Source organism: Anopheles marshallii, chromosome 2, assembly GCF_943734725.1.
Source record: "Anopheles marshallii chromosome 2, idAnoMarsDA_429_01, whole genome shotgun sequence".
NCBI lineage: Eukaryota > Metazoa > Arthropoda > Insecta > Diptera > Culicidae > Anopheles > Anopheles marshallii.
The window spans coordinates 9,862,003-9,927,119 of NC_071326.1; the positions used below are offsets into that span (position 1 = coordinate 9,862,003).

General features: G+C 44.3%; 2 protein-coding genes across 2 annotated transcripts; one reads left to right on the forward strand and one right to left on the reverse strand.

The window, feature by feature from the left end:
* Positions 1-224: 224 nt before the first annotated feature.
* On the reverse strand, positions 225-42,259 carry LOC128709654 (uncharacterized). The gene is made up of 19 exons (XM_053804660.1): positions 42,147-42,259; positions 30,802-30,837; positions 23,359-23,458; positions 20,507-20,823; positions 18,591-19,269; positions 12,977-13,105; positions 12,595-12,903; positions 12,374-12,514; positions 12,145-12,297; positions 11,941-12,071; positions 11,741-11,824; positions 10,496-10,649; positions 10,016-10,416; positions 9,551-9,865; positions 9,198-9,471; positions 7,568-7,768; positions 4,344-6,126; positions 1,431-1,735; positions 225-1,371 (listed from the first exon to the last, which is right to left on the reverse strand). Exons 1-19 carry the CDS (start codon positions 42,257-42,259, stop codon positions 298-300), a joined length of 6,699 nt encoding a protein of 2,232 aa, XP_053660635.1. The 3' UTR covers positions 225-297.
* Positions 42,260-48,820: 6,561 nt separating this feature from the next.
* LOC128709254 (uncharacterized) lies at positions 48,821-49,341 on the forward strand. The gene is made up of 2 exons (XM_053804242.1): positions 48,821-49,048; positions 49,162-49,341. The coding sequence occupies exons 1-2, from the start codon at positions 48,821-48,823 to the stop codon at positions 49,339-49,341; spliced, it is 408 nt and encodes a 135-aa protein (XP_053660217.1).
* The last annotated feature ends 15,776 nt before the right edge of the window (positions 49,342-65,117 follow it).

Below are 65,117 nucleotides of genomic sequence, written 5' to 3' on the forward strand. Positions count from 1 at the left end.
TGTGTTGCAGCTCAACGATTGCTAAACAAATTGCCAATTGCGTTACGTTAATCTCACTACCGAGCCGATGGAAGCACCAGCATTGGATCGTTGGGGAAGGGTTGGTTTTTGCTTGCTAGTATTGCGCGTACGGTACAGGTTAATGGTGGCCCCCACGGCTCACGCGATCCGGGAGACGCTCGGTTTGGTCAGTATGCGGTGGTCGGCAGCTTCGTCCCCACCGTTACCGTGCCACTCGATCACGACGACCTTGGTGATGCTCGTAAACATGCACACCTCACAGTGAAGCCTTAATTCTCAGAGACGATCTTTGTCCCGGTCGAAGCTCAACGCCTTGAAGAGGCCACCCCGTGACCGGGACGCGCTTGGGCCACTCGTCGACGGTGGCCCCGCAATGGTGGGCGCTCGTCCGGCACGTCCGAATGCGGCCCGCCGCTGCAGATTGTGCTGATCGAGGCTGCCGGCACGGGGACGGCCGAACACGTCCCGCTCCGTACCGTCGCTACCGTCCGTGTCGGTGTCGCTGCGCTTGCGGTGGCTGCGGCGCCGTACCAAACCATCGCCCCCTTCCAGCTCGCTCGGGAAGTCGGTGCTGATGCTTTCGCGCTTCTTCAACTCCGCCGCCAGCATCCGCACCTCCCAGTCGTTGTGATTGAGCTCTTCCTCTTCCTCCTCCTCGTCGTCCTCCTCCTCTTGCTCTTCTTCCTCCTGCTCTTCCTCTTCGTTGCCGGCCTCTTCCTCTTCTTCCGCTTCCTGCTCCAGTTCGCCCTCGAGCTCCTCGCCCAGATCCGCCTCATCGTCACAATCCTCGTCCTCATCGTCGTCGATGTCATCGTCGTCTTCCGTTTGGCGCCTCCGTGGACGACCGCGTCTCATGAGCAGCCTCGCCTCCCCATTCTCGTCGTCTTCCTCATCCTCGTTCTCCTCACCGAAGGGTTGTTCGGTTTCGGACTGTGATTCCGACTGCGAGCTGGACGTGGCCTCAATGTTCACGATCACGCTGTCCGAGATAATGTTGCCCGTGAGTTCGGAAATGACCAGATCCCGGTACGGACTGCGGATGCGGTCCGTGGTAGCGGACATCGTAACGGCGGTGGTGGTGGATGTTGCGGTGGCAGACAGCCGCCTCGGTGGTACCGGAGGTGGTGGCCCCGAGGGACCCGTTCCGACCTGCTGACGCGTACCAAGCGGTGGCGAATCTTTGCGATCGAAACTTTCCTGATCGGTCGATTCGTCCCAGGTGGGTCGGTTGCGCAGCTGACGATGGCGCGGCGATGTGCGAGGTTTCCGACTGCGTGTCTTCGGTTGTCGCGGTGCATCCGAGTCGGAGTGTGGAGAGGAGGCGAAAATGGTGTCCAGGGAGTCACCTCGCTGCAATGGAAAGGAAATTAAGATTGGTGTTTTCGACGCCATTGCCCGATAACACTCACCATGAACGGTAGCTCATTGGAGGACCCGGTACTGCCAGATCCAGATGATCCGGACTTGTGATAAGGCATATCACCGTGTTCCGGTGGTAGCTGCACTTGCAATCCCACCAATCCCTGCTGCTCCGCCTCCAGCTCCAGGATGCGGTTCTGCAGTTTTGATATGATGTCGTCCCGCTTCTTCACCTCCAGCTCCAGGTTGAAGAACTCGTCCTGAAACTTCACCTGTATCTCCTTCATATGCGTCTGGATGACCTGCTTGATGCCCAGCAGCACCTCGCCGAAAAACTCCTGCTCCTCCAGCGAACCTGCGTTGGAACGGTTGGAATTGTTCGGTGTCGGTTCGATATTGTACCCAGTCATACGGACGTGGTCGCGGAACCGGATATATGCATCCAGCAAAGTACGGGTGCCACGTATAAAGCAGTGCAAAAGGGTACCGGGGAGAGGAGTAGTAAGGGGCACGGGGATCGGGACGTTCAAGAGGAACACAAATAGGTCCTCGCATGTAATTGAGTTAGGCGGAGAGGAGAAAACCGTGGAGTTAGCGGTCGAGCGTCGATGCGATGGACATAGTTTAGCATTCACACATTAGCGGGGGGAGTTTCCGTTCGAGTGGCCAGAAAAGAGTAAGTGGAAAGTGAAACCAAGGATGGGAGGCAAAAGAATAGAAACACTTAATTAGAGTTGGCCATTTGGTTGGTTTGTTTGAGAGCCGTCCCGACCGCAAGTAGTTGTCGGGCTGGAGTTGTTCGCCAACATTGTGCCCAGGGTGGCTGGCCTAATAGTAGCGTCCAAGGGAAAACAGTGGCAAGCAATAGCGCTAGGAGAATAGTCTACAGGCGTGCCTGTTGTGTCTGTGTACGAGCGTTTGTTGGGTGCAAGGCATTCTTTATCGTGTTTCATGCGATAAAGCGACCCCGACGGCTGTTGTCGATTGTCTCCACGTCGATGTCGACGGGCAGGGTGTATGGGCCGGAAATCGGAATAATCGAACGCGCAGCTGGCCCGGACATCCTCGTTCGCTTCAGGCTAACGAAGTTTGCCACATGTTCCTCCAGTCCGACGGTACGGTACACACACACACTCTCTCTCTCTCTCCGTGTGGCAGTTGGGCCACATTTCTGGTTCACTTACTTACAGAAGTTGGGTACGGCTACCGGGCATTTGCTCAGAATTTGCCCTGGTACGTGTTGTACATGCGATTTCGTTCGATTCCCTCCCTCGTCAGACATTGAGTTTAGCCAATCAACAACAAATCTAGCTGACCCAGTGTTGGCCCAGTTAAGGAACAAATGCCCAAGCATGATGAGGATAGTTTTATGTGAAAAGGAAATTTGTGTTTGATAGAATTTTATGCGAGAGGGAGGGACAGAACGGGTGGCACAAGAATGGAGTTATTTCCTGCGAAAAAGGACATCGATACTACAAGCATTTGCCAAGCCAGCTAAGCCACGATGCCTACGGGAGGAAGATATGATATGATCCGACGTTGCATGCAAACATAGCAGCCTTTGAGAAGTCTTGGCAGCATGAGTGAAGGGTCCTGTGATGCACTGGAAGTTGGACGCTTTTGTAGAGGCTGAGACGGATGCATTAATCTATTCTTAACCGTATGATAGGTGCTTCGGCAAACATTTGGAACGGTATGCAACCGACATTCTGTAGGGCACTTCATCAGACTTCTAATTATCCTTTGTAGCTTAAATCACACATCATCGATATTGGCTGAGTGATTTGAAGCACTATCTAGACTGAGGTGCAACAAGATTGGCTCACTTTGCAAGTGTCGATGATGATGAAAGGAAAAAGATTAGTGCGGGGAAAGTGAATTCCGAAAGTGCTTCTATTGTTTGCTTTGAATGGTAATATTATTCAGGTAGATGATAGCATTGGTCTAGTTCGATATCCACACATGGAGCCAATACGAAACTCTAATAGCTTGAGATAAACCCTGAATGGAATCGTTGATTAAAAGCAATCATGTTGAATGGCCAATGGGCCAATGCAAGATGTATCTAGTTATAAGCCCTCCAGCCTTCAGCCACTCAATGGATGATTGTTGTGAGAAGGATGTTTTCGCCATAACAAATGAAATACAACTCATGAGCAACGTAGGCTGTTTGATATCAACTAAAGAAATAAAAGGAGGATTTGAAGTAAGTAAATGACTAGACTTGCATTTCAAACGCAAATATGAAGCTAAAATGCAAATGCGAGTGAAACAAAGTATCATTTAAAATTATTAACCGCCAACGCGCAAAGAAGCATTCGATAGCATACATTCAGGGGTTTAAATTGACTCTGCATCGAAGCGTTACTAAAGGTAACGTATGTAACGCGCTCATAGTGGGAATGGACTATTTGGTGTGCTTTAAAATCAAAATGTTTTAACAAAAATATTTTTTTTATTTTATAAGGAATTTATTTAATTTAAAGAGTAATCAGTAAAATTAATTAACATAAATTAATTAACATTTAAAATTTTATGAGGGGTGTTGATAGGTTTAGAAAGCATGAATATTCTTTAAACAAAATCATCAATGCATGTTGTATGTGATGGAATTAATCATAAGTTATTTAAAAACGTACGTTGTACGTACTTCAACGTACAAATGTATTTCAAAAATATATGTGGGGGCTGCAACTGAAGTTTATGACGAAAGTAAATCTATTATTATATAACAGTACAGCATTTTTAACTGGCGTATTAGGATAAGCATATTTAAAATGGAGAGCTTTGAAATGTACACTTATAAAAGGCAGCAATAACTGAATACAGAGGAGATTGCGATAGGCAGTTTGCGTAGCCAGAGACACTTGAAAGAAGCCGCCATATATCTATATATTCATTGCGGACAATACTAGTAGTGTTGCGGGTGGCATGTGACCTGCTACATCCACTACACCACTTACCTTTGATAAGTTTGCGCTGGCTGGCCAGGGCGGAGAGAGACGACCTGTGTGTCGGATCCGCACCATCCGGATCGAGATCGATGTCCGGATCGACGTGCGGATCGTAAGGAAAGCCCCGGTGCGCATCACCATTGCTGATGACCGCCAGTGCGTTGCGCGTATCTTCATCGCCCACCGTTCGGCCCGGCCCTTCAGGTCCCGGCAGCCCTGTGGGAGATATCCGATGGTACTGACGATGTTCCTCCCGGTGGTGCTCTGCGTGATGGTGGTGCTCCTCGTGGAGCACCTGATAGTAGCGTTCGTGCTCCTGTTCGATGGAGGTGGTGGCCACCGGCAGACGGTCGTCAGCATGCGACGAGGTCAGCGGTGCCGTGGATATGGAATGCGGCACACCCGGTGCAGTGCCGGTGGCCGTTTGTGCGCTAAGAAGGGGAAAAAGACTACGTTCTTCAATAGAGTCACACTGGGCAGCACTGCTGGGAGGGCTAGAGAGTGTGTTCCTATGGAAGGTGACGCTTTTGGCGAATTTGCTGTGTCTGGCAACGTACCCTTCGACCGTCTGTGCTCGCATCAGCTTCTTGAGGTCGCGGGTCGGCCGTTGTTCCAGCGCTGCCTTGTCCTCGGACAGCTTCTTCAGTATGCTCTTCAGCTGGCGCCGCTCGAGCGTTTCGTTCGACTCGGGGCTCAGTGGCAGCAGGCCGTTCGAGTCGGATCGCTTGGGCGATTCGCTTTTCGAGCGGACCGTGTGCGCCATACCGGAACCCTCGCTCTGGCTGCGCGTCAGCTGGTCCAGCAGGTCGTGCGTACTGGCGGTGCTGGTATTCGAATCCGTACAGTCGAGACTAAGGCTGCGCGTTTTGATGGCCGACTCCAGCTCGGCCAGCTTCTGGCGCTCGTTCAGGATCTTTAGCTTTTTTACGAAGGGTAAACCGCAGTACTCGGGCGACAGGTCGTCGATCGAGAGGTAGCTCTTCGGTTCGCTTGATACCAGCTTTATTGGCTTCGGTTTCATGCGCACCCTGGCCGGAACAGTCCTCGCGGAACTCGATGCAGTAGAGGTTCGGTGCGTTCGACTTCCGCTTGCCACTTCGCTATCGCTGACGGAGGCTGCTTCTCCCGCTGCACAGGACAGGATCTTGTTCGGCAAGAACGACGTCGGAGGAGCACAGGTTGTGGGGGGAGCAGACGAAATCGGCGGAGGCGTCATCGAGACGAGCGAATTGAGGTTGAGATCAGCCGGAATGGAAGTTTTGAGGCGGTTGCGCTTAGACTGTTTCAGTATCGGTGACTCCTCGGATGCAGCATTGTTGAGGCTCGTGTAACTGCCACCGAGACTCACCACCGTCGCCAGCTTCAGCTTGGACCAGGGCTTCAGCTGATCGTCCCCTTTGAGATGGCCCAGCGAGCGTATCTTATCCTTAAGGGATTGCGCGGTGGACGGCTTGGCCGGATGGTGTTGTTGTTGTTGATGCTGCTGCTGCTGCGCCCCCGCTTTACCGTGTGCCACCACATTCTGGATCAGTTGCTGCTTCATGTCGGTGATCTCGTGTATCGTACCGGGTACCGAGGCTGGTTTCGAGTCACCGTGATGCTTCGAATCCTGATGGTGCAGACTGCGAATTCGGTCCTTGAAGGACACGCGCATCGTCGGTTTGGCATGGTGGCCTGCCACACCCGTCGTGTTCAAGATCGGGCTCGGCGGTGCCTTTACCGTGGGAGACGTCGGACTCATGCTCTGCACTATCGATGGCGAGCTAGACGTTTGGTTCGATGTCACTTGCAGCTGCGTTGCCGAGGAAAAATGGGGAAGAGAAAAGCACAAGGACGAAGACAACATTACTTGCGTGGTCACATTGACAGCGACCTGGCGAGGGCGAGCGAACCCCCGCTTCGTGGGGGCTCCAATGACAATATGGCGCGTGGTCGGTTTTGGGATGCCGGTGGTTGCTTGGCTAGGAGGTGGTTTCGGCATCCGGGGTGGTAGTAGAGTGTGGTGGTTTTGCTAGCTTGGAGGCATTCTAATTTGCATTCTCGCTATGCATTCTGTTCAGTTTTGGTGGCCCGTTTTCTGCTGATCGGGACGGGCGTGCTGGGTGCTCGGTACACAAGTTGACCGGGTGCGGGAAATCTAGAGATAATCTACACGTGTTAAACCGATCTCGAGGGACGAAATTTACATTTACAACAAGATAGTTTACAAAGGCACCACCACACCACGACCGAATTAATTTCGCCGTCTCAAAAGTGGGGGATTAATTCCGTCCGTGGATCGGTTCTAGAGTTACTGAGAATTCTGGATGGAATGTGCAATTGGGTCGACAATGCTAAACAAATTGCAAGACAGGATGGAATACCGGTACTAGTGTGCAAGATACTTTCCAAGCTAGATGCTATTAAGGAAGGAAAAACGCAATTGAACAAGACGCAAATGCCCTTCAAATGGCGCGAACGGTTCACACACTCTTCGCGGTGTATTTGTTGCGGACAATGCGTGTGAATGCTGCTCGACCGAATCTGAATCTTGTCGTCGCTGGTGCTTTGTTGCGACGCGAGGGAAAGTTGCTGGGGAAAAAGCTGCAGCAGTCGAGACGAGATTAATTCGATTCACAGTACACTAGTAGCTGGTAATCCTATTAAAACGGGAACATCCGTGATGCACATTGAGGCGCAAACCATGGCACGAAGGTTCATCCGAACGTGAATGAACACGGTGCGAGATTTGAATTGAATCACTAATTTATGTTGATGTGACTTCGGTGGAATAACAATGGAATTGTCTTCTCAGAAAGCCTGTGACACAAACGGTGTACTATATGTAGGTAAATTGTATGCCAACTGCTTCTTATTACCAACCAAGTGTGTGCAAAGTGTAGCTCTAGCTGAAAAGCTCAAACTTCACATTGTAAATCGGAATGTCCCAGGTTTTGGGAGAATGTTGTGAAAATATTCTGGAAATATTTTCTATTCCACCATTGTGTTTGGCAAGGGTCTCTTAAAATTGAAACCTGAATAACCTCAAATTCCTTGAGGAATAACTTGAAGTTCCTTGAGTTCCACAATTCAAACTCCAATCGACAGTTTTTGTTTGGGAAATTAAGAGATGAATTTCCTTCGAAACGAACAGAGAGTTCTAAACGGTCCAAAACGTTCCAGCGATTACGAAAGCCCCGTTTCACTTCCTTCCTGCTGCATCTACGCAACTCCCCTATCCGCATCCGCATTACCTTCGATTGGCTTTCCTTCGCTAGCCGATCCTCTTTCGCTTTGAGCAATTTCAGTCTTTGCATCAGCGGCAACCCAGCGCCGATCACTTCCGGTTCCGGTTCTTCCTGTATCGATTCCTGTGGTGATATGGCAGAGGTTACGTGAGTATGCGGCGGTGAAATTATTTGTGCAGTAGCCTTCGCGGCCCGTTCTTCGCGATCCTTTTGTATTTGTTCGAGTGATCGGTTTGATCGGTATTTGTCGTATTTTGTGGCGCGTCGTGGTATATAGCGTTTGATAAATGGTGTTGTGCACAGTTTGTCGCCAACGTTTGTTCGCGTGGGTGTTGCGTAAGCGTTTTGCGTTGCATGTTGAAGTGTGTGTAGATTTTTTTTTTTGTTGGTTGTTGATTATGTTCATTTGCATTAAAGCAAATTGTGATGGTGGTGGTGATGGATATTTATTACACATTTTTTTTTGGTTTTTGGTTGGTTTTGTTGGCGGGGTACACGTGCATTTTACATAAATACACACACACACACACACATTGAGAGACGAACACAGACACAAATGTACAAATGTATATAGAGATACACACGGGTACGTGGGAAATCAAAAAAGAGAGAAAAGAAGAGAAAAAAAACAACGTTCTAAGAATGCGCTAGTCAGGTTTGGCAGCACTAAAGGACATTTTTGTATTTATACAAGAGATGAGTGCGTCAAACGCATGTGGTGATGGAATGTGGCTGTTGTGAGTGTGGGTAAGTGTTGTGCCAAATGGTTGCTAATGAATGGTTGTAGCGTGGCAAAGGTGCAAGTGTTTTGGATAATAATTCGAATGGAGTAGTCTGATGGGGGAAGTGGCATGTCTGCGAACAAAGGCTCAGGGTACAATGTGTGAGGGAAAGCTTCTCCGATTGTCGGATTTTTCGGCTGTCTAACATCGGCAAACAACAGTGAACTAGGTCCTAACGAAAGCGAACAGCGCGGGGTGAAGCCTACGGTGGGTAAACGGGTGCCAACAAGGACCGACAATCCGGCCCACTACACCATGGAATTAACAGGGAGGGTTTGGGAAACGCTATCGCTTTAATCGGAGTAAAACATTTTTCCAGTAATCCTAACTAACATCGGAATGTTGAAAGGCAAGTTCAACGTACTGAGCTACGGTGGGGCGGGGAGTGGCGTGGAGTAACACGGGACACGTGGGACACTTGCCAAGCGCTAATACACAGCATGTGAGGACCCTAGCAACGGTTGGACACACAAGTCACCAACACTGCACGGAAAGATGGGGTTGACCGACAACCCCCCATTTTGTTTGGAATGTGATTGATCGACAGGGGGGGGGTCAATGATTTGTCTCTTGCATGAAAGCATGAACAAGGGTGCTAAGGTGAGCTCAACAATATATTATTTGCCGCTTGCGTATTAGTCCAGGTGTTTTGTAAAATACCGCGACTTGCATGTGACGTGAAGTGTGACTCTTATGTGAATGTTTCGTAACGATGATACCGATGATGATGATGATGATGATGATGGCGTCCACTGTGAGAATGTTTGCCCTATGCCGTGAGGATGTGTACTTCGTGTGTGGGTTGTGTGAGTACGATTTGGTGGATGGATGGTGGTGTAAAACGATCCACTGACTTGTTTTTCCTTGAGCAGCCGGAGCCGTTGCAGCAGTGGAAGCCCGGCCCCGATCGGGCTCGGCACCTTGTCAGTGTCCTTGCCCTCGTCCTCCGTCTGGATGTCGTCCGATTTGACGCGCGGCATGCGCTTCAGCATCGTTTTGGGCGTTTTGTTGCCACCGCTTCCACCGCTGCCCCCGCTGCCAGCACCGCCCGAACCGCCACCCGAGGTTGCGTTCCCGTGCAGTGGCTGCATCTCGATCGATTCATTGCTACGTCTGGTTGTTCCCGTCCTAATAAAAACGGATCATTAGATGGGTGAGTCATGGAGCCGGTGGTTTGGTGGAAGTCCCTCGACTAGCGTATACGTACCTGGACTTGCGCAGCACATTCTTCAGTCCCTTAACATCACTCCTAAGCTTATCTACGATACGTTTTGAGGCACTATTATCACTACTATCACCTTGGTTATTGTGGGTATTTGAGCTACGATCACCGGCATGTTCCTTAGCGGCGTGCTTGTTGGCGTGCTTCTTATTGACGCAGCGCACCTCCATCAGTCTTTTCCGACCCAGCGTCTGCAGGATCTCTTGTGCTTCCGGGTAGTCCTTCATCGCGGTCAGGACGTCTTCGCGGGACAGCGAGAACAGTTCCGAGTAGCCGACCGAACGCACATCGGCTGTCCGTCTGTGGTGGGATGCATGAAGGAAAGGGGGAAAAATTGTCGACCAAATGTCAAATTGTGTTCCGATGTTCCGAAACTCCAACCAACCCCGCACCCTTTCCCCTCCCCCTCCATTCTATACCCACTTTCCCCGGGCGGGGTCTCTCACTCACTTGTTCAATCCGTCCAAGTTAAGGATGCCGATCTCACCGAAAAAGTCGCCCGCCTTCATCGTGGTCAGCACCTTGCCGGTTTCGCTCAGCACCTCCAGGATGCCGTCGGCAATGATGAACATCTCCCGGGCGACCTCACCCTTCCGGCAGATCGAGTCACCCGGCGTGAAGATGTAGGCCTTCATTTTCAGCACCAAATCGTGCAGAAACTCTGGCTGGCACTCTTGAAATATTGTCACCTTTTTCAGCACGCTTAAATTGACATGTAAGGCCAGTTCGGTTTTCAGCTTGTCCGGTAGCAGACCGAGCGCGGTGTTGATGTCACCGCCGCCCTGTATCCGGCCGCGTGACCAGCTGTAATCGTACCATCGGAGTACGCGCCGCTTCATACCGCCAGGCACCTGTGTGTGCGTGTGTGTGGAGGTTATTGTGATGTGTTTTGGTCGAAGGTTCCGATACGCGAACTCCTGTTTTACCTACCTTGTGGTGTCGCATGTACGTCTTCGCACCGTCCAGAAGCCGTTCAAACTCCAACCGGTTGGCATTTCGGTTCGTGATGACGTTGCCCACCTGCCCTACGATGGTGGCAAAGATGAAGACACCGATCAGGTAGCTAACTATCGTGAATACGTATCTAAGATATTGGTCAAAGGAGAAAAACATTGTTCAGAATGTAATAACCTTCAACGCGATATCGGCTTCTTCGTGTAATGTGACAGCTCATGCATCTTATACTATCAAAGTTTTCGAATATAATTATCAATCCCTTGCCTTTTGCTCAAGTTACATTATGTTTTCCCTCCAAAGGTTTGTAGTACATCTTGCTTTGTTCGTGATAATAATGCTCGTTTAATGGGACTAATTTCCACACTGAAGGCTGTCATTTGCATTACAGGATTGCAGTAGGTCTGTTTGGAACTGAACGGATACGCTCGCATCACAAAACAATGGCATCCATCAGTAGCGATGCATCCATTCCGGATGCCTTACTAAATGTTGTGCTTGCCACTGGTTTAGCAAAACATGGCTAAACCCGCTAGGTGGATCCATCCATTCCGGATGCCTTACTAAATGTTGTGCTTGCCACTGGTTTAGCAAAACATGGCTAAACCTGCTAGGTGGATAGGATTGATATTCGAAAACTTTGATTAAGTTGTTATGATCAACGGGGTGGGAGCTGGCAAAAAAAGGCTTATCATCGGACGACGCTACCAGTTATCGATTCGATTTTCCTCTGATGACCATATTTTGTGTGCCAATCCGTCACGTTCACGCTTCGTTGGAGAGCAAGTGTTGCGAAACATCCACCGCCCAAAGGATACGCTATACTTGATGTTTCGTAACCTTGTTCGGTTTCGGTTAGCAGAAGCCAGCTCTGCCAGCGTGTCTAATCAATCAAAAGCATGCTTGTTCTAGCGCGGAACAGCCGCGAACTCCCAGAAGTCGCAAAGGTTGCACGTTACGAACATGGCACACAGGGAGAATGGTCGGTGGTGGTCCACATGCCAAAGCCCAAGCAAAACGAATCGACGGACAGCCTCCAGAAAACTTCACACCACTGGCTAGCAATGGAAGTGGGGGGAAAAACCTAAGCGTTACATTTGCGCTTGTTTTGCGACCAGTTTTAGCATTATATTCGAAAACTTTGAGATGGGTTGTCGGGGTGGACAACAACAATGCACAGGCAGAATCGAAAGTGAGTTAAAAGCGGTAACCGCTTCCTACCCTCGAGACGAGTTGAACTGCAGCAGTCTGGATTTGAGGCCGCGCCTGGGAAGTGATCTAGGGCCGTCCGCCGATTGTGACGGTCTGTGTGTTGTTTCGGGTTACAAACACATGCGTACCGGTATACACGGTAGGGAATTAAAAATCAAAACAAGAGCAACGTTATTCGGAGGACGCCACATGGCACACCGGCAACTTACTCGGCATTCGTTTCCGGCGTGGGCAGATCACCGATCGTCGTGAGGGTCAGCGTCGACCAGTACAGGCTGCCGAGATACTTGCGGGTGAGCGTCGCGTAGTCTCCCGGCCGGTACGGATAGACCCAGTCGCCCTGTGTGAAGAGAACCAGCGTCTTAAATTAGCACCGGGTGCCTTTGTTAACTTGAGCCGCTATGGTCTCCTACCTGGAAGCCCTCTGCCTCGGACAGCAGGAAGTAGAAGCACCCGAACCAGTGGGCGAGTATAAGCAGTATGTGGATCAGGTTGACTACGCGCCACAGGTTAGGCCACACGGTGCGACTCTCTACGATGTAGTAATACTTGACCGCTCGATAGACCTGGAGGGAGAAGGACAGAATACGATAAATATATAGAATACCTACACCTCTCTCTCGCGTTAAAATATACGCTTACTTTGAAAAACCTCGGAAATCGTAACATCGGCTGGCTGCCCAACCGGAACTGTAAAATGTCCAGCGGCACTAGCGCCGCCAAATCTAGGAGAAAAGCGCGCGATCGTAAATAGTGTCCGGCCAGCTTCCGCGAGTCGTACACCTGCAAAAACCGAAGTTGTTGGGTACGTTAGTGCTTCGGTCCGACAGTGGAGCGAGCCAAACAACGATATGTGGACTCACCATCAGACCTTGCTCCAGGTAGCCGGTGCGCAGCTGTACCGCCACGTCGAAGATGAATACTATATCGGTGAGGCAATCACAGGACAGCCAGAAGCGGCTCGCATTGCTCTGCAGCTCCGGGAAGCTCTGGCGCACGATCAGCGTCCAGAGGTTGTACAGTATGCTGATCGTGACCAGCATGAGCCAGTAGAAGTAGAAGTTCTCGTCCGGATTCACGACCGTGCGCGGTATCTTCGCGAACCGACGCCTTCGTCGAACCGTTTTCTCCGCATCAGTCGCACCCTCGGACCCGGTATCTTCCACCGTTTCCTGTGTGAGCGGAAAGAGCAGAGCGCTGTCAACGTTGTCAACGGTGGACGAGGTGTCTATGACCTGCATATACCTGTGCCTCCGGTATCTGGCGGGTGGAGAACCGTTTCAGGAAGGAGTCCTCCCGCTTGAGAGGTGGTTTCTTCTGCATGGCAGAGGAAATTTGTACCGTCGTGCGCAACTTCATCCATCGTTGGTTCGACTTCGTTCTGAGGGGTGGGCGAGGATTGTCGGGTTGTGTTGCATTGTTCGTAACCATTTTGTGCACGCGTGATAAAATGCCAAACAAATGGCACGTAGGGCAAAACGTGGCGGTGCGCGAAACAGAGTGAAAGAGAACGGAATGGAGTTGAAAGGTTAAAACATACTCTGCCAAATTTGGTTGCCATAGTGATGGTGGTCTGCTACTTCAAGTTATGCTTTTTTTATTTCGTTAGCACACAAACATTACGACGAAAACATAGTAATTATAGAGAGACAGAGAGAGATAGAGAGATACAGACAGAGAGAGAAAGAGAGATAAAGGATCGTAACGGGGTGGTGGCATTATGTGAGGATCAAATTTCGAGCACACAGGACGGCTTAGTTATCCAATCGTTTGGTTTTTGCTGTTGCGGTAGATTGTTTTTGGGCTGTCTGTTTACGAATACAATATGTAGATATAAAAAGCAAAACACACACACACACACACACTCGGAAACATGGAAATACGCTAAAAATGGAAACGTAGCAAGGCAAAGATTGGGAAGAACGAACATCGAAGGTGTTGCTTGTACTGTTGAAAGAGTCAAAAACACTAAAGATTGGTAAACAGAGAGATAAAGAGAGTAACCAGGAGGAGTGTGAATGACTAGCTATGCATCTAAAAACGGGTAAAGTTGGTTGAAAATTCTGCTAACCCACCGAACAACTGGAAACACATCCAACTACACACAGCCCACGGTCGTTTCGCGATCGACCGGTGCGGATTAGACGCAATTCGTTTAATCGAAGCGCACAGATTTATTGAGTTAGAACACATTGCTATGACGATGCACAAGACGGTACAGAACACATCCAGAAGGAAATAGAAAGAAGTGTAATTTTGCGGGGTATTTGGAGAAATAGAAACGAAAAAACCCCAGAAGAAAGTAGCGCTCCATCATTAAAATGGTGGACACGCCGGTTCCCCTTTGTAGTACTCATTCCCGGATGCTGCTAGTGCGGTAGTTTGTGTGTGTGTGGTTGTACGGTGTGTCTATAATTTCGAGCAGTAATACTGTTGTGCGGTGAACACAGGCCCACCGATTTGGGGCTTTCGTTTGGTGCTGCGAGCAAGGGTCAGATTCGTTGGGTGTCTCTGTTTTACAACGTGTTGGCAGGTGAAGAGAAATAGAAACATCATCAACAAACAGAGCTTCGTCGTAAAACGGAACTTTCAACATTACACAAAACAGAAACATTGACACAAACACTCACACACACACAAAGAGAGAAAGGTCGGACAGTGAATCGAAGGTTTAGAGAAAAGATTGTGGAAGTTGAGTATAGCAAGTGAGTTGATTAAAGAAGTTCTTTTCTCCGGTGTGTTATCACGAAAGAGACACATTGTTTCTGGGAAATAGGTAAGTAGAGCAGTACAGAGAGAAAGAGAGACAGACGAAACAGAGAGACGAACGAACGAACGCCAACAAAAAGAAACGCACAAAATTCCAATCGCGATCGCGAGGTGGCATCGATTTTTAATGTTTGCTTTGTTTATGCTAGAAGAAAGGACACACATTTCGATAGTAAATATGTTACTTGGATGAAATTTTGCCACCTACGTATCCAGAATTTTTAGACGTGCATTTGAAATTCCTTGGATATGGTAGAAAATTTCACTACCACTATTAGTAACAGATTAGTAACAGCAAAATTAGTTCATGATAAAAATTCTATCCTATACAGCGCTTCTACCCTATAAAACAAAAAAAAAGTTAATTGGGAAGTCTATCATTAAGTGTCCATTTCGGAGATGAAAAGATGTTTCTACGAACTAATGTATTTTTCTTAACACTCGGTTTTGTTCACTTCAAGCGTTGACCTTTGGGACCGTATCGCGTTGAAGAGTGTCGATGAATTTCACTCTTCACAAATGAATAATTACTGGCCCGTCTGCTCAGTGCAGCCTTCGACTAGCGCCAGAGGATTCTGATTAATGGTCAATTAGTTTGGCTCGGTTCTACAAAAAAAGGGAATGACGCTTTCCGTAAACGTAAACAATCTCCAAACCCAGTACACCATGGGAAAAGTCAGTGCACCATGGTAATGGAATGTAATCCACCACCACCACTAGCAAAGAATCTTGTGATGAAATGAGCGGCTTTTGGTTGATAAACTGTGATGATTAGGCCTATTTGGTCGGTGAAAAATATTTGATCCTCAAAATTAGCTCACCCTTGAAGCCGTTATCCTGTGCGTGTTGTTTGCGCTTTGATTGTGACATCGTTTATTCTTAATTAAACGACCTCCCCGTCCCAGGGCTCTGCCGGTGTTAAGTTGACTTTACCAATCACTGCTAACCAGGCTGACAGCATAATTGTAGCAAACTCAATTACAACGCAAAGACAACCGGAAAGTCTTAGAGTTGTGAAGTAGTTTGTATTGTTGATTACTTAAAGGCGTTCTTGTTAGCTTTTTAGGCCAACAGATCCGCTCAATCTGCTACATTTAAGGCAAAAATGTAAGCACGGCGACGTTTGTATGCATCCGTGAACGATTACCCTCTAGGGAATTATCAAAAGTTTCCACATTCCTAAAACTAAAGCTCATCAGCAGGCAAAAGCTGCTTGAAAATAGTATCATAAACGGAGCTGATGAAGAAATTTGGCCATTCTTAGCAGGATGATTTATTAACGACCTGGAGATTGTGGTTTGCCTGCACCCCCAAAACCATCCAACCGGTGGGCCCGGTGGGCTTTTGTTGGTAAAATTTATGTTAAAAAGTAACCGAAACCATCGGGAGGAAAATTAATCTTAAAGTTTGCTTAACGCACCATGTCCTGTGGCATCAAAGAAATTTGTCGTTCGTCGTGGGTTTCATTGGTTGTTAACCGCTTGTGCCTAACCGCACTGGACAAAAACACAGATGGTGGGTTTGTAACATAAACAATCTGCTTTGGTTGCTGGCACATTTCGCTGGCTTTAGACCAGCGAAATCCGTTTCTGCTGAGCTTAAAGCTTGCGTTTTAATGTCTATACTATCTTCGATCAAATTTCCCACGGAGTGTAAACTGTCACGAACGGCTAATGTGCGCTGGAAGTCAAGCTGGTTTTCAAACGTCCTCCGGGCAGATTTTAAACACCAAATCGCACCACACACACACACACACACCGAACGGTGGCAATATTGAAATTTAATTGCTTCCCATTTGCTTCGTCGCGTGGTGCCATTTTGCATGCCGCCATGGTTTTGCAGAAAGGCCACCAACCTTCCACCGTTTGGTTGGTTTTCCCGAAGACAAATTGGAAAACTTTTCCAATCAGCTGCCTGCAATGATCAGACGCCATTGTATGCGGATCGAGCGCGGAGATTTTCGCAGATTTTTTTCATCTCCTGTGACCACTTGGTTGCGCGCCAACACTAAATGGGTGACATCTATTATCACCATGTTACTTTCATGTACGGTTTTTGGGATACTTCCTTCAAACTGCCCGCTCACCCGTTTTGCATTAGATCGTGGAAACATCTTTTCATTATTGAAGGACGAGATAAATTTTTCATGACGCACATGACGGCAACGATCGCAGTAGCAATGGTGAGACGGATGGGGGGGAGTATCGGAAAACAGTAGGCGTTTTTTTTGCCAAATTTCGAGCGACAAAGTGTACGACCGAGTCGTGGTGGTATGTTTTAATTAACGTGAGCCGCACTCACCTCGTCGCCTTGTTTCTTCTTTGCTGTGACGCAACTGTGCAAGTGCAACCGATAGCCTGCCTGTATGATACCAGCCTGCTCGTAACGACCTTTGACCCGGAGCTAGGGAAAAGAAAAACCTCAGCGAGACAGACCACAGTCCTCCCAAACGGGCCATTTGACCGCGTGGTAGGGGATAGTGGATAGAATCTTTTGTCTAATGTCCGCCCGAGGCTCTAATGTTCGTGTGTGTGTGTTTGTGTAAATGTGTGTCTCTAGTGTACAATTTCGGTTCATTCTCATACCCGACTACCACCGTTAACAGGATCATAAGTTTGAGTTACCACTGGCTAAGCTTATTAGCGCTTACTGACTGCGGTAGAATGCGTCCCGGGAGCGAGACGTCTCCCACTTGCGTAATCCCTTAGCGACCACAACGGTCGTGGAGCGTTGAGTCACTGTGGCAGGATTGTGTTACATGTGCCCGGGCAAGTGTGCCAGTGTTTGGGTATGTTTGTTTTCCTTGCGGCCGCCCGCCTACTGCGTCAGTAGGTCATACTGTGTTCTTTTAAAAATCGAATACCGGAGAGACCGTTTGGCACGGCTTTGCATTCGGACCCGTTTTACATATCCGGCATTCCCTCAGTAATTATCTTGCACACAACTAAAAAGGACATACATGCACGGTGATGCGGTACTTTGGGTTCTTTTTAAAATCCTTTACCACCACCGTGGGCTGTTCTAGCGAGACGGTGTGCCCCAAAATTAGGTTTTGTAGCAAATCAATTGTCACACGCTTGCTTACGAGCTCACATACAGAAAAAAAACACATACAAACACACACAATCACACACAGACGGGGACACACAGACACACACATGACCCAGGTGCTAGTGCAACGGTGTCGTGCGTGGAATAAACTACTTCGGGCATGAAAAGGTCGGTTGGTACGAGCTGGGCGACTAGTAGACTATCGGTGGCGCTACTGCGAGCTACGCTTCTAGTTCGGCTAGAGGTTCCAATGCTGACGGAGTAGTTGCTAAACTTCCGTCAATCTCACCATCACTTGCGATACGCTACGGCACGTTACTAGAGTGACTTCGTAGGGACTTATAGGATAGTGGCCAACAGTACCGATTTGATAAGTAAAATTATGATGTAGAAAGAAGGGCTTTAAAACGAACAATGGTTTGAAAAATTGATTCAAGAAATATAATTAATACTTAGTTTAGATAACATTTAGTATTGGAGAACTGAAAAATATTGTTGGTTACACATTTTATTACTTTCCTTTCCAACATGAAAGGAATGGACGAAAAGTCGTTAATTTAATTCTTGAATTGGTATATTATTGAGGTGAAAAAAAAGATACTAATAAGGACGAGAGTAGAGAGAGTACAAAAAAAAAAAATATTGCAATTAGTTTCGTAAATTTTTTTACGGTAAAATTTAGAAAATAATAATAATAATAACAACAGTTTTCCCAAAAAGTGACAGAAAAAAAAACATTTTAATTTAAAATTTCTCAAAAGAGAAAACTATTTAAAGATCATTAACAATTATATCGCAGAAAAATGGCACATGGAACATTTTGTGAATTATTGAATAACGATAGTTAACTTCAAGATTTGACACGGTACATATTGATAATGAAAGCTATAACAGTACGGACGTCGGTAAGTAAGTAATGGAAATGGCTTAGAAAACTTGTTAAAGATATATACGGGCATAACCAAAGAGTCGGAGTGAGTGAAACCAAGAAAGAAAGAAAAAAAACAACGTTTACTATGAAAGAAGGTTAAGCATTGGCACCGTTCCTCTTAATTTTCCGCAGCGAACAGTAGTACGCCATGACGGCGCGTAGATTCTTCCAGCTCTGTGCGCCCCGTGTCGTGCCATTGGAGATGGATTTGCTGAGCTGCTGTTGTTGCTGCTGGTGCTGCGAGGACGGCTGCTCATCCTGCTGGTGCGATTGGTACGATGGTTGGCGACTCCCGAGCGCACCAATCACCGGCTCGAACTGATCGAACGATGAAGACGCCACGGACGGATGGCTGACACGGTGGCGCGTGAGCAACCCGCTGCAGGAACTCTGCCCACCAACGCTTTCGAACGAGACCATGCGATTCAGGCCGGTCGGCATGCTGTCGTCGTCCCGCAGCGAGTACCGTCGGCGATGGCCGGCACGCGGGGCACTGCCGGTGCGGCTGCCGGTGCGGCTGCCGGTGCGGGACAGCGGGTGTCGCTGCTGATGGTACTGATACCATCGGGACATCGCATCGTGATCATGGTCGTTGAAGCTGTGGCTACGGTCAATTGATTGATAGTGGCCCGGCACGGTCGTGCGCCGGACGAGCCCAGCTCGACTGCTGGTGGTGCATTGCTGGGTGGACTGGTAACCACCCGGATGGCATCCGTCCGCACTGTTCGTACGTGACACCAGCGAGGTGCGCACCTTCGGTGGTGTGCGGGACGAACCACGACTGAAACTAGTGCGTTTTGTATTGTTTCGATATCGGCACAATTCAGAGTTTGAGAAGAGATGTATAAAAAAAACACGGGGGCGAAAAGAAGGTGGACTATTTACAAAAGAGTACTTCGGCAATGACCAGAGAAAACAGAGGAAAACATTTGTACAACGCAAAGGTAGAGGTAGAACACAGAGTGTGTGAAAGAGAGAGTGAGAGAGATGGACAGTTAAGAACACGAGAACCTGGTAGGAAGTAGGCGATGGAGTGAAAGGACTACAAATATTCCGTAACAATAGCCGGCCCTGGTGATGTTGTCGTCATCGAAGCCGTAGTTCCTGGTGCCATGGGCAACAGAATGGACGCAACGCGACCCGAAGAGCTCCGAAGAGTGCCAGGGAATTAATCTCCTCTCCTGACAGCGACGTGGACGTGTTTTGTAGCTCCGTGGAAGAAAATAGATTCGAACGCTGATTCATCATCAGCCCAAGCACCAATTAATTAGAACCGGATCCGCACAGCAGCTACAGTACGCGTAATGGATGGGCTGTTTTGTTTGCCGACGGAACTGTACATCTCACTGCCCTGCCCGCAGTAGTATTGTCAAATTTCGATTCGGTTCGTCGCCGTGACGTTAATGGAGCGCTCGCCGGATCTCGTGAGGAGTTTGGTGAGCTTAACAAGATGTTCGTGTTACACACGCGAGGATTTTGGAGTTCGGAACGTAAGGAAGTGTCCTCTGTACGGTGTGTTGTAATGTGTGAAAAGGGGTTTGGTCTGCAAGGTGCCACCGTGGTGGGGCGAGTCTTTGCCAATGACGACTAAATTAGCAACCATAATTTGTTTAACCGAGCCCAGCCAACTGAGAACGTTTCGTACGCGGGAGAAAAGAACGACGGCGAACAATGAATTAGGGGAAGGTAATCAATTCACCAAGACTAAACACATCAACGAACGTGTGCACGCACTGCTCACGGGAGTAGTATATACATAGAGTTGTGTACAGCTTAGCGAACCCAACACGCACACGAACGCTTTGCTTTGGTAGGTACGGGGTGTGGGTTTTAATTGGACAATTTCCGCCCAATTGCGCGGACGCCTCCGAAGTGCGTTATCGACGCATGACACCACGGAATGCCACACAATGGACGACTCGAGCACGGGAACGGGAATGTCACAAAGGGGTTGGAATGAAGAAACGGTTCCGAACGGTTTGCATCCGGTGAGTGTTCCCGATCGTTCTCGTAGTAGCACTTACCGCTGGCCGGAACCCTTGCTGCCAGACGACGCCTGATTGCTGGAGTCGTCCTCCTCGTCACGCGAGGTCGCAATCGAAGCCGTGCCGGTGTTCGTCCCCGGTGACAGCAGGGTCGGACTGAGCAGGCTCGACGCGTGGTCTCCGCCGCCGCCGGATCCACTTCCGGTGGCCCCGTGACCGGATGCGACCCCACCGATCGCACCGAACGCAGGATTTGGGTGGTGCATCTGTGAACTGGCGGACGATATGGTCGAACATGTTGGTAGTATAGCCCCTCCGGATGCTGTTGCTGCTGCACTCGGATTCGTCGGGTCCATCTGGTGCGATCGGAAGCGATCCGGGCAGCAAAAATCGCACGTACGTCGGGTTGTGGCGGGTGAAAAAAAAAGCAAAACAAAAGACCACATGTTAGTGTTGTCTCGTATGTTAATACTTTACCGGCACCGGTTTTTATGGTGCAACCGCGTGTGCGAACCGGTCGGTCGGCCAAAAACTAGCTACAAACTACCGTCTGTTGTGGTTTAAGAGGGTTTGTTGTTTAACGCATTTCTTTTTCTGCATGGATTTATCATTGTTTACAGGCAGTGCAGTTGCACACTGGAGCGAAATACAAGCGTTGCTAAGCGGATACTGGTGAATGGAGGCGCATGGTGTCCCAAGCGCTCCAGCTAGTGCAGTTGCGTACAAGTTGCTTGGTGGAAGAGACTAGGAACGCATGTATGGGGAAACGAAAACGATGCAAATGAAATCGAAGCAATCTGTTCGTTAGTGAGTTAGTTACACTACTATGTGGTGAGAGCATAAAATGTCGCTGCCCTACCGTGGGCAAAAACTGTGTACGTGTCTATGGGGCCAAACAAAAAGGAATTTATCTACAACGCAACTGGGTTTTTTATTGTCAAAGTTTTGTTTAAAAAAACATTAGCAGTGGTTAAATTTGCTGTATTTTGTGAAGTGCAAAGCATGAAAAATAGGTAAATTTTCTTCAAATGGTGCGATATAAAAATATTTTGGTTGTGCAACATAATAGGACGGAATTAATTTATAGAAGAGAGTGTAAACTTTTTAGAACAGTAAAATACTGGTCGAAACGAGTTTTTGATAAAAAATTTAGCGGAATTCTGCAGACAAAAACCAAAGCATTCGGACCTAAGCGAGGTATTTCGTATAATTACGTTCCGCAGCATTTTGCTGGGACATTCGGAAGAATTTTCGCTTATCGAGCCCAACGATGCAATCATACAGCGATTTTTATTAGACGAGATTATTATTTTTTGTTTCTCGTTAGCTGTATTGTCCCTGGAGGTGAAAGAATGCCAAACCATTCCATGCACGTCCATGTGATGGACTCGGTGGATATTTTTTCGTGTGTCCCTCAATCCCATACTACTCATCACATCCAGTACTGCTCCCCGACATATCGGGGCGGCAGTAAGCTCAGGAGACGATTCGATTGATTCTATTATTTTCGAATCTTCAAATGCCACTCGAGCCAAACCGATCGATCACGGCATGGGGATTGGAGCAGCGGTGGGATGGGATTGAGGTTCGGGACAGACAGATGGATGTGGATGTGGGTACGAATCCTTTCGACCGTCCAGAAGAAAAGAGCTTACCCCTGACGGGATTAAATTCCTCGCTGTGGCAACACCGCGCGTGGATGGGAGTATCGATTCAACGGGCGATTTCGTTGCGGTTCATCGCATCCAGCAAAACGGTTCGGTTGTACAGTGACGGCTCCTCGATACCCGGAAGGCACACCACCAAACAACCTTTTTGTGGGAGCGCTTTGCAAATGGTTCCCCGAGGATAGGATTGGGATGCTAGTGTTTTTTTGTTTGTTTCTGGTGGCAGGATGCTGAAAGCCGAACCGATCCCGATCCAGCGACGGTTTGATGGATGCGAAATCAAATATCTGCCCAACAAGGCAGCGAACATTTGACACGCAGCTGAAGATTCGTCATATGCTCCCGACGTGCTTGGCCTAAACTCGGCTCGTGAAGGAAAAGTTTTGAGTTGATAGATCGGACGTTTTAATGTTACTTGCCAACAGAAGTGAACTAGTTTTGGCAAAGATCGCTAACGGGTTTGAGTTAAAAATATGGAGTTGTTAATGTACACAGGCCGTGCGGTAAGACCACGTTACGATTCAGACTACTAAAAACGTTGTATGATACAAAAAGATGTACAAAATGGTTTTATTAACTTCCGATGTTTTATAACATATTATACATAATGTAAAATTGGTTGAAAAAATTGAAGTAATTAAAGAAAGTATGCATGCCACAAAGGTGCAAAAATATGTTCCTGTCCGTTGTCACTGCAGACAGGAAAACGAGAAATGGAATGTTTTGCCAGGATGAGAATAAGCGTTGTATAAAACCAAACAATATAGAGAATGATGCACAAAATGAATACTTGCGAAGTAAACAAAAGTGGCGTTGCAAATGGAACACATTGTTTTGCGAACAGAACGAACGGCAAGCGGGAGCAAACGAGAGAAACAGTTGGTCGTTGGCTATTATGAACAGCGTAGAACATTAGTAAAGAAGCACCTTTTTCATTCCATATGAAGTTTTGCAGTTACTTGCTGACAGAAGTACACATTCGGCACTAGCGAAAGTAGCAAAGCGCAGCAAGAAATGGCCACAGAAATGGGCACCGGCAGCAGAAGGTGGTAGAGAGTCTTTGACAGAACACAATAACAGCCAAACGCTTCGCGAACAAATTGATCAATCGCAGGCAAATGAAAAAAACAAAACAGGTAAAACACAGCAGTAAAGTAGCAGGAAATTGGTCAAGCTTGCTTTTGCTTTGGCCCGGCTGCTGCTAAGCACGCCGGGCTAACGTACCGTCGTACCGTTTGCCCAAGGAATCCCGTTCAAGCTGACCGTCGAGCCTAACACCAGACGGTTACCAACAAACAACACCTGAATGTCAACATTTATCCTGCTGGAAAAATAGAAAGAAAGAAAAAAGATGAATGCTATGGGCATGAATGTGTTGCTGAAAACCGAACAAAACCAGAAGAGTGTGAGAGCGAAATGCAACATAAAATGTAGAATGGACGGGCTGTAAATAATTCATAATACACTTTTGTGAGCGCAGAAATGTTTTTTCCCCCCCGTCTTTGTTTGCTGTAGGTCTATTTCCATACCATTTCCAACGAGAGGGTGCGGTGTGAAGGTAACGAACACAGATTGATTGTAACCATGGCAGCAAAATTATGAAAGGGCTTCTGGATTCAGATTGATGATAGAAAATGTGGAGGCATCGATTGAATTTGTGCCAAAAAAAAGCCCCCTTCCCCAACGCCCTTAGAGCCTTCCCCATTGTAATGTTGTAAGCTTTTTCGTGCTTTTGATAACCCATTTCAGTAGCCGTGTGGACTTAAAAATAATAATAAAAAACTTCCCAATACCTTATCCAAAGCGAAACACACAATGAAAACGGCACATGCGTCGGGAAGCGGCAAAAGATCCTATTCACCGCGTATTGAATGATGGGATAATGTAACAATATTGCTAAGAAGAGTCTTACAATCACACGAGGCGATGCGAGTTTTTGGTGGAAAGAATTCAATTTGTGGAAATTGGAGAATGTGATTTTTAGGGCATAAATGTATGAACCTGTTACAATCCTAATAATCCACCTCAGCTCGGTGCAGAAACAACATCTTCCAAAGTTGCCAATGAGAGGGATCCGAAAAAGGCGGTAGAAAAAGTTAGGATTATGTGTTAAGCTTTCCGGAGGGAAAGTTTTCAATTTTAAATTGGAACAATCTTGGGCGAGCAGTTCAGCCGTACTTCAACCCACTCCAGACGTTTGATCTTGCTCAGCTCGGTGCAGGAGTTTAGGAGTTGTTTCGCAGTGTTTGCTAAGCACTTTTGCCTCTCAGCCATATCAGCCGGGTGCTTCTAGCTGTGAATTCGTTATTCTACTCATTCCTTCGAAGAATTCGTTTCCTTCGGCACGAGGCCAAACTTTGTAATTATACTCTGTGAGTGTGTGCAACACAACGTTGCACGTAGATGATGCGCAACACGCAATTTCGCAACGGCTAACTAAAGTTGCAAAACCACGACAGTTTCAGTTAAAGTTATAAAATATTCTGCACATTAAATAACTCCCTTCCAGTGTGTGTGCCAAAGGAGGAGAAACACTTCCAATTGATGATATATTCCAATGTGTTCCCCAGCTGCTATTGATGTTTCAGTCCACCGCAAGTGGACGATCAAAATACCTTATATGAATCACTCTCTGAGAACTGGCAAATCTTGTAGCACATCAGAAAAAAATTGTACTTCACAGAAGGATGGCCAACTCCCCCGTGCATCAGGTGCTTTGTTGTGCCGTCCGGCAGTACCAGTGGATGCATCATTAACGTGATTTCTATGGGGAATAATTTATGCTTCATGCATTTTTCACCACACTTTGCGCTTCATTGCTTTACATTGCACCCGGACTGGTGCCGGTAGTTCGGTACAGTGGTATTGCATTTTGTTTGATAAATCTAAAGCGACTAATAAAGTAATTTTCTCTCGTGAAATAATGACGTGCTGGCACAAGCGAAGCGGTAGTACCGAACGCAATCAGAAAGAGACATCGGATGGATCCAATTTCGTGCCAGCCGGTACGTAATGGAGGACGCACTGGGTGCAGGATAAAGCGTGAAACTTAGAAGCGTGAAGCGTGCAACTAGAAATATATACACACAATTCAAAGACTATTTCCGGCATGAGCAACAGTAGCACCGGTGGCACATTCAAGGAACGATTTCAACAAATTGTTATTTATTGGTTATGTAAATGCGATTGCTAAGGTCGTCGGTTGAGCTGAGCATCGTGCTGGTGCTTCTTACTGGTGGAAATGTTGTTGTAGCTTTCATGCTGCATCGATGTCAAGGCCTGCTTGAAGGTGTTGCGTTGAAGTTGCGTTGCGTGTAATGGAAGTTCGTTTTCAACGATTCAACGATTCAACGAGCTTAATTTAGTAGCTACTCAACCAATTCGCTAAAAAATCCTTTAGAAAAAAAAGGCGGGAACACTTTTTCAAAGCAGAATCTCAACGCACCGTAACTACACCATCGATCGAAACACTACACCGATAGCAATACGTTTCGACATTGATCTGTGACATGTGGACGTCTGCTGATTGTTCACTTGTCGGTGCAGTGGGAGTGTAATCCACTTACCAAAACTGTCGGAACGAATTCGGGGCACAGCCGCTGGACACACCGACCCGTACCCTTCCCGTTAGCGAACGGATGCGATTCGCACTTTGGACAACAAGTTTGTCAACATCCGTCGTCCCAGGGCGACATCCACTGGTCCACAAGTGGATCGTTAGGATTTGTCGTTTTCCCCTTCGGCCCATTATCATTTCATTTCATTTTTCTACGAACTCAGAAAAGAAATACGGCACAAAAACGCACACCCGGACGGGTTACGACTGGTCATCCTGTCCAGTGGGAGACGTGCTCAGCGCTAGTAACATGCCGTGTCACACAAGTTTGTCTAGCACGGGGCATCCGAATCATAATTCTCGGCGATGATTTGGTAGAGTTGTGTGTGTATGTGTGTGTGTTTGTTCCCTTTTTTACCACAAGAAGGGAAAAAGGCCTTGAGCGTACAGTGACTGAAATGGGTCTGGTTGGATTGGGTTTACCTTTCCTCCCTTGTTTTTTTTTTTTTGTTGGTCCTGGTAACAGATTGGCAATAAGAGAGATGACCTGTCGTATGCGTTGTCATGTGTGTTCCCATAAAAAAGTTATGACAGTGTATTGGAGGGTTGCTGCTTTGTGCGTTCATTCTCCGTTTTGACTTTTTGTGACCTTTGCATTATGCAGGACCCGTGTGTCCAAACGCAAACGGATTGGATTTTGTTTACCTAACCAACGCTTCAGTCATCTCGCCGCATTATCACGTGGCATACATCCGATCCGAACCGGGCTGGGGAGTGACCGGGGACACTGGATGCTGCGGATTATGTTTTGATGATCTATTTTTATCTATTAGCAAGGCATGGAAGAGTGTGCAGTTGTTGATTTGTCAAGCTATACGTCATGTTTGAGCTGCATAAATTACCCCTTTATTTCATGTTTTAGAATCACGGTGAGTTATTCAATTCGTCATTGTAATAGACAAGCAATTTTAAATAATGTCTATTTTTTTAAGTTTTACAAATTTCCTCTATGGTTACTTATTTAGAACCGTTTTGAATGCCTTTTCAGCTCAATATAAGAACATAACTTCCGTTAAAATAGGAGGTAATTTGCAAGTCGCGTTCGGTTACTTCAGCTCGTTTGCATACGGCGGCACGGTGGTTCTGGTGGAGCAAATGGAAATTTGAATAACACCAATTGCATTCGCGAGGTGCTGACGAAAACAAGGAGGCAAAAGCGCAAGCTCTCATCCTCGGTTATAACGATAGCAACTAGACGTTGCCGTCGGAAACGGGTAGTGCCGTAATCATTATTGGCATGATTTATGAAGTCGTTGAAAAGCATACACTGCACGGCGGAAGTTCATAATGGATGTGGGAGATATGAGACAACTCGCACTAACGAGCACGAACCCGGTCGATATAACTATTGCATGCTGTTGCTACACGTGGTCCAACGTGTATCATGGCGAACTTTGAGGCAAGCTTTAAAAAATTCGTTGCATAATTAACGTGCCAAAACTGACGCGCAACGATACGATGAGCTCTTGAAGCTCTTCATTAGATCGTCAAAATGTGACTCATTCATCAACAAGTACTTGAAAGTGGGTACTAAAGCTTAAAGCAGTAGAATGGATTTAAATATAAATTAATGCCCGGCGGGTTTTTCTACGATAAAGGACCCATCGCATCTATCATTCATATTAAAGCCTGCGCTTCGACTTACATCCCTATCGTCTGTGTGTCTGTGAGTACCTTTTTCACCGCCACAATCGATAGAGCAACGTAAAACAAGCTCAGCGGGAAGTGGTAGAACGGGAAAAAAACAAATTTATTCCATTTCTACAAACATTTGCTCATGCTATATGGGAACAAGATCAGATCGGATTCGTTTGCTAGTTTTTTTTTTGGTCTTTTTGGTTTTGTTGGGTCGTGTTGGGTAATGTTACTCCGCCCGTTCGTTGTAAGGTGAATCGATGTAAGACAATAAGACCACTCGCAAGAAAAATTAGTTTGTTCCTGCAAACTCTTCGCGGTATGAGGTGTAGTCGTTGAAAGGGAAGTTAAAAGAGATATCTTTATATATTTATTGCTGCACAAATAAAATAAAAACGTAATTTTTTTGATATTCAAATAACTAATTGCCGTGCAAAAAATCGATGCATTTTTGTATCACATACGAAACCATATATTGTAAATTTCGTTACAAACCCATAGGTGCTACTTGAGACTTTGACAAGACCACGAAAGGAACTGGAAGCAACTAATGCAGTAAACCGTGAATCGTGATGTTGTGCATCACCCTTGGGTAATTTTGCTTACATTGTAACTCCAACGTGGCACAAAATAACTGAACCGTATTATTTGTGCTCAAATACAAGTGAGAGACATCTTGAAGCAACTGACAGCTCTACTGGAAGATATAGCTTAGCGTAGCAAGTCAAGCAAACATGCCCAAGGGAGCATGTTAATCGTAAAGCTGCCATGATGCACATTAATCGCTTCTTCCAATACGTGACACAACCAAAGCAACTGGTGCGCAACAGCGCAGCAAAATAATTTTGTTTGCAAATCAAGGACCGCTGAAACACGTTATTTGATATCAAATCAAACTCACACACACACGCACACATAAACATTCACACTCTCAATACGCTAGCGTTCGTTAAGCTTGAATGTGTGATAAGGAAACAACAATCCACGCAAAAGTAAACGCGCCTTCGCCTTTACACGCACAAGTATTACGCTCGTAAAACATATCAAATGACCGTTAAATCGATTTCATTGGTTCTGGTTCCAGTGCAGTGTGGGTGGGAGAAATAGCCAAAAATTCGACACCAATTTGATCCTGGGCTAAACGTTACAAATTGCAGAGGAAAAACGGTTGGAAATACAGACGAGCTTCTTTATTACGATCCACGAATGGAGACGCCTGGTGGCGAACTTTTGGCATGCGGTCCTGTGTTGGCATGTTGTACTGTTCCGATTATTGGAATGAATTGATTATGTTGTTAGCAAAATGGCTTAAATTTATGGCTTGCTTTAGCTAGCAACAAAGACAATGCCTTGTCGAAGGCATTATAACAAGTTTTGTTAAGTTGTCTAAATTTCATAGGATTGAACAATGGTAATAATTGCCACTATTCACCACTAATGAATCTAAAAGTTCATTCACATTAAAAAGACGTTATTCATTCTGCTTTGTATGGAGAAGGGCTTTCAAATCAATACATTTCTTTAATATAATCCTTTCATCTTTGGTCTTCGCGGAATGAAACGGAAATAAAATTCTGTGAAGCCATTTTCCGTTTATTTACAGAAAACTTGATTTAATTTGCCATTCGCAAAAAAGGATGAAGTACCATCAATATAATCTAATACGAACGAGAATATAATCATCTTATGTTGGTGGCGTGTTTTTAAAGAGATGGTAAATGTTATGGAACCATTGTGCACTTATTGCTTTATGTTTTCTTTAAGAATTTATAGAAATCCGAAGCGTAGAATTATTCTTCGAAATGTTTAACTTTAATGTTTTTTTTTTTCGTCATTTACCCTCAATATTCGGTATAAAGATTTATAAATTAATTTGTCAACTTTTAATTATTGCTGTTTTGAATAACAATCTGCTAGAAATGATGACCACACAGTTAACCTATGTCAGTTTTTGGAAGGACAATACGTGTCTGAAGGCTGACAGGGATGTCATACACAAACCTTGTGCTGAAATGAACAGTTCATCCGGGGGAGTTCAGTTTGGTTCACACCGCTCTAATCGTATTTCGCAGATAGGATGAAAAAAGCCCGCTCCAGCCCAACGAACCATCCGTTGGATTATTCAGAAGTTATCTATTCGCAGCACTTACACCGCAGCGCTGTTGTACCATGTATTGGCTGGCGGTCGTCAGGTATGGCATATAGTCCCCCGACACTAAAGGCGATGCGGTTGCACTGTGTGTGCAAAAGTGTAGCCGTGTGGGTCGTGTTGGAAAATTTGAAAGTTGCTAAAAATGTTTGCAAATTTCACCGTCCACAACGTCAGGCATGTTGACCGGCCCATTCATCAGTGGTCGTTCCCATCAGTCCCCGATACATTGTCGGCTGACCGGGTGGTTGTGTTTCTGCAGCACTGTGTGCTGGATGGATGTTTTGAACAAAAATAACAGCCTCATTTGTTTTTTTTTCCTCCGGATGGGACGTGTATTGCCGGAGCATGGTAGCAGGAGCTAAGCATGATCATACGGCGACCCATTGTCAGTCAACCACTCTGGCAGGACGATGTAAGTTTCGCAAACCTTACGAGAATGTTTGGTCAAATTAAGGTAATGTAACGGTGCGTTCGTTCGGGTAGCATCCTTCATTCGCTTGCCCGAGCCATCAAGCCAACGAAATGTTTTAATATAATTAGCGAAAAGCAGATGAAGCTGATTCGCATCACCAGCACCGACAAACCGGGCGAACTTTGTTAACATTTCATTACCTTCTTAATTGCACGCTAACGTTATACTATTTTGAGCTCAAGAACGTTTTACGCGGTTACCTCGAAACATGTGGGCCAAGGCAGATGCAAACAATTCGCCTTATTGAGTACTGAATTTCGATAGTTAATTAATCTCACGATGCGTTGATAATTTGAGGGCTTATGCATAGTGTTTGGTTATGGTATTAGGAAGTACAAAACTTAAATGTAGCGTGTTCATATGCCTACAAGAGCGACACAGACTGAACGGCTCAAGGGTATAAGTGTGAAAATTGAACTATAATTGTGTGACGTATATTAGGGTCCTAATGATAAGCTTTCTTTTTTACTTTTATTATAACTCTCTGTAACCTAAAGTTTGCACGTTATTAATTTTCTACCGTAAAGCGTAGCTTGGGTGTCGTTCGGAAAGCACAAATGGGCACATAAATCAAACACAAGCGAGTAGTTAATCTGCCATCTGTAGAGTCATCCCTACACTAAAGTCACTCACACACGCACACCTTCTAACTAATATCACACGTGGGTTCTTTTCTAAACTTCACAAAACAAACGGGTCAAAAAATACGGCAGCCAAACCGGGTGGAGTGTCCGAACTAGGAGTAGAAGCGTCGTAGTAATAGAAAATCAAACGAAACAAAAAAATACGTACCTGCGACTCAGAGTCTCCCAACAAGTGCTCCAGTTCCTGACCGGTTTTAATCAGTGTTTCAATCAGAATATTTTTGCATAGGATCGTAAAATATGTTTCGCATTAGGAATGGTTTTAAAATACGATTAGCGGTACGAATTAAGTTGGTGTGAAATGGTGTGGTCACATCGGGGGAAAACATCACATTTATTTGTTCTGCTTTAGAACTTCACAAGTGTATAAACAGCACAGCGAAATGTTTTGTCCGTGTTTGTGATGAGTGTATGAAACAAATTCTATGTGAATCGAAATTGGTACAAAATTGCTTCACAAATCACATCTGTAGACGGAAACGATACGCACAAATACTATACTGGCACGAAGGATAATTTCATGCGCAAAGATTTAAATCCCGCCCGGAAGAAAACAACAAACAATTGCCAAACAAGCTCGATTGTCCCTTGGCAAAAACGGAAGGGACCGCTAGTTTCCGAAAACCTTCCGAGAATTGTTATCCCTTTGCATCCCTGCTATCGACGCTACAACACATAAACAACAAAACGGTATATTTTAAGGAAATGAATCACCATACCGGACAGAAAAACATAAATCAGCGTCTCACGGACACAACGAACACGTGGCGGTGTAGGGCATTTCGGCTGAGCGCAAACGCACGATCTTACACGTAAAATGAAGTCAGTACGGGCTCAGTATTTGTGCTGTAAACTTTTTCCCTCCTTTGTCCTTGCGACACAGCCACGAAGGAGCGCGCCGGATGTGATGTGTGGCTTCTCTTGTATTTATTCTAACTTAGAACATTTTCCAAAGTTTTTTACTGGTTTTCCACTGATAAGCGATATACCGGTACCGGTTGATAACGGGGGAGAGAGATGGATTCGGGGGGCGATCGACGTTCTGAACGTATGCGTATGTTGCGCAATCGAAATGACAAGCAGCCGAGGCTTTCAGCTGCCGGAAGCTTTCACTCAAAAGCCACCCGCATGGTGCACGCGTGAGAAATTGAGCCCTCCCCCCCCCCCCCTCCCACGTCAGGGAAGTTGTTTTCCCGCAAACCGAGTTTTAATGGGAAGAGGAAATATGCTGCTACTTTCGTGTCTTTATTTTTTAGCCCTTATTTTCGTCGCTATTTATGAAGCAAACAAAACAAATCTTTTTGTATGTGACAAGCATAAATGCTCATTTCCGTTTGGCTCTGCGTATGTGTGTGTGTGTGTTCGTTTGTATCCTCATTTGACACACGAGTGTACGGGTTCAAATAGACATGACAAGAAAAAAAAAATGCTGAGAAATGACAGATGTAACCAATTTCCGATAAGAAATCGATTCATTTTGTTTTGGTCGGCGCCCGATGCGACAAACTGTTTCCATAAATCATCACTCATTTCCTTTCGAGAGTATCGTTATGATTTACAAAGCCTACGAAGTACTGGTAGTAGGCTATGAATCGGTCGTGGTTAACCACTTTGCCAGACAAAAGAGTGTCTTCCGTGAAGATGTCATAATTCCCTCCATAGTTGTAAGTATTAAGAGCTTGAAAGTGGAACATTGAACATTTAAAATGTAAACACACATAAACAAGATGAATTTAAAGACAATAAATTGATTTATATTGGGAAATGGTAGAAGCGTATGGAGATGGAAAACAAATCTGAAGAATACATTGAGAACACAACGAGAACACAGACATAAGGGGAGATAAAACGAACAACTTTGGAACCATCGAATGCAACACATACACGTTTTGGAATCGACATTATTGGTGCTTTTTTGGGAGTTTAATTAATTAAATTAAAGTTAAGGAAAAAGTTTTTTTTATAGATTTTTGTTCATAAAGGTAAACAACGAAGGAACACAAGAGACTGAAGCAGCATCGGGGGGTATTTTTTGCTTTGCAGCGGACAGATGGTATTTCGGGGGTTTGTGAGCATGTGTTGTGGAACGAAATTGGGGGCAATGGAAGTAAATATTAGTTCATTCATACCTTCACCTCGCGTATGGTCGAGGGTATGAGAAATTTGATTTTCCTTCTGACCTCCATGACGTGGGACATGCAGAAGTAGAGCGACACAAATTACAGACGCAAGAAACAGAGCAGAAGAAGAAGAAGAGCAAGAAGAAGAAGCAACTGCCGCAACCACACTCGCACGTCCGCGTCCACGTGTTTCGATCTAAAGCCGCTGATGGCCCCGCAGAATCGGGGCAGATCCTTTGCCTATTTCGTTGCTATTCCGCGCACGATGGACGGCGGTTACCGTTGCTCTATGAATGATCCGCGTCGCGTGAGAATATATGTGTGTGTGTGGGTGGTTTTTTTTTTCTTTTTCTCCTCGCTACCATTAGCATTGTTGGCTGTGATTCCAACGAGCTGTAGCTATTTGCACCATCGAAACGACCACAATGTATTTGGTTGGTGATTAGGTAAAGCTCGTCGACGTTCGCACGCGCCTAGATATGTTATGCACCAAGATAACAGCACTACAACAACGAATCAGAACCGAATGGTTGGCATGTTCACGGCTTTGAGTTCCTGCACGATCGGTTTCCGTTTGGTTGCTGTTTTAGCTTTTGCTTTGCTTTGCGCTGATTATGTCGATCCCAAGCTGACCGGGGGTTTGATAGAGTATCGTTCATACGGTTACTGCCTAAACACATGAAATTGATAAATTAATAGCATTGGTTTTAAGTTGTCTGCAAAGACTAGAACGAAACGAAATAGAAATAGAAAAAAGAGATAGTCATAGAGCGAATGGCGATGAACGTAAGAGTATGGTAAGTATCGCATAAATACACTGCAAGCCGAGTATGAGTAATAAAATCATGTGAGATGAATAAATGAATGCGTTTTTGACGATATACATATATGTGGCGCATTTACATACCTAGATAAGATATACCGAGAGAAAAAAGAGAAAGAAAGAAAAAGAGATGCAATTAGAGATGAGCAAAAAATGGCACTTGAACACGAAACACCAGTCCAGACGGAATGCTAACGCACACGCACGTACGGAAAAGTGTCAAGTGAGCAAAACATAACCTAAAAGAAAAACAATGAACATGAATAACAAGAGGTATGAAACAGGAGGACTCGGTTGCACAGAGGACATCTCTAAGAATCTAAGAAGTTGTCATAACACATAACAGTATATACAGTTGCGTAATAACACGCAATACGGGTGGGCATGTTGCCTTTTTTTCGCACCCCTGCTGGAGGAGGTCTCGCGTCGCAAGAGTGTTGCCCATTCTTCCCGGACCATTCCGAATGGCAGGAAATAGTTGCAAAGCTGGAAGGTTGCTCGCTTCCGTCTTGCCAGTGGTTGAAAGTTTTCCGAGCGGCCTTTTTTTTGGGTTGGGACTGCCAGCCAAATGGAGAAAGCACACGAACGTTTACGACAGGACGGAGGAACATAAACACGTAGCAGCAATAGGAACAAACACAAGCAACAGCATCGGGATGGAAATGTTGCAAAAGAAGAACAGTAAACGACAAATTAATTCCATTACGGGGAATGAATACATTCAACGGGAACGGCTCGGCACGGCTGAGAATTTCATTGATTTGTACCGCAAAAGGCAGGTTGTTCGCTAGCTTAAAGTGGGTTATAACCATTAAATCTGGGAAAAAACACGGTGTCTGGAGTCGTATGCTTTTTTGTCACGAAACGTTCCGGCCTCCCAATTGGGATTGGGCGGGAAGTTGAATAGATGGAAGCATCATGGTGCGATAAAACTGCTAATAAAATTGTTGCTCCTAGCACGCATCTAATGGAATCAGAAGCACATTGGAATCGCTCATTTGACCTTGCCCGCGTCGGAATTAGCAATTAAACAACGCTTTCTGTTGCTTCTTAGCGTCTCATTTGTGTTCGTGAAAAAAAAAACACAAACCAAACCATGGTGGTAAATTTATCATCTTCAAGAAAGGAATTATGCTCAATCGACATTCTGTTGGGAACTTGTTGGGAGTTACCGATCGTCAAGTTGTTTTATACTTCAATTGCATGATCGTATTCCTCTTCGCAATACTAAAAATCTAAACCTTCCAACGTCTCGTTATACTCCCGAGAGTAAACGAATCAAATTAGAGCTCTATTTTTTTAAACAAAATATACAACCACTCAGAAGCGAGTGCAGACAACATGTAGATAGCACATCACTAAACATAAAGATATACAATCCGGTACAATCAACCCGTAAATACGCTCCATCGCCAGCGTGTACACCGCGAGGGGAAATGCAAATGTGATGAAAATTTAATCTGCTTTACCAGATTGTGTAACCATAAATGTGTCCTTTCTGTTGCAGCACGGTGGTTGCCAGCTGGCCCGAGGACTTGCCCCCAAATTGTCCTTGGAAGCTAGGCAAGTGTGCAAAACAACGCAATAAACTTTGTTGGTTCATGGGCTTTACAAAGCTTGCTCCGTTCGCCGTTGACGAATGAAAAAATAGGATGTTTTTCTCGCGCATCTCCAACCCTCGAGAACGGTTCGCTGGAGGACGGCGGCACGACGTGGGGCGTCGTGCGTAGTCTGAAGCGCTAGTGCGAGATGCGGGAAGGAATAGTTCTTTTCACGTTCAGCCTTTGTGGCGGCACTGGAAGCGTGTAGAGTGGATTTGTTTACGGTGTTTCTATTTGTACACGCCCGGGCTGTGATGGGTTTATCGAGAACATGACGAAGTATCTTGGGATATACACGTATGACACGTTATAAAAAAATCAAGCGAGTAGAATGGAAGCTTCATAATTGCTGCACTTTGCGTGGAGCTTCCAAACAAACAAGGTTTCGAAAGGCCATATTTACATAACGTTCTGCTTGTTTCTAAGGGTTGGAGGGAAATTTAATTCGACGGGAGGGATATAAAATATCTTGTCTTGAACATTTGAAAAGATAACAATAAAGCTTTACGGAGTTTTTGACATCAAGTGGTTGTGTTAGAGCCATTCCAGTATTCAGGTTGAGCAGGAGGTAAATGTAGAATCATTTGAGCTTTTCCGAGCTTTTACATAGAGCACTACACTCTAGACTGATGCATACATTAGCAAAACTTTCCAAAATTATGGATACATTAGTCGAGGTCACATTTATCTAGTTTAACTTGAAAAGATTCTATAAATGACACTTGCTTTAGCACGTCGTGTTGTCGTTAAGTATAATTATTGTACAATGTTATAGATTTGAACCGCTTTAAAGACCTTAATCTAAACTGGTGCTAGTAAAAATAATGAAGAACATCAAAACAATCATTTTAGCAATCAGAAACAGCCGCTACGCTCGTAATGAACATATCACCACAAATATAATTCATTAGTACTGTCATAAACATTCGGTATCATTGTATGGTCGGTTTCAGTTCCAGTCCGGTTAACTTTAAGCCTCCAGATCCTTATTTTAGATCTGATAATCAAAAAACAAAAAAAAAAACAACTCCCACAGAAACTTTATGACTCACTGAGGTGAGAGTATCAGAGCAAACACTTGCAGGCGATGTGCTATCATCACAATGGAGGGGAAAGCGCAACTTGAAACACGTTTTGTTGTCTTTAAAGCATGCTCGATGCTGGAAGTGGTGCGGGTCTCCATATCTTTTTACATCAGTGCCGAAGGGTGGCTTTGTGGCAACCAGACGGATCATGCTGCTCAGTGACCTACAGTGAAACATCTAAAGGATCAAACTAAAGACAACAGACGACCGACCGGGTTGCCCTTATCAGAACGTCAGCGTTGAAATAAACCTAAAACACTAGGGGACACGTTCTGCTCGTCCAACTTCTATTGTGCTTCGGTTTCCATTGGCCGGGAAGGCATGTGGGTCTTTGGGTATGTTTTCATCTCATCAAGATTTTGGCGCGGAAAATGGGAAGAAACCTCCAAAGAAAGTCCTCGATCCCACAATGGATGTTTTTTTTGCGATGAAGGAGTCTTCACGTGTGCCATTGTCGGGAAGGAAATTAATTATAGTGTTGGTGAACGTCCCACCAAAGTGTTACGCTGCAAGTTTTGAATTGCAGGTTACACGACTTGAGTGTGAAATGAAACGGAAGGATTGGCATGAAAAAGAAATAAAATGGTCATTAAAACTGATTGGTTGCTTTGATGCTTTCGAACAAGTTGTCGATATTGATCATAGCAATCGATTATCATAAATAGGAAGTCATGCATCCAGCAACCAATGTTTGACATAAAATTATGTTTAATACGATCAAGGTTGAGTGCTTATAAATTGCGTTAAAAAACCCCAAAACCTTATGGAAATTGGAAACAAACAGTTACTTACGAAAGTCAGATTTTTATACGCAATAATGAAAATAAAAGCAGATGGATAAATTTGCAAACCGTTTAACCGCCGTAACCAATCGTTCCTCAATTATGTTATTATTTCCAAGTTAATAAACAGATCGTTACATAAACAGGCTCATTTTTACAAAATTACGACCATGATGCCCATCAAACATCAACACCAGTGTTACCATCAGCATTTAACAAGAACGGTGTCCCAAAACCTTGTCTCAGGCTGCAGCATCTCGGTTTTGCGCCGTTTTCTGTTGGAGCAACCGTTTGCAGGAACAACAACAAAAAAATTCTAAAACGCTCGTAAATGGGATGGAACGGAAGTTTATGTTGGTTTATGCAAATTCGTTCCGAAGCACGATGATGATCCGCTACCGCACTGCTCGATATGTCGTGCCGAGGGCGAACCGCGTCACTTTTACCGAATGGTACATCGTTAATGGTTTTATGTATCTTTGAATGTCGTTATCTGCTGTGTGTTTTCCGGTGGTACACAGAGTAGCAAAAACAAAAACAAAATGAAAGGAAACTTTTGTTCGTTCGACAATATTAGCTGGGGAACGGGGCTTGCTTGTAATGGACTGCTTTTTGTAACTGTTACCAGTATTATTTTTTTGTGCGCCATTGTTGAATAACAAATGTTTCAAAGTTTCTTCCTCTGAAAAAGCACCGATGCCAGGAAGTGTACTGCTTCATATTCTTGAAAAATGAGATATTACATCAAGCACTAAGTATTCTCAGTTTTAAAAATCCTTCTAGCCCTTCCAGGAACTGCACAGCATGAAATATTGATGACTGAAGAAGGTTGCCCTTTCTATTAGATACTTATGCTAGGAAAGGAAGTCAATGGTAGTATTGAATACGTAATAGAACCGGGAGGAAATGGAAAAGTAAGAGCTTCAAGATTTTGCAACATTAATCAAAGTTCGCTTCTACAGCCACTAGGTCAAGCGCGTCGTTATTTATGAGCTCTTAAGGAATTCCCGTCCACTATCCTTCCAATTGCTTGCATAGTATTTGTTCATAATAATTACTAATTTGAAAGCAAGCATTCATTCGAAAGATACGACCTTAGCAATTCGGAATATGAAGCTTTGAAGAATGTCAGAATAGACAAAAAAAAAATCAATGGACGGGAATGCGTTTAATGTCCGTTCTTTGATAGAATAACAGCACTAGAGAAAACTTTTACTGTTCACCAAGGTTTTTACATAATTTGTAGATGGGTCGACGATCCTTTCTCTTCTCTTATTGTGTCTGAACGTTGCTTTGAAACACACTACATCCTTCTCGCCATTTTGCCCTGTAGATGAACTTAGCGTTCGCAACGTCTTACACAAGGTGAAATAACTGTTGAAGAAGAGTTTCGCAAACTTATTACGATTGCATGTGTTTCAGCACAATAAACAGTAACAGCGGCAAAGGTAAAGCAGCGATTCCCTCGGGAGCGTTCTAGCATGCCAACCCAACTTTAGCTATTAGACACAGCTTATAATCCACGAGCATCAGCATTTCAAGTGCGGATATGATGTGTGGAGCTTAGTTTTTCTCATGGCCTACGGTGCTTATTGTTCAAGTTGCTTATGATGTGTGCAGGAAAAGCCTTTGTTGTGGTAAGATAGTTTATGTATTTTTGGCACATGAAAAGAAAACCCGACAGCAATTCGACACAACACTCCTCCGAACACATTCGGAGAGCTTGTCGTTTATTCTTTTATCGTGCCGATCTAATAACAGCACACAAAGATGCCGAGTAATGGACGAAATCTTAGGGTGGCTCACATTAAAAGAATGACCGTACACGGGGACACGCACGCATACACATGCACGTGGACGGGATGGTTCGTGTGACCTATTAGCAAAACAGGCACCGGAAGCCTAGGTCATCGTTGTGCGAGATGTTGATAAATTCACGTACGGTAGCTAAATTGGATGACACTTGAGGGATAGGGCAAACAAAAACAGTTTACTGTTTAACCTCGGAACCACCAGAGGTTCCATCGGCAGGCTAGCTTCACCGCCATCACCAAAGATGGAGGCACATGTCTTGGAAGTTCCAGCGAAGCATACCGTCGGACAGACGGACGAGACGCAACGATAAAACGACTCTCGACTCGCCATCGTCCCGGGAGGCTGAACCATCATGCCGAGGGAAAACAAACGGCCCAGGTGATGTCTTTTCGTGTCTTTCTTGTTGGCTCTTTAGAAATGAGGTGTGTGTGTGTGTAAGCAGGAGGTGAAAAAACTAAAGAAACGGCTCGACACGGGCACCGGAACCGAGTGCCGGAAAGGACTGGCAAATCTAATTTGGCGTGAAGATAGCTGGGCGTCTCCATGCGTTAAGCGAGCGGCTGGGTGTGAAAGGCGAAAGGGCTCCGGGTACAAACGCACACACATACAGCTGTAGCGAGCGGCGCGTATCAACACTTACACTGTTGAGCGCTTGATGTATGCATACATACATTCAGGCGCAACGGGACAGTTTCGCCCGTCGGCTAACGACACACGGGGACGGGTAAAGCAGTTCCTGCTTACCGGTCGCTTCTTCGGTTTCGGTAGTTATTTTTAGTCGACTGAACATGCTTTAGCACTTGCTGATCCTCGTCTCGTCACCAGCATCCGTCAGCTTCCGGCGCTCGTGGTGGAAAATCGGTGGGGACATTTATTGGGCTTAAAGTGAATTTCTATGCCACCCGTTTTATTGACTGCGGGGAAATAGTCGCCAATGATGGGAGAGGCGGCGCGGGTTGTAAGGCGAGCACGTGTGTAGGAGTGTGTTTTGTGAGAAAATGTCTTTGGTGCCTTTGCTGAGTCTTGTTACACGCTTCAGCGATACCAGGCAGGCACGGTTCCTTTTTTATTGCAAGTTAATTTTGATCGTTATTGTGCGAACACAAGGGCATTGGTATGGCGGTATGGCGCTACTTTCTAAGCGTACCAAAAAACCCGCCCAGATCACGCGTCGGTATTGTCGTGATCATGACCGCCCTTTGATGGACTCGCAGGAAGACGTTTTTTTTGTGATGAAGGTACATGAAGTAATGCATCGTTACGGAGCTTACGCTTACGGTGCGCTGGAACAACACACCCGAGTGTTCCGAAGTGTGTTCTGTGTTTTACCTCACATTCCAGCGCTCGTGAAGCGATAACGTGAAGCACTGAAAGCAATTTGTCACGAGGTCCCTTTTTTGTTGTGTTTGTTTTTTCTTTCACCCATTCCTGCTCACTCAGTTGGAAAAGAATGTCAAATAAATCGTTCCAAGCCTGGGCTTCACCTCACCTATATTGAGCGTGGTGGGTGGGTGTGTGTGTGTGTTTTGGGTTTTTTTCCACCTCTATCTGGACGAAATCAATCGATTGGTCCTTGGACGGTCATTACATTCTTTCAATCCTTCAGGAAAACTGTTTATCAGTGGAGGTCACATCGCAACTATGGAGCAGATGGGTGACAGAACGGGACTCGAATGCCCTCTGCCTAACTGCTTCCCGTTTCTGTTTTTGTGTGCTTTTGATCGAATCTTAATGTGCTCCAAGGACGAACCGTTCGAGTGGGAGCGGAAATGTCTACCGGATGTCGATTTCGTATTCGTTTAGTGCCTTTCGAAACGGCCCTTCAATCTTGAGCTGTGACTAGGTGTATTTGTGTCGGCAAGCGCCCATAAGTTAGTGTGCGGAACAGCAATGTGTGGGGGGAATGCTAGGGATCTTTAATCGATAAACGCTCCAGGTCGTCCGGGATACATTGTCCAAGTAGGCATTGAGTTGATGTGTTATATGGTGTTATAAACAGCATTTAAAGATAGGTTAAATTGGAGGTTATTGGGATTGAAGGTTAATATGGTTAACGGATGAGGCCCATTATTCACCTCACATCTCAACAAATATTTCGATTGGACTTCGAGAATACGTTTAAATTTACCAGTACGTCTGAATCTTTCTCCAAGCAAACAACATAGTATAACAATTGAGCGAAAGCCCTTGTCCTATTTACCTTTGTAAAAGGATGCAAATTGTATTCGCATTCTAACAGCCTCTCACAGCGAATGTAAAACCCATGTACCACTCCCAGCGTACAGGAATTGGATACGATTGTCTTAAGCACATACATTGTATTTTTATCCGTTCCAGTGGAAACATTTGCACAAATCACAATCTCAAGTGCAGTCATCGTAGAAGGAGTTTGTATTTCTCCTGAAGCTTTTGAAAGCAACGCTCTGCATCTTGCATGAAAGTGGTTCTGTGTGTTTGCCTTTTTGTTGGTACTGCACGCGTAGAAGTAGATGCGAATTTGATGGTTCCAAAAACTCTTGCACTATCTACACCAGCCATACATACAAGCACAAGTTAGTGCTTTTATTTCCCCCGCAATGGAGCCGAAAGGCTAAATATATTTATTTCGCACAAAATGCACGTTTGTAGGTGAATGCTTAAGGTGGAGTCTATCGAATAATTCAACTACTTGGGTGGAATTTCTAACAAAAAAATAGACAACACAGGGACATCTACGGTGCGCACACATACACGGGTTAGGAACCTTGTGGGAAACGGTGGCACTCGTCGTAGAGTGGTTTTTGAGGACATTTTACAATCAGCGATAAGGATAGCAGAGGGAAGCTAGAGTAAACTTGACACCCGGGTGACGTTAGGTCAGCGTGATGTGCAGTTTAGCTGGAAACAAACCAGTGTAGTGACTGTACACTCTGGTACAGGTTTAACATGTTGCAAAAACGACAAACAAAAGCTGAACAGGAAAGCATTTTTGAGCGTAAACAAATCACGCAATAATAGTGTGTGCGAATATAAAACAGTGTGACGCTAAAACAAAAAAATCTCGTAGACATGAGAAAAGAAAAAAAACAATAGACAAAACGTAAAGAGAACGAAACAAAAAAAAACATGTAAACAACATATGACAAGTTGTAACGTTGCAAATGTGCGCGATTGTCATTTGCAGTGCTTTGGATTCTTCGTTTGTTGTGACACGGAAAGAAGTAAAACAAAAAGTTCCGTTGCTGCCTGTACTGTGGTGCCATTCCAGTTTGCCGTACGCACACTTACTGAAAACAGTGCCGACGAGGTCGGTGCCGAGCAGGAAGCGGCCGCCGTACTTCCGTAGTTGAACTGTGTCTGATAGCTACTGCTGGAGAGGATTTTCTTGTGTGCTGATGCATGGGCTCGATAGGCACTGACACTTAGTTTCATCGTGTATCGCACGGGCCAGAACGCCCAGGGCTGGCCGCAGGAACTAGGATCACATACACTCTACACACACACACACACAACTAGGTACACGCCGATGCTCGTAACCACTAGAGCGTTTTGCACTTTTGCGAACGCAAACGCCTTCTTCACACTGCAAGCACACTCAAACGCACGTCTGGGTGAAGTCTTCAGCCACACCGGTGGCGCACCAACAGAGCCTTTACACTGGCTGAACTATTGCTCATCCTTGGTACACGCGGAGCCTTGTTTAGCACGAAGGAACACGGAAAAAGGAACACAAAACACGTGAAAAATCATTAGGCAAAAGAATTGTTTCTATCCCTGGTCTGCTAGCTTCTGGTGTGTGTCTTGTCTTAACTGTGTGTTCTCGCACTGCTCGGGCTCACATTGTTCGTTGGGGAAAGGTCGCACAGATCCCAAGGTTGATGAGCAGTTGACACTTTTTCGCTTTCTTTCAACACGCTTCTCGATCACCTGGTATCACGCCCGCACGTAACCATCACTGCCCGGCACCGCCAGAAGGACCAGATGTCGGCAAACAATGGGGCGCCATCTTCGCCGCACGCTAGAGGGCGCTTCGGGGCCTGAAGCCAACAGCATCATCATCACGCCGTTTGTTGCCATTTTGCTCACCCTCGCTCCATATTTCGCATTGCCCCGTGGTCACTTGACCTGTCTGCCGAAGGCTACCGTAACGTGTATGATGAATCTCTAGAGTGGAAGAAGAGAGAGAGAGAGAGAAGGAAATAAATAAGAACATTATGCAGACCAAATGGCTAGAGTTTTGGAGTCCAGAATTGTTTGTTGGAGTACTGTCAGCTGGTCGAATCTCATCAGACCGAGTAGCATTTGGCTATGTTTTGTTGTTTGGGGCGAACAAATAAGGGTTTACTTGTCACCCGCCCGAAATCGTTTCACTCGGTCGGCCCCACGTTTGTCCGTGATTAATGAAATTATTAACACTCCGGTGATGATACGGAACACCCCGGAGCGTGAAGTGAGCAACATGAATGGGCAAAAACACGAAAATGCCCATCAACAAATGATTCTTTACACGAAACAGAATAATTACGATGATGGATGGATGGGGCTGGTTTCGAGGGCTGGTTTTTCTATTTAATTTTCATCCCCATGCGTCCATCGATGAAGCGCTATCTGTGTGGGATTATTGGGCTTAATATAATTTTTGCCTTCCGCCTCCGTACGGGGATGTATGCGCCGTAAGCGTACATATGGCGTATGGCGGCAATGATAAGCCACGGTACCGAGAAGGATGGCAGCTGTACAAATTTGTTGTGAAATATTACGAAACCGACCAAATGTCGTTGCCACAAAGACAGATCCAATTTCCGTGTGGGTTTGATTTTCGCTTCCTAGAAGGTAATTTAACGACGGGATTATAGCTTTTTCCGATCCCAACCAAAATATTCGACCGCTCCTTTTAATAGCCCAATTCGGTCCATCCATCCGGGCATTGCTTCATTTTCCGGAGCACAGTGAGGGAAACGCATAAATCAAACATAAATAATCACGAGATCAGCCTCACAAACGGATCGGCACCACGTACCTGGGTTGGCAGGGTTGTTCGCAGGGCTCGAAAGAAATTCGAAACGAAGCCAACTGCCACTAATCGAACGGTTGCGTGCGTTTGCTTCATCGCGTGTGGCCAAGCGCGTACTGGGAAAATAGTTGAGATCGTTCCTTTTTTTCCCTCCCTGGAAATGAATTATGTGAACGATCCGAAACTATGGAAGGTCTCGGACAAAAATCCTTCGCCTTTACTTACTGAAAAGGTCACAAAAAGTAGAGAGAGAGTGACATAGAACTGCACGGGAATGTCAACGGTACACGGGCGGAGGTCACTTTGTTGGCACTGAATTCAAATTCTTTCGGCTCGGCTTGGGCTTTGGCGAGCGCCTTTTATTGGAATCATTATTGCTATTATTCGGAACAGATGTGAAACTTTCCGCAAGATTGATGGTGTGTGAGCGGTTTTGACAGGTTTGGTTTGGGTCCCGGCCCCGGCAGGATTATAGCTTCCGTTTTATATCATCGATTGCTGCCGATTGCTCGCGCCATAATGCCCACGTTCGGTTCGTCCCAGCACTTGTGTGGTTCGAAGCTATCCGATCATTAAATATCATGCGGCTCCTTGAGGCTTTCTACGCGGTACAAGATGCTGCAAAAAATGGCGGCAGGCTGCGCTTCGTGTATTCTCCGCTGAATTTGACGACTTATTTTTCTTGCCCGTGTCTCTTGTTTCGTGACACTAATGTTTTGTGTCGTTGGAGGTGGTTTCCTTTTTTCTTTTTTATTCTTCAAGCCGATCTTTCCATTTCGATCGCATCTATCGACTTAATGTCATTATTATTCAATGAATGATTCAATAAAAAAATGGCCCCAGCTCGATGATGTTATTCAAATATGTCACCAAATACAAGCCTATTATGAGTCGTTTCTGTGCGTTCTTGCTGTGTTATTCAATAATGCGCTTTTAGGACCACACGCTGGCGGTGATGGTTTTATTGGATAAAGCTTTCCCACCCATCATCATCATCATCATCATTTTCAGCGTCTTCATGCTTCTTTTGTGCTTATTAAGACCGCTTGACGATTGACGGAAAAAGCTGCCGCTTAACGCTAACTGGCAAATGATAAATGAATGTGTCGGATCGTAATTTTCAAATTAAGCGTAGCAAAACATCGGTCGGAAGTGTTTGGATGAATAATCAACATTATGTTTGCATCGTGTTGGAAAAGAAAATTTTTGTTGCTTAATGTCTTATTGAGCGAATTTAGGTTTTTGTAATAGCCACGGTAAGTTTCCTTCTATCTGCTGCCGAGTAGTGAACAAATAGAACAATTATAAACCATGCTTCATTACTTCTTGTTACATAAAATAAATGATGATGTTCGGTGTGGTTTTCCATCAATTTTCAAAGTATTGGAGGCGATCAAAGATTTGGCCTTTTTCTTCTTTCCTTTCCCTCTTTTCCCATTTGTGTAAGCGTGTTTATCCACATAATAAATAGAACAACTTTCACAGTGTAATCCTTCACTCGTTCTTTCCATTTTCCCACACCTCTTGCGTAACTCAACCCGGCTCGAACACGGCCACCCTACGCGCTGACCAAATTGAACACCCTTCTCCATCTCCACTGACCGCTCGACGAGTTTGACCACCTATGCGAACTGCTGTCACTGGCTGTTTGGCTCGGCTAGTTGTTCACATTTTCCGCCCTGTTTACCGAATCCGTGCGAAAGCAACTCATCGGTGACTCAACGGAAAGCTATCCGCCCACAAATAACAAACAACCACCGAAAGCGATGCCCGTCCCAGTCGCTGTCGCTTTTGGGTTGGGATGCGTTATCGATGTGCGTCGCCACATGTCTGTATGTATTTTTTATCATTCCCGCGCCAGTTCCGACCGTTCGCTTTTTCCAGTGCCATTCCCAGTGAATCAATGCAATCGTCCCGAAAATACGTTGCCGTTGCGTTGCGGTGATTGGGTTGCGTGGCAGTGGGTGCGTTTGTTGTCCGTTTCGATTCATTGGCCGGTCAATAACTTTACCGAAAGAGTTCCCAATTGAAACCGAAATGGAATCGTCCTCTTAGTGCACACTAGAGGGTACAAAAAAAAAAAAACAGTTGCGTCATGTTTTGCCTTCATTCGTTTCGTAACAAGAGGTAAAGTTAACATTATGTTTATGACATTCACAGAATTAAATGCAACACCACTCGAAAAAATGGGTGTTTTTCCATAAAAATGAGCACAACGAAGTGAGATAAATGCAGTTCTTTTAATAGTAGTGCATCGCAATAGTGTATCGTTCAATAATGTTAAAAACTCAACGAAAACTCAGAACTTTTTGAAGAGGTTCCACTATCAGAGAACAGCAGAGAAATGTTTGCTATTAATATACATATAATTATTCGAACGAATCCAATCCCTCCTCCAATACTATTCATTTCCAGCAAGACATAAATTGGCACTTCCAACGACCCGAATTCAGGTTAAGCATAACATTTTTATTCATTGGTGTATTCGTTCTATATTTTCGTAATGGTCCTGTCGTTTTGTCAACATTAAATCCATCAAATTCTGTCTTTGATAGGATTTTTTTGCTTTCAATGTTGTCCTTTCTTGGGTAAATCACATTTTACTTTTGCTTGCTATACATTGCGACACGATTTTCTATACAACTGCTGTTTATTGGGGGTACAAAACAGATGGTTTTGACACCTGCTACTGATTATACGATTGTACCGCCAGATTGATTTACAACGCCCCAACATTCTTGTCTTGATTTGCATCGCCAGAAACGTTCCCTATTAAATAAAGTTGTTTCAAAAGCAAAGGTTGGTGAAGTTGTGCATAAATTTGCTACACAGAATTTTACAGAACATTAATTAATTTATCTTTTAAATCTACGAACGATCGTAAATTCAGGAGAGTTGAAACCATATTTGTCAATTTGGCTTTAAATTTCTTTTAGCTACTGTCAGTTATGTTAGCAATGAATGCAATGTTCGAAAAAAGATCATGCTTCAAATTGTATTTTTAAGGGTGGAATATGTTTGTTCGTAAAAAAAAAAACCTTGTTTCGTTTTGTACCGATTCGATTACATGCTCACCCAAAAGCATGTCCGCTCGATGATTGTGTTCGATCCTTACTCGACCTGCCCGGGCAAACAGCGGTCGCCTGCACTGGCACTGATTCCTGCCAAGCAATCATGCGTGTCGAATAAAAATACAACATTACAGCTGAATCCATCCATTGGCAATCGCTTCCCCCCGCCAAATGCCACTCGGGGAAGACACGTCTTAAGTCGGCAGGGTTGTGGCGTGATCCCCGAAGTCAAAATGCTAGAAAATGGTCATTGTTTTACGATCCTTCCGTCAACGTCGTAGCTCACATACCGAAACCGGAACAGGGACAGGGCAGTAGAGCCCACCTACAACGAATCAATCGATTACAAGCTTTAATGGCAACGGCGGTAAAGACAATCCGATCACATCCGTATTTTTAACGATTTTCTACCTTATCAAAGTAGGTCGGCACGATATAAACAGCGTACGTGCGTGCATGAGGTTGATGCTTCTTGGAGAACAGAAACCCCTTTCTTTGTGATGAAGTGAACAGTGAAGTACAGTGAAGCGATTTAAATGCGTCCTTTACGGATGTAGTGCGTGTATGTTTAATGGATAATCCTATGGTAAGTATTCCAATGGTTTTTTTTTAACAAACAACTTGAGCGTCATTTAAATTCTGAGTATGATACCCGTAAAGGATAATACGAACCATTTATAAAGAAATCAAGTTATATAAAGGACACTTCGTCTCCATATTTTCAAAAACATAAACTAATTGTATTCTCACATTTGCAGCCGTAGCCGGGTTCGTAGCAATGTTGGTGTTTGTCCGGCGTACTTGTGCGAGCTTGAGCTGACCGCTTCCAGCATGTTTGTTGGGCGACGAAGCAGAAAATGTGCCACTAATTGGGAAAACCTGCACATTGTTTAATTAAGAAAGTTTTGCTCGCTTTTTGGAGTGACGGTATATTGCTCCACTATTTTCTTGCGCTTTAGTTTGTTTGGTACGGTTCAAGGGTGGCCAATGGAGCACGTCGAAAGTTCGGTGACATTTTGTGTTGTTTTATGTTTTTTTTTTTTGTTGCGAAACCTTTCTTACCAACTTTCTATGAAGGTAGGGTTTCTTTTACAAATCACTGTTTTGTTGACATCACGTATTGTGGAAGTTCAAGGGTGAATTATAATTTATTTGTGGTTCAATTTTTGGTGCAGTGATTTGTTTTTTGTGTAACAACAAAGATGAATTACACGATTATCACTCGATAATCGAAAGCGATCTCGAAATTGGTCTCGAAAATCGATATAAAAATGCATTAAAATTTGTTTTGCTTACACCAAATGGAATTGCACTCACGTAGAAAGAAAAAAAAACAATGAATATACCACTGTTAATCTCCGCTTCGGAGCTGCAGAGCCGTGCAAAGTGATGAGAACTTAAAAAAAGAAGCTTCGGATGAAAGTAGCGTAATGTACTTTCTCTTGCACGCTGGTAGGTCAAAATCGAACCCTAATTGACGGCACGCATCGAAATGCAAATTTCGAACGATCAGCTTTACACCAATCGAGACTGGTTCGTTCGATTGCACCAAGGGAATAATGTGTACGTGTTTTGTTAATATTCGCTACATGGTTTAAATTGGGGTCCCAAAATATGTTGCAAAATGGGACAATATATAATAGCGCTATGTTGTAATAAAGTTTTGTTGCACACTTATTTAGTAGAAATGCTGTGGATCTTCAAGACCTTATGTTGAATATGTAAAAAATGTTCCACAATCGGCCTTCTCCTCTTCGCTTGTACCCGAGTGCAACTTTCACCAGACGAGTCGCATCGTTCCAAAAGATATTTCGTTCATTCACAAGTGCACAACAGTCGGGTCTGTTTGCCACCAGTCTGTTGCCGGCGATGCTGCAATGTGGTCGAGGCGTTTGGTTCACGTGACGTTTGTTGCAGTGCTCAGTTTTACCGTCCAGCAATGTAGCGCCGGTCCGCGTTTGGGGGATGAATTCATCTGGGGAAACCGCGACGACAGCACGGATCGCGTGTGCCTGTCACAATCGGTTGTTATCGAGCCCACCTGGGAAGCATTCTTTAGCTTCTTTCGTCCCATCACGAGACTTGTGTCTTTCATACCACCTCGGGTAAGAGGAAGCGGTTTATGCGCACGGCTTGTTGTGCTGTGCGTAATGTAAACTGTAAACCATGCTATCTTATTGCAAAACGTGTGCTTATTTCTTTTCCACACTTTCAACAGCCGGATCAGGTGATACGTTACATACGCATCTGGACCGATGCACCAATCTATCGGTTTCGGGCCGAGCTGGTACATGGTGGCGTTGGCACTAAAGCTCCTGTTGCTACGATCCTTCAACTGAGCCGTCACTGGATGTTGTTTGCAAATATTGTGATTTATTGCTCCACAGTACCACCCTAGCTTTTAAGTTCTGGCTGGTCGTTGTTCGTCATCGTCGAAAAGTCGTTGATTGAAAAGTTTTGTTGTTAAAAATCAAATAAAAGTCATAAACTCTTCAACAAAACAAGTGTATTGTCGCTTGCATGTTGTGGTATTCTAATAAAAAAAGTGTTGTTTTACAAAGCATTTTTCCATGTAACATTGAACTGAACGTTTGCTCTTTTATCGAACCCAAGTGTCTAGTTTCAGCATGATTGCCTTGGAGCACCACGCTCCTTGGCGAAATTCAATATTCTACCTACGAGTCCGCAATGCCATGTTTGAATGTTTTCGTAACCTTTTTTTTCATTCAAATGACATGTAAATGCCTGTAACGGTGGCGAATGGTATTACATATCCAGGGCATCTTTTGTAATATGATTCTAAAAGGATTCCACCATTTTAATTAACATTTTCTATTCTTTACAAAAATAAATGGAGACAGATGGTAAGTGAAATAAAATAAACTATTATTTTGTACGGGTCGTACGTAAAAATCTAGTGTAAAGTTTATGTTTGAATTAGAAAGCGTGGAATACAATAAGAAAATGGCAGTCATGCACTGAGAAGTTCATCAAAAAAGAAAAAATCAAAAGATCATTTATGGTATGGATTCCAGCTCAATAATTGTATTTCCAGTTTAGATGATCTTAGGTGGGGTATTGAATGTGTACGTGTCGCGAACCTCATGATTAGTACATCCGAATACTGTCTGCAAATATCAATGGATGGAGCTATCTCCCCTCGATAATAGAACACATCGTTCCTCGATCGCATCGACCACCAGTGACGCATTCCGAAACATACATCCTGCGGCAACACAGTCAACGTCCAGTTGGTGACATCGTGGATGACGACATCGTTTGACAACCGTAGCAACGGACGATAGTCAAGTAAGGCGAAGATGACAAAAGAAGAAATAGAGTAGAGATAGGAAACGAATCGAGAATCAGAATTCAGAGTATCGAACACAAGCTTCGTAATACGTTGCCGAATAAGCATTTAATGAAAGAAATTTCAAACTAAAGTTTATGGTTAAAACAAAACAATTTTTTGTTGTCCACGACATAGCATAAGTTTTATTAGTTATTGTGAATTTCAATTGAATTATGCTTGTCATCAAAGCAAAAGACCAATAATACACCCCTACTAAACCGGGAATGAACTGTTTAGAAAGATTTTTCTCAAACATGTTGAGCTAAAGACGCATACAATGGCGAAGGAATTTTAATAACGAATAGCTTCCACAAATATGTCCCAACCATTCTTTGCAAATGAATCTAGGCTGGACGGCAATAAACAAGGACCCGTTCGGGTCAGCACGTGGCTCAACTATCCGGCCTCGAATGTTGACATTTGATCCCAGGCTTGCAAGTGACATTTATTAAAACTCGTCCTTCGTAGGTAAGTGACGTGAAAGGGAAAGAGGTTTCGTGTAACCCCAATACAAAAGAATGGGTGTTTTTTTTTGTTGGGTGTACTGTTACTTGTCAACTTGAAAGAGGAAACCGGTCCACCCGATTTAAGGATAATTGATAAAGAATGCAGTGCGCAATAATGCTGTGGTGTGAATGTTCTTTATATGTTTTTCTACGCGAGTAACCCAATTATGGTCAACTTATTGATTGTGTGTGACATTTTATGGGCCAATGAAACAATCTTTTCAAATCAAATTACGCATTTTGTAAACAAACTGGGAGCAAACACGGTCGGCTTGATAATCAAACTGAGTGGGGCTAAAATTAGATCTACTGAAAACTACGATTGTATAGTTACTGTCCATTTGTGGGTGCTGCTTCGTGCTGTCCCCCCTTTCTGTGACCACCTATGGAAGAATACCCTTACCAAACCCAAACCCAAATTCAGCAAAGCAAAACGAACGGATGTGACAAACGTTTCGTCCATTTAAATTCATAGTCCCAAAACTTTGCTTCACCTACGTCCAACCAGCCTACGTTCTACGTATTTGGCATTCGGTTCAATTTTGATTACGATTCCGTTTTCGGAACCGTTCATCCTCGGGAGAGAAGTTCAGCTTCTGCTGGCGGTGGTCTAACAAAATTATCTTTCCTTAGGCGCATCCCGTAAACCCATCGCCTTACGCACTTTGTGTGAAGGATGGTCTTTTCGTCGACAGCTACAAACAGAACCTTATCCTTTTCGGTCTCGGCAGTTCTTGTCCAGTCCACGTTGCAAAATTTAAATACATCAGTTTTGGTCAGTACGCTTGTCAAGCCTTTTCTGTGGAGTTGCTTGTTTTTCTTGGTAACAATATAATTGAATTTGTCCGTTCGGAGAACACATCAGCCAAGTTCACGTATTGAAGACACAAACAACCTTTTTCCTGAACAAGGCGGTAGGTGATATACACAAAATTTGATCTTTTATCACCGGAAAGCATTCAGTTCCATCGAACTGTGCTTTAAAAGCTGCAGTTTTTGCGCTAGTCCCCAGACTCTTTCGAGCTCCCGAAAGTCACTTTAGGGAGGACAACTTTGTTGGAGCTGTGTTTGCAATTGGAAGGGGTTTTTTTCGGTAAAGTTCTGGTCAATCAATTGTATTGAAAGAAAGTTTGGTGGTTTGTAGCACAACTGTCTATGCCTCATCCAAAGACACTTGTGACAAGCACGTTTTGTTCGTTAAAGAGTTTACAAGCAACGGAATAATCAAATAAGCGGGAAGAAACGTGGGCAACAACATCAACCATCTAATATTGGCAGTTTATTGCGACGGAAAGTGGACCATTAACGTGCCATTACGCGGGCGTGTCTCCAGCGTGGACCATTCTGGTTCGTTTAGGTCAAACACTCACCCACGACAGGGAAGGAATGTGATTCATCTTACTTTTGTTCGAGAGCAAACACATTTTTCAACATCAAAAACACTGTGTAACGTTTGGATGGCGCGTAGATAGAGCAGCAAAGTTCAAACAACTTTGCGCTATGCATGTTATCAGCTCCGGGTGCTCCGCTAACTGCGCGCCTAATAAAGCACAGACACCAGCGAGCCATCAAGCTGCTTGGGTTGAGCTTGGGGACGAGCTAGGAGGAGCTGTAAGGAAGAGAAGCAAAAAAGAGTAGAAAATATTACTTCGCACTTTAGTGTTTGATTTCTTCCCGTTTGCTCATTGTTCAACGTTCCATATCGTGCGCTTTATGTCGTACGCATATTGCAATAGAACTTTTTGGAACCTGAGCGATCGGTTCGCTGGAAAGTAGGTCAAAAGGTTGTTTGAACTTTCGCCGAAATGAAGCTAGGGACTGGCAAAAAGTTGAGCGAAAAATACGCTCGCCCAAATCAAACGGGAGTTCAATCAAACGGTGTTGTGTAATGGAATGTTGGAAGCTTCCTTGCTACCGAGTGTCGAAGATGACAGGAGCTCGTATCTTCTCAAATTTACCTACAGTGCAACTTACTTTGCACCGTGCGCGTACTTTTGTGGTACGTTTCGTTTAGTTTGCTGAATGTGTACTATTTCTTTCGACGTTCTTGCCGCATGTCGTCCAATGTTTTTCAATTATCTTCCTGCGTTCATACCATTTTCCGTGAATGTTCACAAAGTACATAACAGTGGTGCAGAGGTATAATGTTAGTTCTGATTTGTTACAAGGTGTCTGATTTGTATGAAAGTCTCAACTTTACTTGCAATAGTACCAACTGACAACATGTCAGAATGGAAAACTGCATGCAGCTACTCCTTTATGTCGTAAAATACACATTTGACACCTTAAACAGACACTGTACACTAATGACATTGCATAAAGTTTTTCAAATAACAATTAGTGTCTGCTAACAAAGTATTGGGAGCTTGCTAGAAACTTTGCTGTGAAGGCTGTAGCTTTCTGCTGTTTAGTTTAACACTGCCGTTTGTTCGAAATTTCCTCCACATAGAATACTTTGCGGTTGCGGTTAGTACCCAACGTTGCGCGTCCAACGGATGCTAATGTTTTTATGCTTGCAAACCAACGGAAAAAGTCCTAGAATGGTGTGAAAAAGTATGTTAGCCGAGAATTTGCTCAGTTTGAATACTCGAATACGGGAACATATCGTGAAGTGGTAACGCTTGAACAATGCTACTTTTACTTATTGTTTAACCACAAAACGTAAGCAGCATAATTTTACTAATGGCTGCAACTTCCTCATTGTACACCCTTCAGGCTTTCCAAACATTGCCAACTCACATGAGCTCACAGCGCCGCAATGATGGGTGAGCAAAGAATTCTAATGGAGTTGAACCAAAATAAATTCTAATCATGAAATATATGAGCTTGACGCAATTATGCACGAATTCCCTTCATCAAACCGTGCCGACGGGCGCGTGGAAAAGAACAAACCACCAAATGCTAGAGACAATACGTCGTAAATATATACCGTACCACTTGCTGACAGACATGTGGGCCGCCCATGGTTGCTGCGTGTTTATTGCAAATTTTACCACAAAAACACACACCGGCAGCCGGGAATATTAATTTCAATTTATGAGAACAAATCACGCCACTTGTACTCACCATATATGGAAAATATGTGCAAAAGTACAGGCACGTTCGTGGGAAACGTAAGCGGTGCAGTGAAATGTAAGCATGGTACGAAATTCGTAAAGCATTCCATCCCGAGATCCGTGGGATCGCCATTGAACTTGGCATTGTGTGGTAAAATCTTGAACTTCCCCCACAGACATAAAATGTTGCTTTATGGTTTATTTACTTGGAGGTTAAAAACAGTTGGGTAAAAGAAACAATGATAAAATCATTGTAATTGCAAGATTAAATAAAAAAAAAAACACCCTTATTACTTAAGCATGTTAAGCATTGCACATATATCTTGTTGGGGTACGTTGAACACAATCAAAGTAAATCATGTTTTACACCAAATTAATCATTGAAATTAACTTCATGTGCAGTTTAGCTGTGATGTGAGCTAACTTTTTCTGTTGTGTTTTTGATTTTTTTTTATTGCCGAATGCAAGAAGATACCGGTAAAAGTTTATACTTCTGCAACACCAACAGGCGGGAAAGCGGAAAAAACACTCCGAGAAACTCCGTACGAAATAAAACTTTGTGGCAAAATTCAAACCACCAACAACAGCTTGAACCACATTTTTTCACTTTACTTGAGTGCAAAGTTCGGAAAAGCACACGAAGAGAATGATTTCAAACTGCCCATTTCTTGCAGGTATGTTTGGTGTGCACGCTTTTCTATTCGATTGCTAATAGGCACGTTGAAAGAAGTGAAACAAAGAGGCTAAAGTCGGGTGCCGGAAATTCATAGTCTTGCTACTGGTTGACGATGAAATTAGCGGAAATAGAGTTTGTTGATTTAGGTGGCGCCGTGTACTTTTCAATTGAACGGATGCCGAAGAGTTTCAATGAGCATTATCGGGGTTTTCCGAACCATCACAGCTATCTTTTCGGGAAGATGAAGGAAAAATCGAACAGAAAAACCAAGGTTTTGATTATGACGCACCGCGTGATACTGAAAAGCAATTTTCTTATATCAATTTTAAATGAAGCCATCCACGTGGCTAATCGTGATAGATAGATCTCATTAACTTATCAACAGGTTGTAGGACGATAACGAAAAAGTTCGACCACTGTTTTGAATGAATGAGACAAAAAAGGCCTGTTAAGCAACATTTTTTTCTTTTTGCTTTATGCTTTAAAAAATAATCGATTCTACGCTTTTAAAATCAATATGTGCCCGAACTGAAAGGCATGGACTTGAATAGGGTCAAAAATGTCTACTTCAAGGATCTTGTAATAATCTCCATTTTAAACGTTAGTTGCAGCTGCCTATTGTCGTTAAACTGGTGATATACTCAGCTGGAAAAGCTGGATTTCAGTCTCTTGTTGGCTGTTGTTACATGAAGCCGGAAAGAACTCTGCGTATAAGAACGTATAAAGCACATCGAAAGCTTGTTTGAATTGTGTAGTGGGTTACAATAAGTTGCTTTCATCAATGACTTCAGGAAGATGCAATTCGGATTATAGAAGGGCAAAGAAGAGTAGAATATATGACAATGACTTCGATTGTATCCACAGTGAGCACGATGTAGACAATAAGGACGTTCGGGTTGTCCTAATCTTTCAAATGCAGTATAGCTTTAATCTGTTCAGTTCAATGATCGCTTTATTATTGTTAAATCTTTATATCAAAGTTAAAATAATTGTGTGTCTAATAGATATTAGCACACTTCTAATGTAGCATGCAAGAGAATCGCTTAATGTAACGAAGCGTCCAATCCGGCAAAAACCCACCAACAACCTATAAAACACATTGGCCAGTAGATACCAACACGACTACGACTTTCAATAACCCGGTGTGCAAATGGCTCTCAAGTCAGTGATTCGGTTTTGTGAATATGCTTTTTGTGGTAACCATAATTATAATAGAAAATCCACCAACAGGGACGAATAGGTGTAAAACATAAAAAAAAAATCAAATTCTCACGCTTTGGCTTGCCATGGGTAATAAAATCATGCTGTGTGCCCTGTGATCCTATCCCTCTTATCTTAGGTTACCATTTCTCGTTAGGAAAATGTTGTAATCAAATTCTCTTTATTAGCCATACGCACAGAGAGCGTTTCGTCTACACCAAATGGCCCTCGGGAGGATGAACAAATCTGTAAATGCGGTCTTTGCTTCCGAGTTTCCCCTGAAGTCAGCCCCGAACGATTCGCAAACGGTAATGAGCTTCCATTGCTGAGATTAGATAAGTAATGACCTGGGACACGGACACCATTGGTGTCATTTTTTTGCCCATTGTCCCACGCATAAGGGATACGATACGATGGTTTCAAATTGATTTTCATTACATTTGCGTGTAGCTCTTGTTTCTTCGTACCTTTGTATTTGTTCTTCTTTTATGTCACTTTATGTTGCTCTTAAATTCACACCCTGTGGTGCAGAATGACTTGTGGCTTGTTGAGGAAATCACAATGCTAATTACCACAAAAAAACGTGAATCAGCCACGTAATTGTGATTTATCAAGTTTGTATTCAACGCATGACCACGGGCAACAGATCACATGCGGTATCTTATTATTACTGCCAATACTTGTCATCGTATCCTCAATTTCGATATTTTTTGTATTCATAGACAAACAATAGCTAGTTTTTGCTTGGGAACTCCTCAATGATTCTATAAAAAAGTAGTGAAGTAATTGGACGTAGAATGTGGATGTGAACTTTATCAAGTCACAGAGAATTAGATGAAACTCTTTGGTCACCGAGGAGAATACTGACTAGAACTAATTTAACCAAATGTGTGCAGAAGACTAATCAGCCTTTTCCATGTTTACTACGCAATCTATCACAATATTCATCAGGTTTCTGATATGGAACATCGTCGATTGATTTCGACACAAATGTGTCGTAAACATCCACTTGAAAAAATACTGATGCGTCACATGATTTCCTGGAATTCATTATTTTTTGCTTCGCGACCATCACAGCCTCGGAATAAATTATGCATTTCCATCTCGTCGAGCGGTAGGTTCGTGTATCATAAAGCGTTTCAAAGGCAGCATCGTTTCCGGGCTACCGCAAATACCTTCACAGCCGTGCGCGCCCACGGGTTCGTGAAAGCGGCAGCAACAAAACTACGATATGGCACATAAATCGAACCAACTAAATCTATAACGATGTTTAACGTTTACGCTTGTCCCCGGGACATCAATCGCACGAAACGAACCACTGTCATCATCGTTCGAGGGACCTTTGCTGAAAGCTTCCGAAACAGTAGCACTTCGGCGTTGGATACCTTACCTCCCGGAACCGCCTTCTTCCAAGGCTTTCGCTCCCAATGTAATATGATCAACAATAGGGGCCAGACTGAGTACCCGATTGTGCTGCAGCACAAACACATCATCAACCAACATACATATATTCTGTTCGGTGTGCTTGCTAGCATCCGTTCTGCCACAGTCGGCTCGCGTTAAGGCCTTGCGACGGACTTGCTCACTACAGCGACAAAAGCACGACAGACAGTGGGCGCAATAATGGATGGTGAAAAATCATATTCATCCCACGGCTAAATCATATTCCAATCTTTCACCACTTGAGCCACTTGGGGAGGGTGCGAAAGGGCACGAACCGACGAGGGGGACATTTGAAGATGGGTTTTTGCGTCCGTTGAGCCCTCGGAAGCGCCCTACGGATTTGTCGTGGGCCGGGAGGATTTCCCGAAGCCACCATGGTAGCCGAAAAGTAGACCAAGCCATAATGGTCGTCACTTGAGTGCGATATATAAATGGCACATATTTTATGCTACCACTTTTCCCATACTGCCACACTGCGTGGTGGAGTAGACAAACGATGAAAAATCATAAGCATCGCATCTCGCACACGGGGATGACGATCGGGGCGACGACGACGAGCTCAAACGATGGCATAAATTTATTGAGCCTTAATGGTGGGCCGACCAACTCGGTTGCTATTTGCTACTCTATTCGACCGTGAATATTAGTCCACCAGATGGAGCCGACTTGTAGGGCTTTATCCTTGTCCGGGCAATGGCAGGGTACGGTTTGATGGACATTGCAATCGAATTTTAATGCTAGCAACCGACGAGGGTTGAAGTGGTGATGATACTATGGTGTAAATGGATATATCTGGCATTTGTTTTAACTACAGATTCGAAATCCAAGTCACCAAACCTCTGGGAGTAAGAAAAAAATTATGAAAGCAAGCCAACATAGTTAATCGTATTAAAAGAGCTCAGATTAGTGCGCAAAGCTTTTAAAATATTCACAACTGCAAACTGTTTCCCTTTCAAACATCATCAGGGATACTGTATAAACAAAGCGCTTAAGACCACATTGCGGCATCGTGCCGGAACTTGCTTGGCTCATTTGTATTGCAATAATCTGAAACACACGGTCTAATATCCTTTCTGGCAATTGTTTATTTTATATTTAGCATGAGGTAATGGCTTGGCTAAGTGTGTTTGGATCGGTGTGCGGTTCACCAATGCCATCGACAATATCATTCGTTTGTGTAAGTTATGCAAGCGGGGATGTTTCAGAAATTCCGTTCCGAAATAGTTTTGTCATTCGATGCTGTCATTATTGCAGTGCGATGTGACAATCCTTCAAGCTAACTTGTCTTATTCAAATTTATTTCGCAACGTAAACAAGAATAGTAACATATCTGTAACAGGCATGATTCGTCCTGTGTCTTGCTCAGGAAGCAATGAAACTCAAATACATAACCTGTCACACTTCCAATTTGCTGCCAATCTGAAAGTCTAACAAACCATGAACATTTCAAAGTATGTTGCAAAGTGTATATACATTTACGCAACTTACTGCAATGAATTCATTTCATGGGTGTGTGCACGGATCCAGATATTGCCCGGCAAAGTCCGAGAAAGTAGTGCAACATTGCACCATTGAATCCGGGGATCAATTTTACAGCACTCAAAGTTTTCAATGTGATGACGATGTAATAAAAACCCCATTCCCACAGATCCAACAGTTCCAGCCGAGTGTTGACCAAAAATAGACGGTTTGCTTCATCGAAACGCAGGAAACGGGTTGGACAGTCTGGCCGGTGGTGGATGGCGTGGATTGAAATCAAATCCTTCCCCTCGAAAGATATATCCGAAAGTCATTCGCCAACCAACTCGCTTTCGATCGCCATTCACTGCCCAACGGTGATCGGGTCTTGGCCAAAAAGCCACTCTATTTTCGGTTTCCACTTTTCCCGTACCAGCACTTTGTTTTTGTGAAAATTTTGCTGTCACAAGGACGCTTTTTTCCGGCATCATGGTAAGGCGAACCGCTTCTGTCGCTACGTTGCAGTTCCCTCTCGATGCAATGCTATGAAAAGGCTATTCATCAAGCACTGGGGCGTTGATTTCTCATAAACGCCTTGCAGTTCGAAGGACGATTTAACTTCCCCAACGGATCCCGTTTTATCGTGGGCCTTACAAATCCAGAAAATCGTTATAAAAAGTGACAGGAAAATGGACGAAAAAAAAAAAATTACCGCAAGCGATAGCGCCATTGCAAGGCTCTTGCTCCCACACTGGACGCTTCGATGCCCTTGATTTCCACTCGCTTCCGTCCGGCATTTGCAGTGGGAATCGCGAACGCTAGCCCATGATAGATAAACATGATTGATGACCCGGCATCAATGGTTATGGGGAGGACGGTTTTGCCAAGGCCTGGCGAAGACTGCGGGAACAAAATGTGGCGTCAGAACGCTTGATGGATCTCGTCCCACTCCGAGTGTCTACTTTACTGAACTTTATTCGCCTCAGACCAGAACGTATTGGGATAAGGAGAAAAGCAATGCGAAACTATTTTTACTTCAACTAAAACCGTTGAATAAATGATGGAACTCTTGGGAGGAAGCGTATGACGGATGTTAAGTTTGATCACCCGTTTTTGGTGCATCTTCGTCTGGCAAAAGATGCATTTGTTGTGGAATTATTGCAACATTTTGTTGCTCTTTTTTAACAAGGAAGCTTTCATTTGGAGCTTATTAGTGACCCTGGCAGCTAAACAGTTTATGTCCCAAAGGGATTTACCATACGAAATAAACGATCTCGATACTTGAAAGAACATGTCCATTTTGTAGTTCATTTCGGTGAACAAATTGTTGAAGTTTGGTGAAAAGAAGTGCGATTATTTCTAGCCGTGTGTACTGTATTACATAATCCCTACGAACAAACTCGGTAACACTTTCCTAGTGGAACTAATTTGCACATCACACCGTTCGGCAAGGTGTTTGGTGACTGGACAGCTGCACAAAAGCAGCTTTTCTCCATCTTTTGTCCATTTACCTCTGTCCACGATTATCATGCACCAGTCATCAAAGTAAAATTACACACACCGTGGAGAGGAGCTGGTAATGCTTGCGAGTTCAATCGCTTGCGTCATTGTCGAGGACAAATCGACATTTGTCTTTAGGTCACAGGACAATTGTTCTGATGCCGGAGCGAACGTGTTACGGAAAATGCCAGCATTCCATGCACACGTTGCAATTCGTTCATTTGACACACAGCCATTTGCGTTCGGGCGCAGCGCCCTCTTGTCGTCGGAATTAATTAATTAGTGCTATTGTTACTGCTAGCGAGGAGAGATAAAGACTCGGCAGCTCCAAAAAAAGACTATCAGTGGCCGGTGCAAGGCGCAAGGAAAAACTGGTGCCACTTTGAACGAACGAACGGGTAGAAAGGCAAACGAATGGAGAACGCATGGAACGTTTATCTTTTCCCAGTGTAGGCTAGAACACTCGACACTCTCCTTTGATTGCAGCTGACACATAATGACGTGATCCTGTATGCGGTGTAAAAGACGTGTAGGAAAAATGCTGATGACATGAGCAGCCTAGTGGTTTAGTGGGGGAGTTAAAGCTAGGCAATGTCATGGCAAATTGTCGACTTTGTCGAACATGTGAAACACACGTCTGTGAAAGGGTCGTGATTAAATGGGTTGGTTGCTAGCCGTACCACAAGCTTCTTCCGAAGGATTGTTTTTGGTAGACAGAGCTTTGTGTTTTAGTGAGTAACTGGTGTTGAATTTTAGAAATGTTGTAAGTTTTCACATATTTGCTTTTTTGTTTGTCTGACAATTTTCCTGAGCGATGAAGTTCTGAACAATAGTAGTTGAGTATTTGTTTTATTTTACACCACCATTACAGATATGACTCCTGCACACTTTTTTTTTCGTACGAGCAGATTGACGGCAAAGTGATGACCTACGTGAAAGTGAAGCTACACACATACCCTGGACCATTTCTCCGCTCCATGGAAAAGCCATCCGTTTTGCATCAGCGGTTCACTTCTACATTAACCGCAGCAACGGCTGCCCTTGTTACTGCCAGCCAGCTACATGTAACGCCGTGAACAAAACCCAAGTGCACCATTAATGAGGTGTTCTGACACTGGTTAGTGAAAGGAGCGCAAAATTGCGCTAGGGTCCTTTAAATCAAGTGCCTTGCCGTCGACAACGAGCGGTTCAAAATGGTTGACCTTTTAATGATGGCAGGCGAGTATCTTTTTCGTCGAGAGGCGACTCACATCGGAGGTCGGAGGATGATGTTAGAAATATCGCTCAGAAAGGTTGCTCCGTTATTGTGGAGCGCGTCACGATTGGCCACGATGAGAAGCAGATTGGCCAAGAGGACACACGGAGACATTTTCATATTTTAAACTATTAATGTGGCTATACACCAAAACCATTACCGTGAGTGCAACATTTTTACGGAAGTACCATGTAGATATGTGGCATCGAACCGAAGTTCCTTCAAGATTATTCGAGCAAGCTAACAATGTTCAATTAAGATCACTGTGCTGATGATATTTGCAGAAAGTATTCCTAGCGCTTGAACTTGTTTCCGTAGCTATGGAACTATCTCACTGACAGCTCACCGAACACATTTTGATCCATCATACAAACATCGTAGAATGTTTTGCTAGACAAACTGGGCTTCAGTTGTGCTTGTCAACGTATCCGGCAACGTATCGCTCAACTTTTGACAATCCATGTCGAAGTAAACGACGATTGTTGAGGTACATGGTTTCATGACAGTACACTACACCATTTTGCCTCACCACAAGGTTGAAGTATTTTTTCCATTACTTTCCTATCCTCCCAGTGTGCCTTGTGTGCAAATTCTGCAATGCTTCGCTTCTGTACCGTTTTGAATTTTCCCGATGACACATGGTAAGCGTGGTAAATCGCTACCCACAGCACTCCATCAATCAATCGTGTTATCGTCGCCTAAAAATTGATTGAACATCCTGCGCGCTATTTTTCTTCACTTCGCACGCGCCCTTCCTGCGTGTGAGATGTTTAGTTCGTGTTGGTGTGAGAAAGAAAACCTGCGTACGCATTCAAATTTATCGCTCAAGCTCTCCATCCGTGGACGGAAAGTGTATCAAAACCCAGTACGAAGTAGTGATGGATTTCTGAGAAGTATTATCGAATGTACTCAGTGATCGTTTTGGGCTGTGGTCGATGCAGACTGCTTTTATCCTCGCCGAAAGGATGTTAACATAAAAATATTTCAACAAACAAGAATGAAGCAAAAGCGCGCGAAACACATTTACTCGGAAACAATATAAATCCAACACCAAGCAGGTCGCTCCACAGCCGCCATTGCCGGTCGTTCAGCGCAGTGTTTTCGACACCGTTTCGATAGGCATGAGTGATGGATCTCGTTTGAAACCAGCCTCGAAAAACATCACTACCCTTTGCTCGGTACCAGCCAGACGGAAGTGTTCTTGCGACGTGTTCGTCATCGAATTGTCGGCTCTTTATAGTCCGCTGTTGTGCATATTTGTCGCAGAGATTCACTTCCCAGGGCGGTTTCGTGGATGCGACATGGCTAAATTATGCTAACGAGCTGTTAATCCTGACCTTCCCGGCTTCCGATTCCACCCGATCGGTAGCGGTTCGCTGGTGGCCCCAACGGAGCTGGAAGCAAAGATGAAACCGAGAATGATGAGGAAGAAAACTCAGATGAGCTTCGTTCGCTCGGTTTATCGACCGAACAGAAAAGAACCCCCACGGTGAAACGACATCGCCTGTTTCCCGATCCGCCTTTGTCGTTTAGGATAAAAGGGGTGTTAATAGAATTAAGCAAATAAAAAACACATTCATTCTTCCGTTCGAAAGCTCTCGTGGTATGGATAAAAAAAAAACGGAGGCTTGCCGATGGCAGAAGGTTCGCATAGGTTCGTACGTAATTTGCATGAGATTTTGAGTACATGAACCATGACCAAACACGAGCAAGTTAATCAAAAGTTGATCCATTCAATCAAACATGTAGTGAGAAACAGTATAATTTGAAGAGTTTTATGATCTAGCATAAAACACGTCCTATTCGGGATGTTATTAAATGCGATATAGAAAATAAGATCGAGCTGTGGGAAAACTTTTCTCTCAACTTCTATTCAAATAACAGCAACAAATGGTTCCATTTGGCATTGGAGCTGCGAACATAATAATGAGGGTCATTCTCCGGATGCTTTTAATGGCCAGCCAACGCCGTTGTCCTTCGGTAGCTAAGACGAGTTGGATACTATATTGCTCAACCCCATTCCTGCTGGGTTTATTTTTATTTCCGACAAAATCGATTTTATTGCTGCTCGGTTGATCAGCGCAGCTATGCAGAAAGGTTGTTCGACCGCTTCCTTGTCGAGACGGGCTATTACAGGCAGTCACTGTGATTGGATATTCGATCTCAAATATAGCATCTCCTTTGTATGATGTACTCAAGAATCATGTTTTACTCCTTTGTGGTTTATTTTGTCGCAGTAAGACAACTTTAAAAATGGATTTTACGTAACGTACTTTTACTGTCTCTAACAACGCTTTCGCTAACGGTAGCTCACTTACATCATCCGGAAAACCCATCTCGCCGCACAGGAAAAATGTAAATTTCAATCACACGTACCTTCGGAGCTTCAAAAAAAACAAGAGTCTTTGTTTCTTCAAGAGTGAAGGGAAAGGAAAAAGAAATAACAACAACCCGGAAAGTGAATTCAATTTTACATCCATATGACAACGGCACGTAAAAATGCGGATAGGGGTGGAAATCTCTGACACAGCATCCAGCATAATACCGATACCCGTACAACCGAAATCAGGTCAACTGTACGGTCATTGCTCGTTCTACCAGCTGACTGTCTCTACGATGGAAGTTGTTTTAGGCAGTTTGCCAAAGCTTTCGAACTCCTTCCCACACTTCCGCGTTCAACTTTTTTTTTCCCGCAACCCATGCGAAGGAAACAAGTGGCAATGATGCTGATGTATTCATAAAACATTACTGCAACGTTGCTTGGCGTTGGACGAATCTTGGTCGGCTTTTCACTTCCGGTGAATGCATTTTGGGGGTTTTTGGTCAGCATCGCAATTGCATTGCTTATGGAAAATTCCTCTGCCCTAACGAGCAATCAAGCTGCCAAGAAGCTATTCCACATGCACAGCAGCATCCCAAGGCCCAAGTGCTGTCCAATCGTTATTTTGCAGGTGCTTGGTTGGAAGCGTTTCCTTTGTGCATGATTGCCCAGTTCGCTACATGGTCCAACCCATAAGCGTTACTTAACACTCCATCAGCATGATAGTTTAGTCAAAGCTTAAACCTTACGTAACGTGATTCCAACGTCGTTTGGATCCATGTGGGTTTTTCTTCAGGAGTCTTATACCAAAAATAAATAACAAGTTTCACGTACTGGGAGGAGAAAATTATAGCCTCGGTAGCTATGATACTTTCCGAGCGTGTTTCGATTGCAACCCATGAAACGTAAACAAGACGATAGTTTGTCTGTTTCGATTTCCATTGAAATTGGATGCGATTGTATTTTCATCCTTGCTCTTTTACGTCACATGAATTCGCAAATGACAATAGTCCATGTGCTTGAGAGAGCTTTAAATTGTCAATCAGATTTTTAGACCCAATGTGTACATTGGGAAATTTTTAGTAATATTGAAAACCTAAGTTTTCTGATTTTTAATTTTATTACTAATAAAAAACATCTACTTTCTACATCTAATTCAAACTTGTAGGCTTTCTTCCTCAGATATTCGACTAAGAACTGGATCGTCTAACAATGATAATTAGGTTACATTACAAAACGTATGACATTTAATGCACTGTCAAGAAAGTTTAAAAATTAGTTAAAATATTGTTCAAAATAAGAGGAATTGCACAACAACCCTTAAATAAACCCGTCTGTTGAACTTACAAAGAATAAAATATTCCAAACTTGTACGCTTTTCCTTCTCATCAAAGTGTCTGTGATGGTT

What these genes read in the sequence shown, in the direction of transcription:
- LOC128709654 (XM_053804660.1), bottom strand. Translation starts at nt 42,259, where the DNA reads ATGCATCAGCACACAAGAAAATCCTCTCCAGCAGTAGCTATCAGACAC. An exon ending in GGAAAATTAAGAGGAACGGT is followed by an intron (nt 13,106 to 18,590) that starts GCCAATGCTTAA and finishes CTCAGAACGAAG; the next exon opens with TCGAACCAACGATGGATGAA. An exon ending in CAGTTCAACTCGTCTCGAGG is followed by an intron (nt 10,650 to 11,740) that starts GTAGGAAGCGGT and finishes CCAATATCTTAG; the next exon opens with ATACGTATTCACGATAGTTA.
- LOC128709254 (XM_053804242.1), top strand. Translation starts at nt 48,821, where the DNA reads ATGTGGTCGAGGCGTTTGGTTCACGTGACGTTTGTTGCAGTGCTCAGT. An exon ending in TGTCTTTCATACCACCTCGG is followed by an intron (nt 49,049 to 49,161) that starts GTAAGAGGAAGC and finishes CACTTTCAACAG; the next exon opens with CCGGATCAGGTGATACGTTA.